General features: G+C 43.5%; 1 non-coding gene and 1 pseudogene across 1 annotated transcript; one reads left to right on the top strand and one right to left on the bottom strand.

Annotated features, from left to right (window-relative positions):
* The first annotated feature begins 44,375 nt into the window (after positions 1–44,375).
* Positions 44,376–44,769, top strand: LOC142446127 (non-histone chromosomal protein HMG-14 pseudogene; annotated as a pseudogene).
* A 10,493-nt stretch (positions 44,770–55,262) lies between these two features.
* LOC142447497 (U6 spliceosomal RNA) lies at positions 55,263–55,369 on the bottom strand. Its single transcript, XR_012784195.1, has one exon. It is a non-coding gene; the product is annotated as a U6 spliceosomal RNA (small nuclear RNA).
* Positions 55,370–72,089: the final 16,720 nt, after the last annotated feature.

Here is a 72,089-nt window from a genome sequence, read left to right as displayed (position 1 = left end):
CCTGGATAGCCTGATTTAATTGGTCTGAGGTAATGCCTAACACTACTTAAACAAAAAAATTGTATTGGGGGCTTTTACAGCTCTTAAAACATTCCATACATAATTTGTATGAAGTATATTTTTACATATGTTGCCATCATCATTTACAAAACACTTTCTACTTGAGTCCTTGGTATCAGCTCCTCTTTGTTCCTCCCTTCCTCAGCCTCCCCCCTTGTGAATCCTTGATCAATTATGTATTGTTATTATTTTTTTGTATCTTACACTGCCCACTGTCTCACTTCACCCACATTTCTGTTATTCGTTCCCTCCAGGGGGGTGATATCCAACTTTGCTAGCACTACTTTTTTTTCTCTATGTTATTATTTTTTTTTAAATTTTAACAATTTATTGGGGCTCATACAATTCTTATCACAGTTCATACATATACATACATCAATTGTATAAAGCACATCTGTACAGTCTTTGCCCTAATCATTTTTTTCTCCTCTTTTTTTTTTACATTTTATTAGGGACTCATACAACTCTTATCACCATCCATACATATACATACATCAATTGTATAAAGCACATCCATACATTCCCTGCCCCAATCATTCTCAAGGCATTTGCTCTCCACTTAAGCCCCTTGCATCAATGTGACCTCTTCCCTGGGAGAGGGACAGCAGAGAAGGGGGGAAGGGAGACTCCGGATAGGGCAAGATATGACAAAATAACGATGTATAAATTACCAAGGGCACATGAGGGAGGGGGGAAAGGGGAGGGAGGGGGAAAAAAAAGAAAAAAAAAAAAGAGGACCTGATGCTAGCACTACTTTTGAAAGGTTCTTCAGGTGATTCTAACACAAGGTTAAGGAGTGCACTCTTAGGTGTAAACAGCCTTGCCTATCAGTCAAAGAGCATTGTAAAGTACATCACAGCACATATATTTGGGTTACAATGTGATATCTTATCATTTGATTTCCCTTTTGACCCATTTAAAAGTAGTTCCCATTTTTAATATTTTTTGCTTTATTTTCCATTGAAGTTTTTCTTTTTTATCTAGTCACTTGTTGTTTCTTTGCTTCCTATTTGTGTTCTGCATGACTTTCTGCATATGAAATCCAGGATGAGGAGATGGAGGAGGTGAGGAGATCTATAGAGACATCAGGGGAAGAGGAGGGGTGGAAACTGGGAGCTTACAGCAATGAGTACAAGAAGAAAACTTTCTGAAAATGATTGCCCAAATCTTCTGAATATGACAGAATGATTAAATTGTATGATGTGTGAAATATATGCCAATAAAGTGATTTAAGAAATGAAAGATGTCAGGTTCATGGTGACTTTTCTGGCCATGTTTTTGTTTGGTTCAAGATGATGATGATGGTGTGCGGAGATCTTAGAACTATTTTACTGTCTGAAGTGTTAAGACTTATACACATGGCCAGCATATACACATCGTGCGGGGCAGTGTATAATCAAATGACACAATGAGTGATCTTTGAGACACCAAATCTTCCCAGCGAGCATAGAGCAAATTGATCAGTGTGATGGATTAGATTGTGTACCTTCCAAAAGATGTGTTGCAAATTTCAACCTCTATTCTTGTGGTTGTGATCCCACTGGGGAATGGGTTTTCTTTGTTATGTTAATAAGCCAGCCTACTGCAGTGTGTTTGAAGGCAATCTCCTTTGAGATGTTAAAGAGCCGATTGAGCAAGCAACCAAAGGAGCAAGCACAGATGGGAAGGATACACATCATGTTACATTCCATCACTAAGGAATCAAGGAAAAAGTCAAAAGGAGACAAGGCCATTCTCTCCGGGCCAACACAGAAAAAGTCTTCCTCTAAACCATGCACCCTGCATTCAGACTTCTCACCTTATGAAGTGTAAGAAAATATGTTTGTTTGCTAAAGCCACCCACCTTTGCTATTGAATTCATGGCGGCACTGGCTAATGAAGACAGAATTTTGTCCTGGAGGCTGGAGGCCCAGATTGGGGAGACAGGCTTGTGGGATGTGAGTTCCACTTTGTTCTTTCCTGCCTACATGAATGAGAAAAGGCAGCCTGTCAAAGAATGAGGGCATGGCGAAAGGAACATGTTGAGGAGCAAGTGGGGCTAAGGATGGGCAGGAAAGGTACGTTGTGGTACTAGTAGTGGAGTCAATTCATGGTCAGTCTGAGGATTTGAACTTGAATCTCTAGTGAATTGGTATGACTTTAAGGAATTTGGAGGACAGAATCAAGATAAGAACCTTGTTTCTATAGGATTTGGCCTAAGCAAAGGGAGGTGTATGGAAACGAGGCACAATCCACGTGAGGCTAAAGAAAACCTGTGCAATATGGGATGGAGAGCCAGCGAGGGGCAGACTTAGAAACAGTAAAATCGGAAAAGCATTCATATCCCATAGGAGCTGAAGGGCACTTAACAACAACAACAAAAAATCTCTGGAGGGAACTCTAGAACAGAAGAAGGCCATTAGGTACAAACTAAGGAATTTTAAATAAACAATGGGTCTTCGCTAACAATAATGTCCTGATACTGGTTCATGAATTGGGAAAATGTATCATACTAAATGTAAAATGTTCATAAAAAGGAGTCTGTCTGGGGGATATATGGAAACTCTGTTTTCTCAAATTTTCAGTAAATCTTTATTAATAAAATCTATTTCTAAAAGTCCATGAAGGTAGGGGGAAGGTGGAGGTAGAAAGGGGGAACTGATCACAATGATCAATGTATTAATTATCCCCCCTCACCCAGATGACAAACAACAGAAACATGGGTGAAGGGAGACAGCAGATGATGTAAGATATGAAAATAATAATTTCTAATTTATCAAGGATTCATGAGGGTGGGAAGGTGGGGGCGGGAAATAAAAAATGAGGAGCTGATACCAAGGACTCAAACAGAAAAAGAATGTTTTGAAAAGGATGATGGCAACATATGTACAAATGTGCTCGACACAATGGATGGATGGATTGTTGTAAGAACTGTAAGAAACCCCCAAAAATGATTTTAAAAAATCACAGATAAAACAAAACAAAATAGGAAAATATAAAAGGGAGCCAGGGATTGGATATTAGAGCTGAATAAAAGCGAAGAGCCAAGGCGTCTCCTTTTTATCTGTGGGAATGGGTGGAAAGATTTGTGCCTCCATTTACAGGAAAAGCAGGCTGGGGGTGCTTCAGTCTGCATTAGGCTGGGGCTTGCTACCTTCAGCATGAGTTTCTTTTCTATGTGCTTAGATTTTTGGACCATTCATAGGAGAACTTTTTTTTTTTATGTGTGAGTGTGGGCAGTTGGAAATCGACAGGGAAATAGCCAATGGGTAGAGATAGGTACTTGACAGTGATCAACTGAGGCAAATGAACCAACACTGTGAACTCTAACCAGGTGGCTAAGAGACAAAATGCGATGAAAATTGGTCAGGGCAACCTTTTGTTGAAACCTTTTGCTTATTGCTTATTCTGTGCCAGATACAATGCTGAGCGCTTCCTATGGCCCAGCGCCATCCCACAGAGCAGCACACCAGCAAAGAAGGAAGAATGGAAGAGGAGGAGAAGAGGAATCAAAGTGGAGATTTCTTTTGGGAAACTGAGGTTGAATGGTTGACCTTTTGGTAACTTGACCTCTCAGAGGCTCTATTTTCCTCACAATAAAAATAATTTCTATGTTTTGTTATTTACTGCTGCATGACAATTCATCCTATCATCCAGCAGATGAAAAGCCGGCAGTCAGCTGTGGTATTTGAATCTGTAATTTGGGTGGGGTTAGGTGAACACAATTTATCTGTGCCCAAGAGGCCTGGTAACTCACCTGGGCTGTGTTGAAGGGCTGCAGGCTGGAGACTTCACGACATCGCAGGGTTCTCCGGAGTCCCCACGGGTTTTCTCTCATCATGGCAGCTCCAGGTTCCAAGGGCAAGTGCTCCTGTTAAGGTTGAAGCTTGGTAGGTAGCACAACGGCACTCCTGCTGTGCTTGATTAGTCAAAGGGGTTACAGATCCTTTCCTGCTAAGCCAGATTTAAGAGGAGACCATCCACCCGTCTCAATAGCATGTCAAAGAATTGGTGACCCTTTTAAACGGCATTTCATAGGTTATTGAAGATTAAATAAGATAATGAATATTAAAGCCTTATCACCGTGTCTGGAACATTGTACAAGCCTAATAAATGGTAGTTATTGAGTCGCTAGGGGGTGCGAATGGTTAAGCCCTCAGGTGTTGACTGAAAGCTTGTCAGTTTGAATCCCCCCAGAAGAAAGGTCTGGTGCGCTATTTAGGAAGCTCACAGCCATTGAAACCTACGCAGTCCTATTCTGACGAAACATGAGTTGCCACAGGTTGGGATGGACTTGACAGTGATTTTGGTTGTTTTCATTGTTGCAGGCAGTAGCAGGATGATCAGGGAGATTTAGAAGTGAGTAGACAAAGGGAGAGTCCATGGTCGAGAGGCCAGTAGGGACCGTAATGAGGCTGCATCATTGCTGTCACAGCCATGGTAGGGATGGCACGGCCAGTGTGCAGAACGAGGAGCAAGTAGGGTGATCGAGGAAGGCAACTGGTCGGCTAGAGAAGTCAAAAGCAGAAAGTAAAGAGAGAAATGGAAGAGTAGCTGTCGGTTTTCAGGAGTTGGATGGGGTATAAAGCAAGATCCTCAAGACCATTTTTACCCCCTGCCAGTGGCTCAGGTGTGGTGGTGTTTGAAGGATAAGAAGGAGAGAAAGGTATTTGGAGGAGGAAGGTCAGAGGGAGGCAGAGAGACTGCGAGCAAGGGTGTGCATGTGCTTGTTTTAAATACCAAGTGTCTTCCAGGTAAGCAATTTGGTTAAAGTTGACGTGATAATGAAAGCAACTGAGATCTACGAGATGGGACATTGAGAGAGGAAAAGACATGTTTGCAGTCTGATTTCAAGCCAGTATACCCAAGGCCTCTAACATTAGGTTAAGGCAAAGCTTAAAGTGGGAGAGAATTCAACAACTCAACTCTGCCCTTAGTCAAGGCCGACTCATGCTGACATCCCCGTGGGTTTCCCAGACACTGTGACTGTTTACAGGAGTAGAAAGCTCAGTCTTTCTCCTGAGGAGCTCTGGTAGTTTTGAAAAGTCAACCATGTGGATTGCAGATCAACATGTAACCAGTGCACCAGCAGGTACTCCTTCTTGAGAGGGAACTGAAGGCCTGGATAGGATGATTTTAAGGTTTTGGTGTCAGTTGACGACTGGGACCTGTGTCTGATCTGTGATCTGTGTCAGCTGCATATTTAAGAGGAGTAGGTGACGACCAAGCAGGTGATATGAAGGCAAAGTCATGGTAAGAGTTCTGGAGGTCCTGGGAATGAAACATCATGGCTTATCAATGGCTCTGATATAATTTAATCAAAAGGAAAAGCTAACCTAAAGCCAGTGTAGGGAAGTTGAGAAAAATTCCGACTTTTCCCATGGTGAACACCTTGAGACGTCTCTTGGGAGACCAACTGTGACTTTCTCAAAAATAACATTTTTGTGACTCTGCCTTGCTGGAGCCTTTAGCCTGGACTTGGCTGGCTTGGATGGTGGCTGGTTTGGGATGGGGAGAGAAGCCTGTGTGTAAGATCCTTCTGTCCCCAACACAAGTAGTTTCAATGGCAGCTGCCGGGTCGGAAGTTCCTCCCCTGGTGAATCAGTCCTTTGGATGAATGTTCCTCCCGCTTGGCCAGACCTACATGTCATGCAGCTGCCTGCCATTCTTGTCGCCTACCTAGAGGTCCTTGTTCTACTTTATTAGCCTCACGAAAAGAGAAATGCCATGTGCAAGACAAACAGAATGGGATTTCATTGTCCAAGAAGACAAAGAGAAGCTTAAAGTCTGGTGACCAAATCCTTGGGCTCCCTGAATTGGGGGACTCTGGCTCACCTAGCTCTTTAGACTTAAAGGATTCTGTCTTCTTTCTGTCTCACCAAGCCTTCTAATCTATCTCTAGCTGCAGATGGAGGCCTGGCCCCCGAGTCCTGTTCTCTCAGATAGTATTTGGATGGACCTCTCCTTTGAACAAGAAGCTTGGGAAGAAAGGTGGATCGGATACCGTGTGGCCTTCTGGTGACTCTTGGAGCAGGGGTTAGTTGGAGGATATTGATGTACGGGCCTTGCTGACTCTAGGGCCCAGTGGAAACAGGGAGAAGCCTACAGGCCTTCTTTGCAGAAGGACCTGAAGATGGAATGCTGAGGACTAGGATTTGAAAAGTGGATTCGGTTTATAAAAGGGTGGGTTCCAGTGTACTAGGCAAGGCATCCTAGAAAAGGGGATGCTGGTTTGAGGGTTTCTCAGGAGGGTAGCGGGGGAACTTCCTTTATTTCTGACATGGGCTTCCTTAGGAGACGGGCACGGATGGTTGGTGTGTTCTTGGCCATTTCTCCAGAGCCTAGAGTACTGCTACTTGCCATCAAGTCGACTCACGGCAAACCCAGTAAGACAGAACAAAACGTTGCTTGCAGTCTCCTCATGATCACTGGGGTACTTTTTGTATTTTGAGGATTCTCCAACCTACAAGGAGCTCTGGTGGTGTAGTGGGTTAGTCACCGGGCTGCTAACTGCAAGGCCAGCAGTTTGAAACCACCAGCCTTTGGAGACAGACAAGGCTTTCCACAGTCTTGGAAACACAGCAGAATAGTTCTAGTCTGTCCTATGGGTCAGAATCGACTTGATGGCAGAGACTTTTGTTTTTGGGTGTTTTAAGCTATGGCTTTCTGAGTTGGAATCGACTCAATGGCAGTTGTTCTAACCTAGGGGTTCATCTTCCAGCAGTCTGTTGGACAAAATTTGACTGATATCCATTGGTGAATGTTTAGAAATGGATTACTAGGCCTTTCTTCCTAGTGTGGTTTATTCTAGGAACTCTGCTGACAATTGGCTCCCATGAGTAATTCTGTTGGTGCTTGAAATACTGGCGACATAACTTCCAGCATCACAGCAATACACACACAGTCACAGGACAACAAACTGATCAGTGGGGGATAGAGAGCTGAGTCTAGTGCCTGGTACGTACTCATTTATTGAGTGAGAGTCAGAGTGAAGGGGGCATTTTCAGAGGCATGTAGGTACAGAAGGAAGGCAAAGCCGGGCACTAAGCTCAAACCCTACACTTTTTACAAACGCGGCCAGGGACGTTCTGTGAGGGAAGACAAAGATAGTGTAGAGCAGTGGTTCTCAGCTGTCCTCATGCCGCGAACCTTCAATACAGTTCCTCATGTTGTGGTGACCCCCAACCATAAAATTATTTTTGTTGCTACTTCATAACTGTAATTTTGCTACTATTATGAATCGTAATGTAAATATCTGATATGTAGGATGTATTTTCATTGCTACAAATTGAATATAATTAAATATAAAGCATAGTGATTAATCACAAAATAATATGTAATTATATATTGTAAAATATTCATATGCTTTCCGATGGTCTTAGGTGACCCCTGTGAAAGGGTCATTTGACCCCAAAAGAGGTTGTGACCCACAGGTTGAGAGCCGCTGGTGTAGAGAATTGATGACCAACTCTTTACAAAATAATTTTCACGTCCCAAGGATGAAACATGGGGGAAAAAGCAGGATTAGCTATTTCCATAGATCCAAAGTAGGTACTTTTATTTACTAATTTTTTTCTTTTCACAAAACTAGCTGGTTTATTTTTGACTTGAAGTGCAGAGCGAGACTCTGTATGCAGGGTCCTTTAAAAAGTAGAATGTAGTTACTTATGCACAGGCCGTCTGGAACCCTGGAGTGGGTGTACAGGGTGCCAAATACACTCCCCCGGCTTCGCAGCCACGAGCAGCCAGGCTGGAGCAAAGTTTCTCTTTCACCTCAGAAAACTTGAATCTATTTTAGACGGGCTAAAATAGAGCGGGCTTTTCCCATTATAAAACCAGTGCAAGCTTATTATAGAAACTTAGGAAAACAGAAAAATCAAAGTTTTGTGAAATAAACTTTTCAGAATATGGGGAGGGTCCAGCAGATAGATGCAGAGACAGAGAGTGGGAGGAGGAGACCAGGACCTGGGGGCGGGGCATTTCCGGGGCAACCCTGAGAGGGGGGCTATGGTAGCCCTCCCCCCATATTCTGGAGGCGTCCAATCCATCCTCCAGAATGTGCAGCAAAATACTTTTCTACAGCCGAGTCTGGGGACATGGCTTCCACAGTCACTCACTTCTGAGTGGCCGAGTTTCTGTGACTCAGGAAAGAAGACTTAATGTCCCCTCGGAGCGTGAGGGAAAGGAGAGGAGCAGATTGGTGCTGTACAAAGAACATGTGCTTTCACCAGCTTGTGTGATCACGAGGTGTTGATGGGATCAGGTATCAGGCATCAAAGACCCAGAACAAAAAATCATATCAATGTGAATGAGGGAGAAGGTGGAGTGGAGACCCAAAGCCCACCTGTCGACAATTGGACAGCCCCTTACACAAGGAAGAGAGGAGCCAGTCAGGGTGCAGTGTAGCATCAATCAAACATAAAACTTGCTTTTAGTTCTTTAATGCTTCCTTACCCCCCAACTATCATGGCCCCAATTCTACCTTACAAATCTGGCTAGACCAGAGCATGCACACTGGTATAGATAGGAACCGGAAACACAAGGAATCCAGGACAGATAAACCCCTCAGGACTAATATGAGATACCTGGAGGGGAAGGGGAAGGCAGGAGAAGAAACAGTGATCCGATCACAATAATTGACATATAATCTTATCCCAGGGGACAACAGAAATGTGGATGAAGAGGACATATCGGTCTGTATAAGACACGAAACAAAGAAACAAACTATCAAGGGTTCATATGGGAGGGAGGATGGGGGAGGCAGGGGAAAAGTGAGCTGATCCCAAGGGCTCAAGTAGAAAGAAAATGTTTCGAAAAGGATGATGGCAACATATGTACCAAGGTGCTTGACACAATGGATGGATGGATGGATTGTGAGAAGAGCTGGAAGCGCCCCAAGTAAAATGGTTAAAAAAAGAAAGAGCATATGCTTTCTCTCAGGAGGAGCCCTGTTGGCACAGTGATTATGTGGTCACTCCCACAAAGGGGGCCAGGCTGGGAAATCCGCAGGGGCAGTTCTAGCTTGTCCCATCGAGTCACCACGAGTGTGAATTGACTCGTTGGCAGCCAGCTGCTTCCAAAGAAACCCTGCTACCCAAGAGCTAAGCATGTGGATGTATCTGAAAGGTTCATGGATTAGACCAACCGACCTACCCAAGGACGTGGTGACTACTGGCAGGGATGCCATGGAGCTCTGTCACCCAGGGTCCCTACGAGCAGAGCTCACCTCCATGGCACTTCACGACAAGAGTAAGAAGCAGCTTCTGGAGGGGCTTGTAGGTGCCACAGAGGCAGCCAGGATCAATCCTGAAGACCGAGAGGGTTGATTGTTTCATCCAAAAGGCTGATAGGGGTTTCCCATCCGATACGCAGCCTTTTGTTGAGAAACACTGTGTAAGCTTGGTGCCTGCCCTCCCAGAGCTCACAATTCCCTTCACTTGATCTGTGTCCTGAAACGTGACTGGGGAGAAGAGGGCCTAGAACCCTGGGACTCAAGAAAGGCTGTGGCCCCACCCTACTGAGTCATATTGAGGCCTATCCTGAGGGGTGGTCTCATCACCCCCTCTGAGCCAGTTCAGACCTGGTCTCGAAAATGTCCCTTTTGACGTGGCCTCAGAGGTGGGGTTTCTGGAGGAAGCAGCTGGGATCTTCCAGGAGGTGGGTGGTTGATGAAGGTCCAGCCAGCCTACTGGCTCAGGGAGGTGGAGAGAGCTGGGCCTTGGCAACATGGCGGGTGAAGGGAAGCCCAGGTCTTTACGTGTCTTCAGTAAGGCACTCTCCACGAGCCTCTTCGCAATCAGTGTCCTCATCCCAATGCTCCTTTCCTCCCACAAAGCTTGAATCAGGAGACATTTGACCTGTACCGCCCGTGGCTGCCCACTGAGGAGCTCGTGGTTCAAGCCCACACAGGGATTCTGCTGCATAAAGTCCTGCTGGTCTGTGCCCTATCGGCAGTTCTCCTATGTCACCTGCGGTCACTATGAACCCAAATCAACCTAGGTGATGTCTCACACCAGCGACAGCTTAAGATGGTACTGAGCAATAGGATTGACAGCATGATGAGGGCTGGCTTCTCAGGCCAGGATGAGAAGAGGATTCTGGGCTTCAGGAACTACAAACCCAACGCAGCCCACCTACAATCTTCTGAACTCCTTGCTCCCTTCCCAGCGCATACCACTGAAGCTGTAATGGGTACCACGATCATCCTTTAGCTCAGATTTCTGTAAATAGCTCTCCTTATAAATATCCCGTTTCCTCATCCACCTAAACAAAGAAATATTTTAGAATTTGTTTTGACACATAAACGTTATGCCTAGAAATCATTAGCGACAATCACAAAACAGCCTGTCCACTCATGTCCTAGATTGTTTTGAGAAACTTAGCTCCCGACCACTGGACTCATTGGGTGGAAGTGCGCTGACCAAAGGAAGACCGTTTGCTGACAATCGAAGTCCTGAGTGTTTGGCACAGCTCCACCTTCACCCATGTGGTCCCCACAGTCAAACCCACGGGTTCGCATTTTTGGTTTTAAAAATATATTTCCATTGCCAGGAGACAATTACTTTTTTTTTTTTTTAATGTAGGGACAAGGACTCTTTTCGGTCTACGACTCTCCAGGAGAAAATGAGAAGGCAGGGAAAGTGAGTCAGACTTGCCATTGGCCTTTGGTTATGATTTCTTCTGTACTTTCTGCTTTCTTAGTTTTCTTTCTGAAGACAGTGGCTTTGGCGAGACAGGAAAGATGGCAAGGGGTTAAAAACAGACATTAACTTAGAAAATGAAACAAGATTCAAGTTTTGACTGATCTTCAATGAAACCTTGAGCAATCTCATTGGGAAGGAAGTTTCCTTACTTGGTCAGTATATCAATTAGCTCACACGTGTGAGTGGGCTCATTCATTATAGCGAGTGTCTGTGGGTCTGTTCAGGGCAAACCTTTCAGAGCCAGTAGATATCACTTCTTGGATCTGTGCTGCCGTTGGAGGCCATCTTGGAAGTTCTATGACTCTTCTCTACATCTTGCTTTCCTTTGAAATTAGAAAGTAAATACTTAATAATAAAATATAAAGAAAGACAATAAAGATATGGAAAAGACTAAATAATCAAGAATACTATTACAATATAGGATAACATTATCAGATGCAATTTATATATATATATATATATTTTTTTTCTAGTCATCGTGCTATGAGGGCTTTTTTACCTTTTAAAATAGTTACAGTCCTATCATAAATGCAACTTTTACCTTACAATTTTAGGAAGCATTCTAACATAATTAGTAACTGATGTTTATTACCTACTAATCTTTTTTATTATCTACTGTTCTTAAGGAGCTGTGGTAGTGCAGTGGCTAAGCACTGTGTCGCCACAACAAGGTCAGTGGTTCCAATCCTCTGGCCCTGCTCCACGGGAGAAAGATGAGGCTGTCTGATTCCATAAGCATGTCTGGTCTTGGAAACCCTAAGAGCAGCTCTGCACTGTCTCAGGGGCTACCAGAATGTGGACCAACTGGATCCGGAATCCTTGTGAAACGTCCTTTCTGAATTGTGTGGTGCAATGTTGCTCTCCATTTCCAGGGAGTGAGGGTCGAATGCTCTAGGAGCTGATAGAAACCTGTCTTTTCAGGCCCTCTGTTGCTTCACCTGCTCCGGGATGCTCGGCCAGATCTTTTGTCCTACCACAGTCACAGGAACTCTGAGCCACCCCCTGGGTTGTTTGGCTCGGCATATAGTTATCGCCATCACTTGTGTCTTAAGACCAACCTGTCAACCCATCCTTGGCAAACGCACCGAGCAGTAGTATCTGGATTCCCCAATAAGCAGCTCCAACACATGATTAGGTGCCCAAATCATTTATTACTTGCAAATATACCTGTGGAGAATTTTACTACCTGTAAATCCAAGGGAGGTAAAAGTAATTCCAATTTTAGTGCTGATGCATATTTCGGGTTTGACATAGTTTTTTTCTTTAATCGCCTACAGGGGGCTGGGGGCTTCGACAGGCTCTCATCAGGCCTGACCATATGGCTACGCTTATGGACTCACCTCGGTGCTTCTGTTGTGTTTATTTTTACCACACATGACTTATTTATATAGTCTGGTTTGTTGCCTCATAAGCACTTTTTAAAGTCACCTCCAATAACAGTGAGACTAAAATGGGATATGAACACACATAAAAGATGATTTATTGGGTCAAAGAAAGTGAACATTTTTGAAGCCCTTGATGCAAGTTGCCAATTAATTTCCTTTTCTCTGACTCCCTCTCGGAGTTGCGGTAAGGTCTTTCGTGGACGTTAGGCCACTGGGATGGTTCTCGTGGGGCTAGGCATGAGAGAAAGGGCTAAGTGCATGCAAGATCAAATTTTCACCTGATTCTTTCCCCCTTCTGTTATTGGTTGGGTTTCCTGAGAAGTTGACTGAGATGCAGAGAGTCCACAGGAAGTGCCCTTGGGATCCAGACACTTGGGAGGGGGAGAGAGGCAGGATGGGGCAGAGGACAAGTTGGGTGACACAGTTTCAACAAAGTCCTCCAGATGACCAGAAAGGGAGCTTTGAATCTGGGCTGGTCTTTAAGGCTCATTCAAAATCGGATTGAGAAAGCTTCAGGTGGACAAGTCAGTGGAGCAGGCCTCATTGAGAAGCAGGTGAGACCTCGGACACGGTGAAGACAGTCGCTACAGGATGTGACAGTTGAAGGCTGTCTACTGGGAACATTCTCAGCAGCTGGAGGAATACCATACTTTTATGCCGATATCCAAACTCACTGCCGACTCATAGTGACCCTATAGGACATTCCGACTCATAGTGACCCTATAGGACATTCCGACTCATAGTGTGACCCTATAGGACATTCCGACTCATAGTGACCCTATAGGACAGGGTAGAACTGTCCCCAGAGAGTTTTTGAGACTGTAAGCTTTTTCAGAACTAGAAAGCCTCATCTTTCTCCTGAGGAGCAACTGCTGGTTTTGAACTGCTAACCTTGTAGTTAGCAGCCCAGTTTATAATCCACTATACCACTAGGGTGTTATATGGGCCTTGCATAATAGTTTCCTGTATGTGTGCGCATGTTATTTGTGTGGGTATGCCATTTACAAAAAAAAACCCAGCAACAACCTAACAACCCCCTCCCCCCGAACAAAAACCCCAAAACCTGACAGCTTTTTAACTCCTTAGTTTCTAACAGCTTTTTAACAGAAATCTAGGCAGTGCATCACATCCACTCAACCCTCATTGACAGTGGAGACTGTAGGAATTCCCTGATTCAGGGCTCTGCCAGGTCTGTGGAGGCTTTTTTTTTGCACGAGAATTCAGATTGCATTTGTGAGCATTTTCTTTCTTGTCGGCACCCGGCACCATTGCCACCTGTGATTTAGGAAATTCGCATCGTGGTTAGCCTTCTAATTTTATAATTACCTTTCCAGAATAATAACCCCATCCAGGTGTTTAGTAACACAAAACGGCAAGGGAAATTCATTTCAATTAGAGGGGGGAAAGTACAAATTGAAGTGGAGTTGTGGAAAGGAAAAAAAAAGCCCAATACGCATTTCTTGGAGTGTATGTACTTCATTTTGGTAATTAAATCCCTGCAATGTGGCTGAGTCATTGGCAGTGGTGCCCTTTCCAGACCAACCTTTAAAAAGTGCACGACTCTGCGGATTTGGAAGCTGTCATGGCCGTCCACTGTGCATCGGGGACTGAGAGGGCTGAAGAGAAAGAGACACGGGCCTCCATGGAGCTAATGGAGACGCGAGAAAGCAGTCTTCCTTTGTCCTTTCCTATTTATTAAACATTTCTTTCTGAATAAGAGTATAATCTTTGCAACTATGATTTCAAGCTAGTGTCCATGCGTTTTGGAGGGGCATTCAGGGAATGAAGGTACCTGGGGACCCCATGGACCTTTACTAGAGAAGAAACTTTAAGGTTCTCTTTGTCTTTTTTAACATGAGCTCTTTGGAGCGCTCCGGTGACAAGCTGGCCACGCCTGCAAACGTCAGGAGAAAGACGTGCCCCTGGAGGACATGGAATGGGGAAGAGAGCCTTTCTACAACTCCCCAAGTCAGACTGATGCCACCAAGAAGCAGCCAGTTGTCAGGTGCCTGGAGCAGGGCAGTGCGGTGTGGTCAGCACGGTGCAGGCGCTGGCCCTGGGTTCACAGCCCCGAGGCAATGTTAATCTGGTGTTCAGAGAGGTCCGCACAGCCAAGACCAATTGGTGACAGCCCTTTACACAGGCGGGTCTCAGGCTGATGGCTACACCGTCTCCCTGACAATTATACAACCCTTTCTCACTGGGAGCATCTTCCTGACTCTCCCTTTCTGGTCTGAGACAAGAAGCTGAAAACGGTTGGTCAGATTCATTCTTCTGGATCTACCTCAAGTATTCCTTTATGCACGAGTTCCCTCATAATGATGGATGAGTACGTGCTGGAAAAGTGGCATTAAAGGCAAAGGAATGTGGTTTCTCTAATCCTCTGGGGGCAAATTCACTGCTCTGGAAAGGTACCCTGGTGATGCAGTGGTTAAGCGCTCGGCGGCTAACCCAGAGTTGAGTGGTTTGAACCCACCGAGCCTGTCTCTAGAGAAAGATGTAGCAATCTGTGTCCCTAAGCATAGCATCCTTCTGTAAACATTGGACACGCTAGGGGCACGTTCTCTTCTGTCCTCTACGGTGGCTATGAGGTAGAATCAACTAGACGGCCGCAGGTGTTTTGTTCGTTTATTGTTGTTGTTATGTCCATCTAGATAGTTGGTGTTGAGTGCCTTGTGTATGATACTATTATCACATTTACCCCCTCAACCCTTTAAGAAGAGGACACACATAAAAGCTGATTGAAACAGGTCAACTCAAACTCATATTAAAGAAAGCACATTTCTCAAGAAGTCAGTCTGCAGTTTTTGTTAAGCGCCATCTAGGCGGTTCTGACCCATCGTGATGTTATGAACAACTACCTGGTCCTGCGCCATCCTCACAACTGTTCCTATGCGTGAGCGCATTGTTGCAGCCCCCGTGTCAATCCATGGCATCAAAGAGCTCACTTTATTTCACTGCCCCTCTGGTTTACTAAGCATGAGGTCTTTCTCCAGGGACTGGCCTCTCTTGGCAACCTGTCAAAAGTACGTGAAGTGAAGTCTCCCCATCTGTGTTCGCCTGGGTACTTTCGAGAAACAAATCCACAGACACTCATGTCTAAGAGAGTTTTATATAAAGGTGAAGTGCACATCAAGAAAACATCCCAAGCCCACAAGTCCAACATTAACCCATTAACCCATATGTCCAACACCAATTCACAAAGTCCTCCTCCATCTCACAAAGAAGACATAACGATGTCAACTGCAGGAGGAAAGCCGAGTCAGTGAATGTGTAAGCATCTCAGTGCTGGCAGGGGTCTCCACCTGGGTGCTCCATGTGGCTTCTCTTCAGGGATGTCTCGCAGGAGGTGAGCTTTGCCAGCAGGGAACTGGCAAAGGCAGCTGCACCCTGGCCGGACCATTAGAAAGCAAGAGACCTGAGAACTTGAAAGGCAAGGCTCACTGAGCCATTTATCTCTCCACCCTTCAATTAACCCCACAGTTGTTTATCGGCCAGGTGGGTACAATAAACTAACTACCTCACCATCCTTTCTACTACGGAGCATTCTGGTTGTACTTCTTCCAAGACAGACCAGTTTGTCTTTTTAGCAGTCCATGGTCCTTTCAATATTCTTCACCAGCATCATCATTCAAATTCATTGATTCTCCTTGGTCTTCCTTATTCAGTGTCCAACTCTCACATGTATATGAAGTGACTGAAAATACCATGGCTTGGGTGAAGCACACCTTACTTAGTTCTCAAAGTAACATCCTTGCTTTTTAACACTTCTAAGAGGTCTTGTGTGTTTGTGTGTTTAGTGCAGATTTACCTAAAGTAAGCTTCTTTTGAACTCTTGACAGCTGTTCCGTGAGCATCAATTGGGGATCCACGCAGGACAAAATTGTTGACAATTTCACTTGTCCAGTTGTGAGTATTTGGGTCTTCTTTGCATTTAATTGTAATCCACAATGAAGACTGTAATCCTTAATCTTCCTAAGCAAGTGCTTTAAATCTCTGCCCTGTCAACTAACGAGATTGTGTCATCTACATATAGCAGGTTGTTAATAAGACCGCCTCCCATTCTGATGCTGCATTCTTTCTCATATATTCCAGCTACAGCACCCCTACCTTTTTCTCAAATTGTTGACTGAATTCAATTGGCCATTCTCTGGGTAGAAACCTTTGTGCTGCATTTGCACTTAATGTAATTTTTGCTGTACCTTCCTACCTAAGATTCACAGGCTCTAGTGAAAGGCTGAAGTCCTTTTTTTCCATTAAATAAATTATTTTATTGGGGCTCATTTAACTCTTATCACAATCCATCCATCCATCCATTGTATCAAGCACATTTGTACATTTGTTGCCATCATCATTCTCAAAACATCTTTCTACTTGAGCCCTTGGTATCAGCTCCTCATTTTTCCCTCTCCCTCCCTCATGAATCCTTGATAATTTATAAATTATTATAATTTTTCCATGTCTTACACTGTCCGCATGTATTCAAGGCTGAGGTCTTTAATTCTAGTTAAATTATTTATCATCATCAATTGCTATTTAATCCAATTTAAAGTTGTAGACTCTTACATGTCTAGTCCAAACTTCCTTCCTTTTTTCCCATGAGCTTAGTGATCAGTTGACACTAGTTTTATCCTAAGAGTGGAAGAAAAATGTGGAATAAATCTCAAAATCACAAAAGAGACCAGGCTTCCTAGTTGGATAGAAACTGGTGGAAACCCTGAAACTAAAATCTTTAGTTACCCTTCGAATCAGAACTGAGCTCACTGTCCGAATTCAATTGTCAGTTAAACGATAGACAGGTCTATAAGGGGAACATCACACCAGGATTTATGAACATTTTAGAATACTAAACCATTTAGGATCAAAAGGGCAGCATTTACCCAAGGATAAAATTCAAAAGAGTTCGGAAAGGAGGAAAGGAAACAGGAAATGGAGAGGAAGTGATGTTACACTGAGGGATTACACTAAATGTGATGAAGCAATATATATATGAATTGTTGAGTGGACACCTGATGATCTACTCTGTACACCCCCACCCCATTTACGATAAAAAGCAAGCAAAGAAGCAAGAAGAAAACAAACACACAAACAACAAAACAGAAGCTGCTGGAGATCACAGAATGGTTGATGGAGACCCCTGACCTCCTGGCTGGGTCCTATGCTGTGTTTGCACTTCTTCAGGATGAATTTTACGGAAGCTTTTATTTTTATTTTTAAAAATGTTTTATTAGGGGCTCATACAACTCTTATCACAATCTATACATACATCAGTTGAGTAAAGCACATCTGTACATTCATTGCCCTCATCATTTTCAAAACATTTGCTCTCCACTTAAGCCCTTGGCATCAGGTCCTCTTTTTTCCCCCCTACCTCCCCGCTCCCCTGTCCCTCATGAGCCCTTGAGAATTTATAAATTATTATTTTGGCATATCTTGCCCTGTCCAATGTTTCCCTCCACCCCCTTTTCTGTTGTCCATTCCCCAGGGAGGAGGTCACATGTAGATCCGTGTAATCAGTTCCCTCTTTCCAACTCACTTTCCCTCTACCCACCCAGTATCGCCACTAACACCCCTGGTCCTGAAGGGATCATCTGTCCTGGATTCCCTGTGCCTCCAGCTCCTATCTGCACCAGTGTACATCCTCTGGTCTAGCCAGACTTGCAAGGACGAATTCGGATCATGATAAGGGGGACGGAGGGAGCAAGCATCTAGGAACTAGAGGAAAGCTGTATTCTTCATCGGTGCTACATCGCACCCTGACTGACTCATCTCCTCCCCTAGACCTCTCTGCAAGGGGATCTCCAGTGGCCGACAACAGGCCTTGGGTCTCCACTCTGCACTTCCCCCTTCATTCACTATGATAAGATTTTTTTGTTCTGATGATGCCTTATACCTGATCCCTTTGAAACCTCATGATCGCACAGGCTGGTGTGCTTCTTCCATGTGGGCTTTGTTGCTTCTGAGCTAGTTGGTCGCTTGTTTATCTTCAAGCCTTTAAGACCCCAGATGCTATCTCTTTTGATAGCTGGGCACCATCAGCTTTCTTCACCACATTTACCTATTCACCCGCTTTGTCTTCAGCAATTGTGTCGGGAGGGTAAGTATCATAGAATGCCAATTTATAGAATAAAGTATTCTTGCATTGAGGGAGTACTTGAGTGGAGGCCCAATGCCCTTCTGCCACCTCAATACTAAACCTATAAATATAGGCTCATAGATCTATTTCCACATCCTCATATATAAATATATTTTCATATGTACATGTTTTTATCTAGACCTCTATAAATGCCCTTTATCTCCCAGCTCATTCCTCTATTTTCTTTGACTTCCTCCTGTCCCACTATCATGCTCCGTCCCCACTGGCTTTCAGCAATACCTCTTTGTTACATTACCCTTGATCATGCCCTATCAGGCCTCTCACACCCACCTCACCACCAATTTGGGTCACTTGTTGTTCCCTTGTCCCTGGGTTTGTTAACACCACTTCCTTTCCCCCACCTCACCCTATCCCATTTCCCTGTGGAACTGTCGGCCCCGTTGTTTTTCCTCCAGATTGCTCATCCAGCTTATTTTATTTAGACAGACCTGCGGAGATAATAACATGCACAAAAACAAGACAGAGCAAAACCAAGCAACAGTATACAACAGAACAACAACAAACCACTGACAAAGAACTAAACAAAACACAAAAGAAAGAAAGCTTGTAGTTAGTTCAAGGATCGTTTGTTGGCCTTTAGGAGTGTTTTCCAGTCTAGTTTGTTGAGGCATCACACCCTGGACCCAAAGTCCACTTTCGGCATTCCCTGGGGACCTTGCCACTCCATTCCCTTGCTGTTCCGCTGCACTGCCCCAGAGCTTTGCCTTGGTGTGGTGGGATCAGGTCGGGTGTAATTCCCACACTGTGTCTCTGGTGCAGTCCCCCACAGGGCCATTTATGAAAACTTTTATTCTCTCTAGAAACCACCTCATGAGCACTTTCTCTTCTTAATCAGTTGCTTTTTATTATTTTCTTCCTTCTTTCTGTCTTGTTGCACTGTTCTTTTTCTATCTTCCATTGTACAAAGAAACTCATTAATTTTTCATCTTCTTTCTTTTCTAATTAAGGATATAAAATTCCCTTTATATTACTGCTTCAAGTACTGTCTATAATTTTTCGTATGTAGTGTTTTTTATTATCATTTAGCTCTAAAAATGTTGTCATGTGAATTATGATTTGTTCTTTGATCCAAACCATAATTTTCTTAAAGTTGTGTTTTAAAATTATAAAGCACATGAGTCATATGAGGTTACCTTTTTTGTTATTGATTTTTAATTTAATCACATTGTAGTCAGAGATCCTGGCCTCTATGCTTTTAATTCTTCAATATTTGTAGAGAATTGCCTGGCAGCCTTTTATGTGATCTATTTTCATAAATGTTTCATGCTGCTTGAAATGAGTGTGTAGTTGCTAATTGTTGGGAATGGAGTTTTAGATAGAACTACTAGATCAAATATTTTAATTGTGTTCTATATCTTCTCTAATTTTTTATTTGCTTAATTAGATATGGAGACATGTGTATTAAAGCTCCCATTATGATTTGATAATTTCCTTTTTACAATTCTGTATATTTGTGCTTCATGTATTTTGAAACTATGCTGTAAGATAAAAATGTAGGATTTAGATGCTGAAGCTAGACTGCCCAGGTTTGAATTATAGCTTCTGCCAATTGCTAACCTTTAAGCTTGGGAAAGCCACTTACCGGCCGTGATTCAGTTTCCTCATTTATGAAATGGGCTATGCCCTGGGTCATTGTGAGGATTAAGTAAATTAATGAATACAAACAACACTTAAAATAGTATCTGCCACTATGGTTAGTGAGTATTACCCTTACTGCTATTTTTGGTGAATTATCCCTGTGGTTCCTATATAATTGTCCCTTTACATATAACAAAACAAAGCAAAAAATTACCTAATTGCCTTCAAGTCGATTTGGACACATAGCGACTCTGTGGGGGCAGAGTAGAACTGTCCCAGTGAGGAGTTTCTGAGACTGTGATTCTTTATGGAAATAGAAGACCTCATCTTTCTCCCAGGGGGTGACAGGTGGTTTTGAACAGCTGACCTTGTGGTTAACAGCCTGATGTGGAAACCACCACAGCTCATTATATCTATCGAGATAAATACAATTTTGATTTAAAGTCTCCCTTTTCTGAAACGAATGCTGCTAAACCAACCTTGTCCTTTCTTATTTGGATATATCTAGTATGTGTCTTTCCATATATGTACTTTTAACACTTACACATCACTCTGTTTTGGGTGTTGTTGTTGATAGGTGACATTAAGTCAGTTTCAACTAATCGTGACCCTATGCACAACAGAAGGAAGCACTGTCTGGCCTGTGCCAAGCCCACAATTGTCATGTTCGGGTTCATTGTTGCAGATGCTCCGTCAACCTAGCTCCTTGAGGGTCTTTTGTTTCATTGTCCTATTTTTAGCAAGGATGATTTTTTTCCACCCCCAGGGATTGGTCACTCTTAATAACAAGCCCAAGGTATGTGAGACAAAGTTTGACTATCCTCACTTTAAAAAAAAAATCATTTTAATGGAGGCTCATACAACTCATCACAATCCATTCATCCATCCATTGTATCAAGCACATTTGTACATTTGTTGCCTTCATCATTCTCAAAACATTTGCTTTCTACTTGAACCCTTGGTATCAACTCCTCACTTCCCCCTCCTCCTTTCCCACTCCCCTCTCCCTCATGAACTCTTGATAATTTATAAATTATTGTTATTTTGTCATATCTTACACTGTCTGATGTCTCCCTTCACCTACTTTTCTGTTGTCTGTCCCTCAGGGAGGAGGTTATATGTAGATCCTTGTAATCAGTTCCCCCTTGTACTCCACCTTCCCTCTACCCTCCAGGTAGCACTTGTCCTGAAGGGATCATCTGTCTTGGATTCCTGCATTTCCAGTTCCTATCTGTACTAGTGTACATCCTCTGGTCTAGCCAGCTTTGTACGGTAGAATTGGGTTCATGATAGTGGGGGGAGGAAGCATTTAAGAAATAGAGAAAAGTTGTATGTTTCATTGTTGCTACCCTGAACCCTGACTGGTTCATCTCCTCCCCACAACCCTTCTGTAAGGGGATGTCCAGTGACCTACAGATGGGCTTTGGTTCCCCAATCTGCACTCCCCCTCATTCACAATTATATGATTTTTTGTTGTTGTTGTTCTTTGATGCCTGACATCCACTCCCTTTGACACCTTTTGATCACACAGGCTGGTGTGCTTCTTCCATGTGGGCTTTGTTGCTTCTGAGCTAGATGGCCACTTGTTTACCTTCAAACCTTCAAGAGCCCACATGCTATATCTTTTGATAGCCGGCACCATCAGCTTTATCTACCACATTTGCTTATGCACACATTCGCCTTCAGCGATCATAACAGAAAGGTGAGCACATAATGTCTATCCTCACTTCTAAGGAGCATCTTGGTTGTGCTTCTTCCAAGATTTTTTGTTTGTTTGTTTCTTCTTGTAGTCCCTGGTACTTTCAATATCCCTTGCGAACAACATCATAATTAAAATGTATCCATTCTTTTTTGAATCTTCTTTATTCATTGCCCAACTTTCATATGCAGATAAGTCGATTGAAAAAGCCACACTTTTTTGTGCAGCAGATTTGCCCTGTTTAGTACATTGCTTGGTGACTTGACAATTGCTTCCATAAGCATTGATTGTGGATCCAGGCCAGATGAAATCCTTGACAACTTCAACCTTTTCTCCACCCATCTTGATGTCATCTACGGAGTCAATGGTGAGGATCACATTGAGTTGTAATCCATACTGAAGACTGCAGGCTTTTCATCTTTTCATCAGTACGGCCTCCAAGTACTCCTGGCTTTCACCTGCATGTCAGAGTTTTAAAATAAGCCTTACCCCAATGCTGCTGCCACTTTCTGCCACATGTAGTCTAGTTCATCAGATTTGCTCAGCATATGGATTGAATAACTATCTTGAAAAGATACAGCGTTGAAGAACACTGTGTTAGGCAGGGTTCTCTAGAGCAGCAAAACCAGGACACGTATGATGATATATATAAAGGATAAATTTATATACAGAAAGGACTATAACTGCACATTAGTTCTCACAGCAGTTCAGAGAGCTCAGTCCAACTCACTTTCATGGGACAGTTAATGCACTGAAGGTCTTTCCAAGTTCTACAGCCACTAGCCAAAGCCCAGGAAGCAGACGGTAGGAAGAGGAAGTGGTGCAGTGTAGCTGAGGTCCCTAGTGCAGGCCTTGGTGGATCCTCATGGTGGAGCGGTGCAAGAGGTGCAGCTGGCGTCTGGAGTGGGGCAAGACAGCAGAACAGACATGTTAAGATGGGGCGGCACTGCGACGTGAAACAGCTAGGCAATCCACTATGTTCCACCAGTTGGTTCGGCCCACAGGTAGCAAAACACAGGTGTTGAGGCAGGGCAGCTGGATCAGGCAGCACACTGGTCAGACCACCAGGGGGAGAGAGAGAGGCAGCCACATTGAAGAGCCATTTATATCGGGAGTGCCTCCAAAAGAGGTCATCAAGGTGTGACCCCATTGACAGTCTAAACTCGGCCCATAACTTCTTATAGGTGCCATGTTGGCACAAAGAAAGCTTACACTCACTCTTTCCTGATCTTAAGCCACGCAGTACTCACTTGTACTGTTTGAATGACGGCCTCTTCTTGGTTTACGCACAGAATCTGCCCGAGCACAATGAAGGGTTCTTGAATTCCTGTTCTTGGCAATGCTATTCACAGCTTGCTTTGATCCACACAGTTGAATGTCTTTGCCCAGTGAACAAAACCTAAGTAGACTTTTCTTTTTCTGGTGTGCTCTACTTTCAGCCAAGACCCATCTGATATCATCAATACCAAGTACTTTTCTGAATCTGGCTTGAGTTTCTGGCAATTGACTGTAAATGTACTGCTGCAACTGTTTTTGAATGATCTTCAGTAAAATTTTACTTACATGTGATATTAATGATGTTGTTCAATAATATCCACATTCTGCTGGGCCACCTTTCTTTGGTCTGAGCACAAAAAATCTCTTCCACTCAGTTGGCTAGTTCCATGCTCTAAATGTCATCATAGGCAAGTGAGTGCTTCCAATGTTTCATCAACTTGTTGAAATGTTCCACGTGATACCCGTTAATTTGTTCCCTTTCATTAATGCCTTCAGTGCACTGGGCTTCTTTTTTTGGGTGTCGTTTTGGTTCTGATCAGATGCACCTCTTGAAATGGTTGTCTGTCAATCAATTCTTTTTGGTATGATGACTGTGTATTCCTTCCATCTTCTTTTGATGCCTCCTGTGTTCTTCACTCTATTGCCCATTGAATCCTTCAATATTTCAACTTGATGTTTGACTTTTTCTTCAGTTATTTCAGTTTGCATATGCAGTGTGTGTTCTTCCTTTTTGACTTTCTCAGTCTAGGTCTGTCATATTACATTATAGTACTTTACTTTGTCTTCTCAAGCTGCCCTTTGAAAATTTCGGTTTAGCTCTTTGATGCCATTATTTAATGGAGACTCACGTGAACTTAAGAGTAGCTTTAAGAAAATAAATAGAAGAAGTAATGGCATCAAAGAAGAGTGCTTAATGGTGTAGGCAATTCTTAGAAAATAACATTGACAGGACAGAAAGTACGGAACAAAACCCAGGATGACAGGGAAAGCCCCACATCCCCTTGCAGAGTTCCCATATGGCCTACACCTCTATTGCATTCCCTCCGACCACGGGGGAGGGATGTGAACAGTCTCTCCTCCAGACAGAGTGCATTGGCAAATGGATTACTTCAGATACAGTTAGGTTTAAATGTAAAATACTATCATTTGTTTTCCCTTTGACCCACTTTTAACTTGTTCTAGTTTCTGTTATCTTCTGCTTTCTTGTGGGTTGAGGGTTTCCTGTGGTTTATTTTGTTGTCATCGTTGGTTCTTTTTTGCATGATTTTCTTTACATGAAATCCAGGAGAGGTATCCATAGAGACAGTAACTAGATTAATAGTTCCTTAGGGTTATGGCAGGGGAGGTGGAGGGAGGTGGGCAAAGGGGAGCTAATAACAATGGGTATAAGAATAAAGAAAATGGTCTAAAACTGATGGTGGTTATGATTGAACAGCCCTTTTAAATTATATTTAAACCATTGAATTGTATGGTATGTGAATTATATGCCAATAAAACCTTTAAAAAACATGATCGTTTTCTATTTAAAGGAGTATATGAAAATAGATATGTGCATGAATAATTATAAGTGGAAGAATATATTACAGTTATTAATACTATTTATTAATGAAATAGTACTAACATTAATGTCAGTGAGCAAAGTGGTTCAAATGTAGAAGTCTTGCCTTCCATGTGGTAGGCCACAGTCTAACTCCCAGTTAATGCAGCTCATGCACTGTTACCACCCATCTGTCACTGGAGGTTTGTGTGCTACCGTGTTGCTGAATATATTTCAGTAGAGTATAGACTTAGTTGGATGAGGAAGAAAGACCTGGTCATCTACATCTGAAAATCAGCCAATGAAAAACCATATGTATAATACAGATTTGATTATGCGAGTGGTGCAGGACTGGACAATTTTATATCCTTGAGTATGGGGTCCTAATAAGGCAGCACCATCCCAAGAGCAGCTATTTAACGATAGCAACAATGTTAATAACAATGAAAATTATTGCTAGTTGGTAAACATATTGGTGAGTTTTTAATTCCATTTTGAACATTATACATGTATAATTTTAAACATCAGAAAACAGGCAAGTGAAGTTTTATTTTGGGAGGGGTGTGAATGAATCCTGGGGGTGGGGTGGACAAGGGCCTGGGAGGAGAAGCCAGAGGCGCATGTGGCGGCAGTGGGGTCATTCATGGGCGGGACAGAGCCTGGTGGGCTGCTGGACCTGCCTTTTCCTTTCTGGTCTTTCTGTAAGTCTAAAGGAGTAACACTTTTAACAAAGGCCATTTCCAAATGAATAAGATTAGTTTTCCTAGGGATTATTTGAGATGAAAATTGCAGTAACATCTGAAAAGTAAAAAGTTTGTCATTAATACCCAAGTAAATCCACATTGTGTCAAAGGTTTGTGGAAGCTGAGAAGATGGTAGAAAACTTGGGCAAAATAGCCCGGGAATTCCTGCCCTGTGGTTTCTTTAGAATTGTCCTGATGGGCCCAGGGGAACCACAAGGCATCTGAGTAGAATGCTGGAACTTTAGAAAATCCATATTTAGATTACTCCTTTATTCTTCCTAAACTGGCCACTTTTCTGAGACGTAGGGAGACTCTTGAGACCTAGCATTGGCAGAAGGGTACTCCATGAAGTTGACAACTCAAGGCTGCTTAGAGCATTCATCTGGGAGCGCAGAGCAAGGCCCCTATCTGCTTATCTCGCTAAGTCATTAAGCCTGTTGGCATTGTTAGTCGCTGTCAAATTGATTCTGACACCTGGCGACCCTGTGTGTATTATAGAGTTTACACGGTCTATCAGAAGCAGATCACCAGGACTGCCTTGTGAGGGGCCCTGAGTGGGTTTAGGTCATTAACTTCTCAGTTAGTAGTTGAGTACTTACTTGTGTGTGCTACACAGGGATTTCTTCTCCACCCATGTTGCTGTGTGTTATGGAGTTGATTAAGACTGAGAATGACCCTATAGGACAAAGTAGAATGGCTCCATAGGGTACTCTAAACTGTCATCTTTAGGGGAGCTTATCACCAAGTTCCATCCACCCCTACATTCCTATGGAGCAGCTGGTGGGTTGGAACCATTGACCTTTTGGTTAGTAGTTGAGTGCTTATTTGTTGTGCCACCAGGCATCTATTTTATCTATAAGCTGAAAAAAACAAATCCCAAACACCTCATTGTCATCGAGTCAATTATGACTCACAGTGACATAAAAGCAAAAGCCCACTCCCATCGCTGTTGAGTTGATTTTGACCGATAGCAGTCCTCCAGGACTCCGTGGGACTGCTCCCAGGGTTTCTGGGACCCTAAAGCTTGAAAACTACATTGGTGGGAAAAAGGGCCAGAAAAGTTACACCAAGGAATTTTTTTCCCCATCACAATGCACCTGTTCATTCTGAAAGAGTAGGAAGGGCTGTCTGGTGAGAATTTCATTGGGAAACCTTACCCAGCCCACCCTACAGCCCTGACCTTGCCCTGTCAGATTTCTTTTTGTCCCTGGCCCAAGTAACATTGAAAAGGAACATAATGTGTGTGCCTCATCTTTTGGCTGCTGGGAAACTGGTGGATTTGAGCTGTCGACCTGGTGGTTAACAGCCTCATACTTAACTCATGATGTCACCAGGAGTCCTTTATACTGATACAACTCAGACCCACTATCACTGAGTTCATTCCAAGTCAGAATCTTTATAAGAGAAGATAGCCTCTCCCTTACAGTGGCTGGTGCATTTGAACCACCAACCTTGTGATGAACAGTTCTATACTTACCTAGCAGCCCCACCAGGGCTCTTTCCCCAGGACTAGTTAAGCCATCTATCTTTGGTGGTTATGCAGTAAAATAAGTAAACTGTCAGATGACAGTGGGAAGGACCCACCTTGGTTAACATTGAACATGAGACTTAAAAAAAAAGTTGCATTTTCTCTTTGCAGCATGCATAGTACCTGATAAGGAACCGCCAGACTTTCTTTAATGTACATGGGACTCATTTGGCATGAGTACATTCACTTTGTGAATTCATATGGATGTTCTTCAATGGCTCACAAATGAGTATGTTCCTCAAACATTTGCCTGGCAGTCTCTTGTTTTAGAATACTCTTAATAGATTACCATGAATCTCAGAAGGTCAACTTTTTCTGTACCCAAATGGAATGATCAGCAGTTTCACATGAATTCTACGAGGCTGGCAGGTTTAGAAGGAAATCAGCAGAAAACAGTTCATGGCATGGGGAACTCAGGTAGATCGCTGGTGGGAATCCTTTTCTGCAAGGTTGCCTATGGAAGTGGACGGAGTAGGTGCACATTTCCAGGCTGCCGGTCAAAAGAAGCTGACCTGCCACTGTGGCTCTTATTGGCTTCCAAGGGTGGGCTGCCCTGAGCTTTGCCTTTGACACTGTCATTTCCACTTCTGATTACAAAGCTTCTAATGCCAGGGAAAGTTTATATATATATATATATATATATATATATATATATATATATATATATATATATATATATATAAAGGTTGCAATATACATATTGCTATGACATGCTATGACAATATACATATTGCTATGACATGCAGCAACCTTTATGAAGCAATACTATCAGCATGTGAAGCTATTGTTTTTGGACATACCCTGTATCCAGGTTTATACACTTCTAAAGGTGGTGTTTTAAGCTCTCTAATCCTTCCCTCTAAGAATTCTGTGCTATGTAATTTACACATGTCCAAAGCACAGTGTGAGCAGCTTTGAAGGACACAAATTGTGTTCCTTTTCAATGTCCTTTGAATTTAGGGAATGAAAAGAAGCTAGAAGGGGCAGGAGCAAGGTGGGAGGGTGCTGAAATTCTCACAGGTCAGTTCTTGCTGTCTGTGCTAGGCAAAGTTCTCTAGAGAAGCAAGATCAGCGACACACACACACATACACAGATGCATGTCAGATGTTCAGCAGGAGGCTTCCCCTGACTTGCGCAGTTGCAGGCTCTGATGAACCAGCAAGTAGGAAGGCCATCCAGGAAGCAGGAAGGTCATAGGCTGGTGGCTGCAGAGTCCAGTGAATCCAAAGTCGGCAGGTCAGATGGTAGACTGATGGTGATTGCTTCCAGAGTCAGCAGGCAATATGGTTGGCTGCTAGCTCAAGTCCACAGAACTGAAAGTAGGTGAGCCAGATGCAGGATCCAGACCCAGCAGGAAGAGAACAAGCAGTCCACAGTACCTAATTAAATAGGCAGTCTGTCACATCCCCAAGGAAACTTCAGGACTCTGAATTGAGTAAGGAGGTTATATTTCACCTAATCTCCTTACAACTGATGGGCTAATCATAACAGATCCCCTTATGGAGTTGATTGCCTTGTGTTACATAATGTCACAGAATATTATGGAACTCCAGTATGGAGTTGATGATGAAGATGTATGTGAAAGAACCCTATTATCAATCCTCCTTGGCCTACCCTCATACATATGGGTAGAATATACCCATTTTCACTTATTGACATAGTTAGGTCCCCCAAATCAGAGTGGTAGGAAAACAAAAATCAGTGTTCTGCCACAATGGAGGATGACTACATCAAATTAAAAAATAGAGGATGTCGAATCATGATCTAACTGCCAAACCACTGAGGAGCATGGTCCAGATGACGGCATGAGAACCTTAATTAGCATTCATCTCAGTCAACACCTTAGAGTTCACTGCTGCCCAATAGTCAGATAGTAGACTTTTTACTGTTGCCATAAATGTGAAATGCTGGTTAATGAGATAGGTGATAAGTTAAGGAATAGGTGTATGTTCTTTTCCCTGCCAACTCCCACTCTAAAGAACGTTGAAATGTTCCTATTCTAGGTGGCACACAGCAATACTAGGTAACACAATGAATTACGATGAGTAAACGGATGAGAATTTACTGAGGGTTTTTGAAGTTCTAATTTGCATTTTTCCTACATGGAAATTGTGTCTTAGGCAAAGTCATGTTGGTTAAGCAAAATGAAGGAGTGGAACTACCCACAGGCTCGGCACCCCTGGGACTTTTCCTTCACAATCTGCTTAATCTTTGTGCATGTTCCGAGGGGCTCACGGTAGGAGTGTGTGCGCATCTCTCACTTGCAGTCAAATTATATTTTAAAAAATCTAGGTCTAGCATTTGAAAGTATAAGAATAAAAATAGTTGAAAAGAAAACCAGGCTAACCAACTCATGAGGAAAGAAAGTGTCTGTGGGGTTGGCGCGAACTGGCTGAATATGTTCTCCATGTTACAGAGAAGACTCTTGGGGTATTCAGTTTCCCAGGAAGCAGAGTTACATTTCAAATAAAGGTCTGTTTTGTTATTTTGGTGGTAAGCACCTACCCCGTCAGAGGTGCAACATCCAGCGTTTGCAAGATTTAAATAATTTTCCTGGAAATCATTAACAGACTTTGGGATTACTTACGAGGAAAGTAGGGAATCACTAAATTCTTGGAAGATAGCCCCTTTCTCATTCATTCATTTATTTGTTTTCTTGATTTGTCCTCTTTAGGGACACAGTGGTTAAAGAGCTTGGCTGACTGTTAACTGAAAGGCTGGTGGTTCAAACCCACCAGCTACCCCGTGGGGGAAAGATGTACTGCTACAGAGATTTCTAGCCCTGGAAACCCTGTGGTGCAGTGCTAATCTGTCAGCCTCCATTCAAGGACAATGTTTTTTCTTTTCTTTTCTTTTCATCCTAACTTTTTGACTTCTGTTTCCATCTGCCACAAGGATCTAAGATTTCACATTACATCCTTTTGTCCATTGCTGACCTCTTCTTTTCTATGTGTTTTGCTTTGTGTACATATGTTTTAAGATTTTGGAGGCAGTGACGGCTAAGTGCTAAATCTCTTGCTTTCCATGTGGGAGACCCTGTCTAGATTCCCAGCCTCTGAAGCTCCTATGCTGGAAGGTTTTCATTTTCTGTGAACATAAACAGGCTTCTGCAGAACTTCCCAAAAAAGAGAAACCAGGAAGATAGGCCCGCCAGTCTAAGAGCAACAACCAGCCAAGTAAAACTCTGTGGATCACAATGGTGTGATCCACGAGCAGTCATGGGGCTGGCAACAACAACAACATTTTTTAAGTTTAAATAAATGGTATTTTAGAATCAACTTCATTCTTTCTTTAAAATTTTGCACTCAGCTGTGTTTAAAAGTTGCATCTATGTTGCCAGGCTATATTTAGGCTGTTGCTGCTAATGGCTGTATTTTGCTCTGTGGAATGGTGCCCTTCAGTTTACTTGACTGCCTCCTAATAACTGGCTCCCCACAATTGCCCTCAGCCCCCTGCCACTGCAACCCAATCCCATCTTATGGGCCTTTGTGAGCATTTATCCAGATTTCTAATTTTTGCCAGGTAAAATGATACAGCATTATTGCTGTTTTATAAAGTAAAACATATTATGTTGTATTGAACAAAACAATTTGCTATTTCAAAACTATTCAGCATTGCTGTTTTAATGTGTTCTCTGATGATTGAGCCTGAGCATCACTTTATTATTTATTTATTTATCTTCTCCCCCCCCCACCCCTCCCTGCTCCCCCCTCCCTCATGAGCCCTTGATAATTTATAGATTGTTATTTTGTCATATCTTTCCCTATCTGGAGTCTCCCTTCCTCCCCTTCTCTGCTGTCCGTCTCCCAGAGAGGAGGTCACACGTGGATCTTTGTAATCAGTTCCCCCTTTCCAACCCACTCACCCTCTACTCTCCCAATATTGCCCCTCATCCACCCTGGATTCCCTGTGCCTCCAGCTCCTATATGCACCAGTGTACAACCTCTGCCCTATCCAGTCCTGCAAGGTAGAATTCAGATCATGGTAGCTGGGGGGAGGAAGCATCCAGGATCTGGGGGAAAGCTGTGTTCTTCATCGGTGCTACCTCGCACCCTGACTGACCCATCTCCTCTCCTAAACCCCTCTGTGAGGGGTTCTCCAGTGGCCGACAAATGGGCTTTGGGTCTCCACTCTGCAGTTCCCCCTTCATTCACTATGGTATATATATACACACACACCATATGTAAATATATATATATATATATATATATATATATATATATATATATATATATTTTGCATGATGCCTTATACCTGGTCCCTTTGGCACCTCATGATCGCACAGGCTGGTGTGCTTCTTCCATGTGGGCTTTGTTGCTTCTGAGCTAGATGGCCGCTTGTTCACCTTCAAGCCTTTAAGACCCCAGACACTATCTCTTTTGATAACCGGGCACCATCAGCTTTCTTCGCCACATTTGCTTATGCACCCGTTTGTCTTCGGCGATCGTATCATGGAGGTGTGCAGCCAATGATATGGTTTTTTTGTTCTTTGATGCCTGATAACTGATCCCTTCGGGACCACATGATCACACAGGCTGATGTGTTCTTCCATGTGGGCTTTGTTGCTTCTGAGCTAGATGGCCGCTTATTTATCTTCAAGCCTTTAAGACCCCACTATCTCTTTTGATAGCCGGGCACCATCAGCTTTCTTCACCACATTTAACGGCACTGTTTCCAATTTCCTTTTGCATAGATTATCTATTTACATTCTTTATCAGTTTTCTTTTTTGGGTTTACTGTTATTTTCTTTTGATTTGCACATGTTTTGTGTGTGTTTAGAAGCCCTCGTGGTGTAGTGGTTATGCGTTGGGCTGTGAAACACATGGTCAGCAGTTCGAAACCCCCAGCAGCTCCAAGGGAGATAGTCTGGGCTTTCTAGTCCCATAAACAGTTGCAGTTTCAGAAACCCACAAGAGGCCATTATGAGTCAGCATTGACTTGATGGCAGTGAGTTCCCCCGCCACCCTGTATATTTTATGTATAAGTTCCTGATCAAATTAGGATAGTTCAAATCTCTTCTTAATTGATTATCCATCAACTTTATCAAAACTAAACTTTGGTGATCACAAAATTTAATTTTGTAAGTAATTAAAATGACAAGTATTTTGTGGCTGGTACATTTGGAGTTTAAAAATATCATTTTATTGGGGACTCATACAACTCATAATTCATACATACATCAGTTGTATAAAGCATATTTGTGCATTCGTTACCCTCATCGTTCTTAAAACATTTGCTCTCCACATAAGCCCCTGGGATCAGCTCCTCAAATTTTCCCCTCCCTCCCCACTCCCACCTCTCTAATGAACCTTTGATAATTTATAAATTATTATTTTGTCATATCTTACACTGTCCGAAGTCTCCCTTCACCCACTTTTCTGCTGTCCATCCCCCAGGGAGGAGGTTATATGTAGATCCTTGTAATTGGTTCCCCCTCTCTACCCCACCCTCCCTCCACCCTCCTGGTATCACCACTCTCACCACTGGTCCTGAAGGGATCATCTGTCCTGGATTCCCTGTTTCCAGTTCCCATCTGTACCAGTGTACATCCTTTCGTCTAGCCAGATTTTCAAGGTAGAATTGGGATCATGATAGTGAGTGGGGGAGGAAGCATTAAAGAACTAGAGGAAAGTTGTATGTTTCATCATTGCTACTCTGCACCCTGACTGGCTTGTCCCCTCCCCGTGACCCTGCTGTAAGGGGATGTCCAGTAGCCTACAGATGGGCTTTGGGTCTCCACTCCACACTCCCCCTCATTCACAATGATATGATTTTTTGTTCTTTCATGCCTGATAACTCATCCCTTCGACACCTTGTGATTGCGCAGGCTGGTGTATTTCTTCCATGTGAGCTTTGTTGCTTCTGAGCTAGATGCCCGCTTGTTTATCTTCAAGCCTTTAAGACCCCAGACACTATATCTGTTGATAGCCAGGCTCCATCAGCTTTCTTCAGCACATTTGCTTATGCACCCACTTTGTCTTCAGTGATTGTGTTGGGAAGATGAGCATCATGGAATGCCATTTTAATAGAACAAAGTACTCTTGCATTGAGGGAGTACTTGAGTGGAGGCCCAATGTCCATCTGCTACCTTAATACTAAACCTATAAATGTATGCACATAAATCTATTTCCCCATCCTCATATATAGATATATTAATAGGTATATTCGTAGTTTTAATGAAGCAGGCCTTATCTATCTTTAGTGACAAAGGTGTTCTAGTACATTTTTATGTATTATCATTATAATTGCATCTTTCACATTTATGTAGTGTTTGTATGGAACCCATCCTTGGATATATTGCTAGGTAGAGTCCCAGCTTTATTGTTGTAGCTGTAAAGAGTTAATTTTTCAATATCACTCTGTAAACAATTTATTTGTTTCTCACTGAGTTCTGTTGCTGCCTTTATTTAATACGAGTTCCTTTTAAGTGTGTTCCTGAGCTACTCTAAGTTTTCCATGGTCTGCTTTTGCTCTAAAATCAAACACATTCATAGTGATAGCCTTGCTGAATTTCCAATCTTTTTCTTCTTTATTCATTAAAAAAAAATCTGCACCTCTGTGCTTTTGTCGGGTTGATTAAAAATTCCAGCTGGAATTTTAATTGTGATTGCAGAGAATTTGTAAATTACTCGGTAGTTACTATATTTTCAATGTTGTTATATTTTTCAAGAGCATGGTATGCCACTCAATTTCTTAAGAAGGAAACTGACATAATATTGCCTTATAATTGATTTCCCTACAGTTAATAGTGATGTCACCTCTTTCACAAGTGATTTTGATAAATTGTGTAATTTCTCTTTTGTCCTTGCTCGTTCCAGGAATGCTAGTTTTGTTGAGTTTTTAATAGCATCAATTTTTGGTTTGATAGTCTCAATTGTTTTTTATTTTCTTTTTCATTGATTTCTGTTGTAAACTTATTCTTTATTTTCTTCTGCTTGCTTTCTCATTTGTTTTCGTCCGATTTTTAAAATTTCTTAAGGTAGAAGTTTATGTTATTGGTTTTGACAACTTCTTTTTCTGATGCACGTGCTTAAAGCTCTAATTTTCCCTCAAAGCGTTGCTTTATTTTAATCCCATAAATTTTGGTAGATTTTATTTTCGTTTTCTTCAAATTAAGAATATTTTCTAATTTCCGTTTGATTTCTTTAAGATTAGATTGTTTTATTTAGAAGTATCTGGAGATTTTCCAGATTTTTCTTGTTGTTGATTTTTAATATAGTCCTATTGTAATTAGAATTGCACTTTGTAAGATTTAAATTTTGTTTAAATTTTATTGAGGCTGCTTTTATGGCTTAGCATGTGGCACATGCTGGAGAATGAACCATATGGCCTTAAAAAGAATATGTATCCTGCTGTCATTGGTTGATGCTTCCCCTAAAAGTCAGCTCAAATAGTTGATAGTTTTCAAGTTATCTACCCCTTATGATCTAGTCATTATTTTAAAAACAATTTATTGGGGCTCATACAATTCTTATCACAGTTCATACATATACATACATCAATTGTATAAAGCACATCTGTACAGTCTTTGCCCTAATCATTTTTTTCTCCTCTTTTCTTTTTTTACATTTTATTAGGGACTCATACAACTCTTATCACCATCCATACATATACATACATCAATTGTATAAAGCACATCCATACATTCCCTGCCCCAATCATTCTCAAGGCATTTGCTCTCCACTTAAGCCCCTCAGGTCCTCTTTTTTTTCCCCTCCCTCCCCTTTCCCCCCTCCCTCATGTGCCCTTGGTAATTTATACCTCGTTATTTTGTCATATCTTGCCCTATCCGGAGTCTCCCTTCCCCCCTTCTCTGCTGTCCCTCTCCCAGGGAAGAGGTCACATGTGGATCCTTGTAATCAGTTCCCCATCCCAACCCACCCACCCTCCACTCTCCCAGCATCGTCCCTCACCCCCTTGGTCCTGAAGGTATCATCCACCCTGGATTCCCTGTACCTCCAGCCCTCATATGTACCAGTGTACAGCCTCTGTCCTATCCAGGCCTGCAAGGTAGAATTCGGATCATGGTAGTTGGGGGAGGAAGCATCCAGGATCTGGGGGAAAGCTGTGTTCTTCATTCTGATCTAGTCATTTTATCAGTTACTTTAAATGAAATACTGAAATCTCCAAATGTTATTTGTTGATGATCTAGTTTTCATTTCAATTATGCTAATTTTGATATTGATATACAATATTGAGGGTTCTTTGGTTAGGCATAGTTAAACTTATAATTCTTAGATTATCCTGTTATACTTACCTTTTAATTATTATGATATATCCTCCATTGTCTTGAGTGATATTATTTATTGTTCATATCTATTTTTCCAAATCTTAATGTTTCCATACTGGCTCTATGTGCATTACCATTTACATGTACTATCCTTGCACGTTATACCTGCTTGTATTTTGAATCCAACCTGTATCTCTTTTAGACATATATAACTGGATCTTACTTTCCTAGTCATTCTGAGAATCTTTGCTTTTTGAGGTTCATGTTTTGTCTACTAACGTTTAATCCCACGGTATATACGACCAGGCTTATGTCGTCTGCCATTATATGGTTTGTGTTCTTCCCATGTCATGCTTCCTCTCAACCCTGTTACACCTTTCTTGCTTTTGTGTTTGCTAATTATTTTTTTTCAGATTATCAGGTTAATTACTCTTTCTTCCCCTACATATATATTTTTCAGATGGTTTAGGGATTCTAATAAATCAATTAATTTAAAAATATTTGTTTAATATCAACATTATACATTTAACTACAATACATTTTGGAAACTCTGGTTCATTGTAGCCTCATTTTATCTCCTTTGTGTGATTATTGTTGCATATATTACACAAACTCAGTGTTATGCTTATTCCTTCATATAACCTATGCATTTGAAAAAGTTAATAGAAGAAAAGAATAAATAACATATTTGTACAACATATTTATCCACATTTTTACTAGTCTGGTGGTCTTTATTTCTTCTCATGGATTCAGCTTACTACTGGCATCATTTCCCATCAGCCTGAAAGGCTCCCTGTATTATTTTTATAGGGCATATCTGGTAGCAATGCATCATCTCATTAAAAAAAGTTGTTAACGTTATTATTTCACCCTTGTTTTTTGAAGGATAGTTTTTTTTTTTTGGTTTGGATCTAGAATTCTTAGTTGTCAGTTTTATCTTCCCAGACTTTGGATATGTTCTTCTGCTTCCATTGTTTCTGATAAGAAATTGACCATCAACTGAATGATTGTTTACTTGATTTTCTTTCTATCAGTATTTTCTCTTTACTTCTGGATTTGAGCAAGTTTGATTGCATTGTGTCTAGGTGTGAATCTCTTGTGAGTAGTTTATTTTGGATTCATTGGGCTTTTGGTATTTTTAGGGTAATGGCTTAAATTAAAATTAGGACGTTTTAGGCCATTATTTCAACAAGTAATTTACTTTGACCTTTGCTCTCTCTTATTCTTATGGGTGTCGTGTACTACCCATGCGGGTGTTCTTGTTGTCCCGCAGGTCTTTTAAAGTTCTCTCTCTCTATTTTTTCCAGTTTTTATTAGTTCTCTTCTTCACATTAAATAAATTCTATTAGTCATTTCAATTTCACTGATTCTTACTTCTTCCACCTCAATCCTTTCCTCACCCCTCCAGCAATTATTTTAAGTTCTATTTTTTCACCTCTGGAATTTTTATTTATTTAAAAAAGTTATTTATTGAGGTATTTTATTTTTATGCCATGTGGTGATATTTTATTTTTGTTAAAAGTCAATTCCCTTCATTCTTTGATGATATTTGTTATAACTACTCAACAATATTGCCGCATCCAACATCTGGGGACTCTCAATGATATCTTATTTGACATCTCTTCTCCAGTGTATGGGGCTCATTTTCTTTCTTCTTATGGGTCATCACCATTGAAAAGTGAACGTTGGGTATCATACACTACAGAAACCATGGACCTTGATTTTTTTCCCCTGAAGATATTTGTTTGCTTAGTAGCTTTCCTATGAAGTCTGTGTCCACTGTGGCACAGTGTGGCTGACACTTTCACCCAATATTTTAAAAATGTATATATATTCTTTTTAAAATTGTAAAGCCTTACTTCCTATGCAGGAGCTCATCCATATGCCTGCATGATTTTGTAGTCAGGCAACGAATCTTCCGAGGTTGCATTTGACAGGTTTAGACTTGAAGACGTCTGTGACAGGTGTGGGTTTTTCATCTTTAGATCCAAATCAAGTCACCCTTTCTGAGAATGAAGTTACTGGGTGTTCACAACCTGCCCCATCAATTAGAGCTACTGTGCAAACTGATCTGGGTTGAGGGATCAGGAGATTACTAGGATTAATCCCAGGCAAGAATTCCACATATTCTCAATCTTCTTTTCCAAAGTCAGTATTTGTTTATGTCAGTTTGTTTGAAGTCTCTGGCCGATTTCCAAGGTTCTGAAGCCACACGTCTAATAATATATCAAAGAAAACAAAGGAAATGATCACTAGGTCGGGAGGGGTGGCAGGTCAATTCATCCACAGGCAAGACTCCATAAGTGAGGAAAGGACCACATGCACGCTTACTGAACTTCAGGCTAAAGGGGGGGGGCAGAATTTATTCTCCCCCCTCTCTGTCAGTTTGTTGTATTTTGGTGCTTTGTCGGTTTCTGGATGCCGGAGACCATGTCACTGGTATTTCAAATGCTGGCAGTGTCATCCATGACGAACAGGTTTCAGTACAGTTTCCAGACTAAGAACAGACTCAGGAAAATTAATAAGTGATCCACTTCTGAGGGATTAGCCCCTGGAAACCTTATGAGTGACAATGGAACGTGAGCTGACATATTCCTGGAAGATGAGTCTCTTAGGTTAGAAGCGATTCAAAATCTGACTGGAATAAATGATGATGTAAAAGAACTAAACAGAACATTTCAAAGGACAGCTGGGAGGAGACCAAGTAAAATATTCTAAGGAAATGTGCAAAGATGTGACTTTAGAAAACCAAACAGGAAGAACACACTCAGTATTTCTCAAGCTGAAAGAGCTAAAGAAAAAAATTCAAATCTCAAAATTTAATATTGAAAGATTCTATGGGCAAAAGATTGAATGATGGAAGGAACACAGTCAGTCACTGTACCTAAAAGAGTTGACTGACATGCAACCATTTTAAGAGATAGCAAATGATCGGAGTTCATGGTATAGGGACTAGCATAAACAAAGCTCCAGGAATTGACAGAATGTGAAATGAAAATTTTCAACAAGCTGATGCAATCCCGGAAACAGTAGTCTATGCCAAGAAACTTGGAAGACAGCTGGCTACTCGGCCAACTAACTGGAAGGCATTCATATTTATGCCCATTCCAAAGAAAGGTGACCCTACATAATGCAGAAAATATAGACTAATATCATTAATATCAATTAAAATTACATTTTGTCGAAGATAATTCAAAAATGGTTGCAGCAGTACATTGATGGGAGCTGCCAGAATTTCCCACCAGAGTCAGAGACAGGTCTGCAATGAGGAGTATGATAGCTGACAGCAGGCAATGACAGAGATAGACTTGCTTTTTATTGACTATGCAAAGGGATTCAACTGTGTGGATCATATCAAAAGATTAATAATATTATGAACAATAGGAATTTCAGAATACTTACTTATGTTCATAGAAAACCAAGATGCAGTTGTGGGAACCCAGCAGTGGGATACTGTATGGTATTAAGGTAGGAAAGGTGTGTGCCAGAGTTGTATTTTAGCATCATACTTCTTCAATCTGCATGCTGTGCTAATAATCCAAGAAGCTGCACCTTAGAAGAACGTGGGATCCGTATTTTAGGAAGGCTTATTGACAAAGGCGACATAACCTTGTTTGCTGAAAGCAAAGAAGACCTGAAGCACTTACTACTGAAGATCAAAGACTAGAATACTTGATATGAATTGCAACTCTTTGTGAAGAAAACTCTATCTTCACAACTGGACCAATAGAAAACATCCTGATAGGTGGAGAAAGGTCGACATTGTTAGGATTTCATTTTAATTTTGCTTGGACTCTCCACCAATATCCATGGGCGCAACAGTGGAGAAATCTAGTCATGTATTGCCGCAGGCAAATCTGCCGTATCAGATCTCTTTAATGTGTCAAAGAGCAAAGAGGTCACTTTGAGGACGAAGATGTGCCAGCGATATGCATGTGAAAGTACCCAGTGAGTAAGGAAGACTAACAAAGAACTGCTTCATTTAAATGTGGTGTTGGTTAAGACTATTGAAAGTACTTTGGACTTTTCCAGAATCACAGCAAGAGTGCTTTCAGGTGAGGATGGAGAGACTTTGTCTCACACATTTTGGACCTGGTATCGGGAGAGACCAGTCCCTAGAGGAGGACATCATGTGTGATAGAGGATTCATTGACAGCAAGGAAACCATTCATGGAGATGGCTGTAACAATGGGCTAACCAACAAAATTTGGGAGGTTGGAGCAAAATTGGGCCATCCTGTTGTACACTGGTCTCAGCATACGGGAATTGACCCTAGGGTACCTGAGAACAACATAGCCTCTGTTCTGCATTTCGGTGATTTGGCTCTGTGATGGTATGGCACTGAGGGCTAGTCATCAGAACCACAATTTTAACTGGGTTTAGAGACCCTGCAACTCTCTTAGAAAAAGCATTGGCAAACTCCTGTCTCTCAAGATTCAAGTCCCTCCTTCCTCCTTTGTTTTTCTATCTCCAGAAACTATTTTCTTAGTTGCTCTACAAATACGTTCAATCTGTGATCATTGACTCTGATATTTAAAATGTGGCTTTCCTTACAGGCCAATTCTAGACAAACTTCCTGGATTGAGAATTTGCCTTCAAAGATATAAAACAGTAATGACAACAACAGCAGCAGCAGCAACCACCACCAGCAGCTGACTCTCTTAACCCAGCCCTCCTAAGCCAAGTCACTAGATTAGCTGATATGATTATATAATTTAATTAAATACTATTTAAATCAATGAATGCTAAGTATAAAAAGGGAGCTGTTTCTATGAAAACAAAATCGCATGCTTTGAAAAGATTCAATAAATGTGATTTGCTAAAAACCTTGCTTTTGAATTAGGTGTGGGTGACAGAACTATAAATGATTATAGAAAAATATGGGAAGATTTTGGATTCTGATTACTTTGTAAGTGTCCTTCAAATTTCACTGTTTTAAAGAAATAGAATCTGAAGAGGGTAGATGATATAATATGGTGGCTGTTGAAATAAGAAGAGTTTTCTTAATCTATGTTCATTCTAATATTCAAAGGAAATAGCTTAATAGTTACCTTTATAAAAAGTTGGCAAAAAAAGTACGTATTTTTAAGCCACAAGAAACTATTGAGGATCTTCTGCTTTATTTTTGTTTTTAATGATTCTCTGATTCATCCAATTTTTTTAATGGATCAATATACTACCAGTCCCAATCAGAACAGTAGCTTCTTCTGTCCCCCATGAGTTCCCAAACCCAGAGGCTCTATGGAAAGCTTACTGCCTGCGATGCTCTCCTAGAATCTGGCTTCCTTGTTCATCTCCTTATTGATGGTGGAGAAAGAAAAATGCAGACTGGAGTCAGGGCCACTGGCAGTCTGGAGCCATTGTGCCACACCAGGGAATCTTTAGAGATGAGCAAAGACGTTCAACTTCTAATCTGTTAGGCAACTCTTGGTGCTTCCATGTAATTGAGACTGGGAGAGGGGCCTTATAAATACTCTCCTTGAGAGGCCCGGGAGTCAGAAGCTTTATACATGAGGAAAAATAGTAGTAGCTCTTTGCTTTAGCCTTCCAAGGTTAAAATTAGGTAGTAGTTGAAGGTTAAGAAGCAGATCAGCCAAGTCCTGTACCCAGGACAATTAAGGGGCCTGTGGACATGTGGCCCAATCCCACTCACCTAAATAATGCCTTGAGACAAAGCTTCAAGGAGGGAAACCTGTGGCAATGATTTTCTCTCACTCGAAGTATGGGTTCACCTAGAGGTTCTGTTTGCTTTTCACAGCCCACCACTCCTTTTTATTCTTTCCCTTAAACTGGTCAACAAATCAAGTATTCGTATTCCATATAAAATTTTCTCATCTTTAAGGAGACCGCGATGAGTACTCTGCTCTCAGTGCGTATCAGAATTTATTTTGCCCGAACTCCCAGTGAATCAGAAAAATATGAATACCGAAAAGCAAGGGGAGCTTGCGCGAACATCTTTGCTTTCCTAAGGAAGAAGAGGGCTTCAGGCACTGATGTTGGTTAACACAGGGGAGACAAAGTTAGAACAAGATTGTTAGAAATGAGTCAGCCCATGTTACAGAGGAGCGTCCTCCTCAGTTTGTTGAGAATCTAGATGAACAGGCAGAGAAAAGCAGGTAGGATTGTCATCATTTTGAAATGTGACTCTTTTGATAAGGGACCGAATGAGAGACCCCCAAGAAGCTTTGTGTGTGTTGTTCAAAGGCGTTGTGTGCATCTACACGTCGGCATCCATCACAGCAAAGGAACAAACACAACCTCTCACAGCAAGGCTCAGAGAAGCAGAACTTTGGGCTCCTTGCCAATGGCTTAGCTGAAATTAGTTTGGTACTTCTTATTTTCTTGTAAAGTCTGAATCTGGGTCTGGATGCCCGGACCACTTCCCCGCCCTCCCCCCAACAGTTAGGAAACCAACGAGGCTTTGAATGAAAAATTAACCTGAGGAAGACAGGGCGCCCACTCTCTCTTCAGCGCCACCGGACTGGGGAGAGAAGTCTTAATAAGGGTGCTAAGAGCAGCTCCAGTGATCCGAGAGGATTTATGACTTTTTGCAGAGGTGGATGTTTGGTGTGAAACTTGTTAGCGAGCCAGGGACCAACAGCCTACAGTTTTTCTGCTGGGAGCCAGAGCAGGACCTTCCTGCATCTAGTCGCTGAGCGGAAGAGAGAAATGGCCGCACTTGCCTTCTGCCCCCGTTTGGATCCCCCAAGTCTTTCTTTGCCGACTGTCAGCACCATTGCCAACGGAGGAGAGAAAAAAGCCCATAGGAGGGAGGAAATGGCCTGAAGGCTCCTTTGCTATGGGGGTCTCCCTCCTTTTGTGATACAGCAAGACGGGTCTCAAGGAAAACAATTCCAATTTTTCCTTTCTTGTCTAACGGTGACTGAAATCTGCTCTCATCCAAATGGCGCCCTGCCATTTTATTTGTATTTCTTCTCTAGTTTTTCTGCTCCCCCTCGGCCTCTGTCTCCCTCTCTCCCGCTTCCTTTTTCTGCTCTCTAGCTTCTAGCTCTGGTCTGGTCCTGCTGAGAGAACATAATACTGCCTTATTTGTGACTCTGCAGATATTTCCATGACAACCAACCCATGGCCCAGGTAGGAGCCCATGCCTTCTCATAGGGCTGGGCAAGAGAAAGGCCTTTATTAAAGCGGAAGCACCAGCAGGTTCCCTCCCACAGCTCTTGCCCAGAGAGGAACTTTGGCAGGAGTCAAAGGAGGAACACATGAATCAAAAGCAGGGTTTCCAATTTGCTAAAAATTTTCTCTGTGTAAAAGAAATATCCCAGCTCCATGCACACATACACACACACACACACACACACACACACACACACACATCACTGTTCTATTTCTAGACCCTCAGCCACAGAACATTTTTCTCTTTGCAGGGAATGAGCTTTGATGCGGTAGGCTGTACAAAAGGATGCCTTTGAAATGAGAGGTGGGCCCAGCAGTTGAAGGCTCCTACATGTACCAGGGGGGTGCCAGAGAGAGCTGGGACAGTAGCAAGGTCAGGACTGGCCAACAAGCTTAGGAGAGGGAAGATGTGGGAATCAGGAAGACATTTGAGAGCCCCCGAGTCAATGATGTGTAAGAGAGAGAGGGATAAACTCCCTTTCCGCTAGGGAGTCCTTCAGGTAGAAGCTTGATAATGTGTTCATTATTGTGCAATGTGATTGTCCACACTAAGCCAACACTCATTGCCATTCAGGCAGTGCTGACTCATAGAGACCCCCTGTAGGTTTCCAAGACTGTAATTGTTTATGAGAGTAGAAAGCCTCATCTTTCTCCTGAGGAGCTACTGGTGGTTTCGAACTGCCAACCAAGAGGATCACAGTACAGCGCTACACCAGTAGGGCTCCATGTCCACAATAAAGTGCTAGGAAATGACAGGGAGTCAGATAGCTTTCCCTGCTGGTCTCACCTTTCCTTTTCCCCCTCAATTTCTTTTTGTAGAGTTCTACTCCTTTGTTCCCTTGGACTTTTGCTTTGGCCGAGAGAATGCCATTTGAAGGAGAGGCTCGAGGAATCCTAGTCAAACTCCTCAGGTCTTTGGTCCTGCCTCCCTTTCTCCCATCAGAATACTTGCAGCCAGATGAAAAGAAAACCAGAGAAAGAGTCTTTCTCACCCCTCCTGAGAACTGTCTGTACTTTGGAAGCACATGGACCTTGGTACAGCCTGGAGCCAAGAGGGTATGCCAGGTTTTGACTATAGCGGGGATGAGTTAATCTTTATTAAGCAGATGTATAGAGGACCAGTTCATCTCCATAGCATCTCCACGGCCATCCGCTCCCCATTTCTTTTATTGATCTGCCTGTCTAAATGAGTACTTCTAAACTCGGTGGGAGTTTTCCAATTAGATAAAAGGCAATTCATGTCGCCTGCTGCCTCCGCACTGCACTAACAGCCTCAAACCAAGAGAGCAGATTCGAGACTTCTTGGCAGAACAACCTCCTTTCATCAAGGCGGCCCCCTCCCGAGCACCCTCATCTGCAGGACATTTCTCTTAATATCTAAGAGCCTCCTTTCATTGGCAGTTGAGAAAAATGCACTGCTTCTCCAGAAACCGGGGCTTCGAGGTGAGCTGCGTGGTTAATGGAGAGGACACATCGGCCCACTGTCTGGTTGGTGGGCAAGCATTTGGGGGGTCAAGTGATAACCTGAGGAATTTCCAATCTCAGGACTCCTGCCAAGATCCTTGACTTTGGACCCCCCACTGCCTGCTGCTCAAAGGGCCGAGGGAAGCTACCTGTTGCCCACAGGTGAGACAGGGCTGGGAAACAGCTCTGTGGGTTCCACCTCCTCCTGGGAGGGTCCGAAATAGGAAGAGGAGGTGGTGCTACCATGGAGTGCTTCCTCATGGCCAGCCTGCCTCATTTTCTAGCTCTCAGGCACCCTTTCCTTTCTCACTAAGTGCTCTAAGTGGCCAGCCCACCTGACTTGAGAAAGGCAAGCCTTTCCCAGCTCCCAGATCCTCCCTCCTCTGGATGCTTTCCTACGGTTGGTATTATTCTTGCTTATGGCGCAGTCACTGTTTAGAACCGTGGCCCTTTGCTGCATGTCCACCATGTGCCAACCATTGTGGGAGAGGGCTTAGGTGGCATGAACAGAGTCAAACCTCACAATGCTACGGGTGAGGAAACTGAGGCTCAGAGAAGTTAAGCATCTCCGCTAAGGTCAAAAACTCCAAAGCCAAACTCACCACCGTTTGAGTTGAGGCCCACATATAGTGACCCTAGAGGACCAGTATAGAACTGCTTCTGTGAGTTTCTGAGGTGGTAACCGCTTGTGGGAGAAGGAGGCTTGTCTCTACAGCATTTACATTCACATCTGACAGATGAAAAATCTCCTGCATTTTACCAGTCACGGTAAAAATCATGAGGGTAGGGAAAATTGGTTGTTGGCGGCAGCGCCAGGCCATCCAGCGTCGAGAAGGCTCTCGGTGCCCTGCGGTCCGGTCCAGAGGCGTCCTGCAAGCGCCCTCCCCACAGCCAAGATGCCCAAGAGGAAGGTCAGCTCGGCCAAAGGGGCGGTGAAGGAGGAGCCGAAGAGGAGATCGGCGAGATTGTCAGCGAAACCTGCGCCTGCAAAAGTGGAGACGAAGCCCAAAAAGGCACCAGGAAAGGATAAATCTTCGGACAAAAAGTGCAAGCAAAAGGGAAGAGAGGAGCAAAGGGACAGGCTGAAGTAGCTGACCAAGAAGCTAAAGAAGACTCACCTGCGGAAAACGGAGAAACGGAAACGAGGAGAGCGCAGCCTCTGATGAAGCAGGAGAAAAGGAAGCCCAGTCTGATTCATGTTTGTCATGTCTCATCAGTGGGCCCTGTTGCCTCCCTTGTACGATCCAGAGGAATATTTTTATCAACTATTTTGTAAATGCAAGTTTTTAGAAGCTCTAGAAACATTTTTAAGAAGGAAATCCCAATTCATCCCATTTTTTTAGTGTAAATCCTTTTTTTTAAGATGTGAAATCATTTCCTGGTTGCTTATTTTTTAGTACAACCAGGAAATAGTGGGATGTTAAATTGTGGGAAGATCTGACTGTCTTGGGTGTCAACATAACATTCCATGGGAAGGGAGGAAGTTTTTGTATGCCTAATACAAAACATTCTTAATGGCAATTTGGAGTCACTGTCATGCATTTGTATGGCTTGAACATTTAAAACTTTGTTTCCACATTTGTTCTCTTAATAGAACTGTGTCTGAAACCATTCTGCCATCATGGCTCTGGTCAGAACTGTGCATTCTGAAACAGCTTTGGTAGTGGTAGTCCAGTGTTCCTGATCACTTTGTTATGTGCTGTGAAGGATTGAACTTTTGAGTGTGTAGTGTGTGACATTGAATTGTAAATTAGTGGGATTTAAGATGTAAGTTTACCAGCATTTGAAGATAATGGTACTTGATTATCTCTTTTTAAAAATTTGCCTCTAAATTTAAAGCTGGAAAGTCACTGGAATTTAGAAACAAATTTTATCTACATGCCATTTTAGGATTTTGGCACATGCTTTAAGGATTGTGTACAAATTGTTCATAATGTCTCTGTCCTGATCTCAAAACAACCAATAAAATGCCAGTTACAAAAGAAAAAAAAAAGAAAATTGGTTGTCTACTCTGGGAGCCACATGTCAACAACATGTAAGGCTTATCAAGATTGTTTTAGACTCTGAAGACTTCTGGGGCAGAATGACTAGGGCCCTAGTGTCTGCTATCTCTAAAACTCCTGTACTTTTATTGAAGACCAGTAAGGCTTTCCTTTAGCTCCTGTGAGTGCAGAGGCCTTTGATAGGACACGAAGCTCTATGATGGGGGCCAGAGAAGGTCTGCATCCCTGGGTGGTGTAAACTATCAAGTGCTTGGCTACTAATGGAAAGGCTGGTGATTTGAATCCACAAGAGGTACCTCAGAAGAAAGGCCTGGTGATCTGATTTTGAAAGGCCACAGCCTTAAAAACATTCTAGAGCAGTCAGTTCTCTGCTGCGAATAAGGTTACCATGTGTTGAAGTGGACCCAAAAGCAATTGGTTTGGTGTTTTGGTTTTATAGAAGGCTTAACTAGCTGGGCTATGATTGACTAAACTTTGCTCCCCATGAGTTCTAAAGGGGTAGCCTTAGATCTTTAGACTTCCTTGCTACCTCTCTCTCAAGGAACTTGGGCCATGCTGCCTTGATATGGAGTCAGAGGACATTCACATACATTGCACTCAAAACGAGTCTTTGTCAACCTCAAACCAATGTTTCGGGGAAGAGTCTGTTGTTGCCGTGTGTCATCTAATGGATTCCAACTCACAGAGGCCCGTAGAGGGCAGAGTTGAAGCTACCTGGTAAAGTATCCTAGGTGACCATCCGTGCTGGAGCACATCACTGGGTCTTTCTGCCCTCGGAGACACTGATGAATCTGAATGGCTGACTTTTCACTTAGCAGCTGTGTTAGTCTCGGTTGACTAGAGAAACACATCCAAAGACACTCACAGGTATATAAGAAAGAGTTTTATATAAAAGAGTAATTGAATATTGAGAAAACATCCCAGTCCAGTCCAGATCAAGTCCATAAGTCTGATATTAGCCCATATGTCCAATACCAATCTATAAATTCCTCTTCAGACTCATCACAAAACACATGCAATGATGCCGAATGCAGGGAGAACACAGGCCAGTGGGTGGAAAGTCTTGTGGATCCAGTGTTTGTAGAGGTATCTCAGTGCTGGTGGGGGTCTCCACGTGGCTCCTTCAGCTCCAGGGCTCTATCATAGTGACATGTATCTTCTCAACAGGAATGTCTCTCAGGGAGTGAGTGTGTGTCCCGCCTCCAGCAAGCTATTTATCTCCTTAGTGCCTCCAAATGAGGTCATCAAGCTGCGACCTGTTTGTAGGCTAAACTCCACCCCTTCATTCTTAAGTCTCAAATGGGCAACAGATTATGTCACTACTTCAGCATTGGTCCTGGTTGGAGATTAGGCCCCTCAGATCAGAGCCCCCTTCCCTCTAGGGAAGTTTCCTCATCTGTAAGCACTTTGCCCAGAGATTGGCGGCGTCCTTGCTCTTGCCCTTTTCTGAAGATCCTCCGCTCAGAAGGGACCCCACGCCACTTTGCCATATTCCCAGAATGCTGAGAGACTCTGGGTAAACATGATTTTGCACAGCCAATGCCTTCAGGCGGAACCTATCATATCTGATGTGATAATTAAGTACCTTCCTCCACACTCCACCACAAATTTATTGTCTTAGTTGGCTTTGTGGATGGAGCATTGAAGGCAGAGGAGGTAGCCAGATTCTTGTGGCAACACCTTGTCTCTGAGCAACTGGTTCAGGCCTGGAGCTCTCGAATGACCTCTGTTCATGCCGGTGAGTTGTGATGCCAGAGCTAAGTTAAAGGTTAAGGTAAAGTAGACGGTCCAAGGTCACTGATAGTGAAGGGATGACTTTGTCGTTAAAGGTCCGTGTCCTTTCCTCCATCCTCACTTCTGGATAAGCACCTGAACAGCCTAGAATGGCTGCGTTGTCTTTCGTAGAACCAGTAGGGAGTGTGACGTGTCTCTAATAGCCTCCCCTCCGCCCTCCGCCGCTCCCTTCTCCTCTCCCTCTCCCATTCCCAGGACTATCCCAGGCGGAGAAGCACAGCTTGAGTCTGGCTTGCCTCTGGGAACAGTTGGCTTGAGTGGACAAAGTGAAGTCCTTCTCTGGCCCACGAAAATCGCATTGTCAGTGTGAGGAGAGCCACAGCTCTCAGGAATGAGACCCCCTTTGAAAACCCTGTTTGTGCATCTTGGCTTCTCAGTGGTGGCACCTCCTCTCCTGCCAGGCGCTGTCATATCACATTGTTTCAGTGGCATGGGGGGAAGCCGGAGCCAGAGAAGGATGGAGCTGTATTATTGTGCAGAAGCCGCCGGCACTTGGTGCTCAGAATCTTCATGAAGATACTACAGAAGACTCTGGAAAGAGGCACTTGACCTTCCCTACATCAGAAGAGAGACGAACTAGGGACTGGCATTGGAATTAGCTTCCGTTCTAGCTCGAGGGACTCACCTTTGCTCTCAGGAAGAAAAGGAAGTGTTTGAAGATTCAATAAAGCTTCTGTTCATTATCAAACCCCAGCAGGACTTTATGATAATTTTTATAACTTCTTCATCCAAAACTCTGGGTGCTTTGAAGGTTAATAACTTGTGTTTATTCGAACCTTCCCTTCAAGGAACTCAGAGAGTGTTGTAGACATTATCTAATTCAGCAGCACCACAGGACAAAGGAACAGGAAAGAGGGAGTGGATGCAGAGAGAAGATTATTCTAATTTAGGAGAAGTGAATAAATAGAATATTAATAGCTCTAACCAAGTATTTAAGTGAGTTTTAGAAAAACTCAAAACAAAGTGTGAGCCAACCAGAAAGGCTTCTTCAGGCCTGGCAACCTTCGACCACCATCTGGCCCAACTCCTCAGGAGCTGGAGAAAGTTGGCTCATGGGCTTAGCTTCCTCATCTGTGAAATGGAAGTTTCAGCTTTAATACTTGGGTTGGTTGTGGACTTAATGGAGTAATGGACTAAAGATGCCAACACAGTGCTCATTGGTCCTCAGCAAATACCACCAACCCTCCCACCTCCTCCACAGAGCTACTGGGGAAGAAACCGGGGTATCTGGTACCCTGCTGAGAATAAGGCAGAGGTGTAGTGTGGCATGGGCTTGTTTGGAGATGAGAGAAGAGCCGTTATGTCTCCTTTCTGGAAACTCTGCCATCCCAAGGTTAGGGCCTCTTGTGAGAAGATTACATCTCTGTTCCCCAAAATCTTGAGCTAACCAAACACATGTCCTCAAGGAGAGAGCGAAACGGAGATGCGCAGCAATTTTATAGTTAATAGGTCTGAGTAAAGTGTCTCTGGCTGAGCAGAGTCATGCGTAGAGATTTCCATTTATCAGCGCGTTCCAACTGTCTTTCTGTTTGCTCGCGATGGAAGAAGAAGCCACTTGGTCTGTGTCCGGTTAGCAGCACTCCAGAATGGCAGGAGATTTCTTCTGTAACAGGAGGTCATGACTTCTCAGTGGTGGCACCTCCTCTCCTGCCAGGCACTGTCCTAGCATCACATTGTTTCAGCGGCATGGGGAAGTCAGAGCCAGAGAAGGATGGAGCTGTATGATTGTGCAGAAGCCTCCAGCCCCTGATGCTCAGAATCTTCATGAAGACATTACAGAAGGCTCTGGAAAGAGGCACTTGACCTTCCTTCCATCAGAAGGACGTCCTCCCCATGAGGAGGAGTGGTTCTACTAACATTGCTAAACACCCAAGGCCTTGTAGAGTTATAAAGTCAGGAAGGACTCAAACAACCAGAATATCCCTAGGATCCAGTGCAGTGCCCTTGTAATTGTGACTAAAGGGTAGAACCTGGGCATGGGCTGCTTCCACCCAGGCTCCCCATTCTACATTCTGAGCCTGATTTGGGTCAGAAAGAGGCCCCCCATTCTTTCTTTATAATATCCAAACGGTTTAATTAATAAGCATATAGATACCATAAAATCCAAACAGAATTCCTCCAAAAATGTCTAATAATATTATCTGGAGGTAAAAATTATTTTTGCTCTAGAAGAATATCAATAAAAAAATGTATTTTTCTACAATGCAGCCTCCAATGGCCTGCTGAATGGAGAGTCACAAGTAGCAATTGTCCTCAAGAAACTGTTCTAAGTGACCCACCAGCAGATTTCACCCAACCTGCCACCATCTCGGGCAAGGACCACACACGGTTGGAGCCTCTGAAATCAACGAACAGACTTATAAAGTCACTGCCCATGTAGTCTTCTCTGATATTCCATGTGGTGACTATTGACAAGAGCATAAAAGAAGGGCTTTTATGTGCTTGGTTCCCAACCAATTTTACCTCCAACCTGTCCATGTAAACCGTAGATCACTGAGGAGGACAGAGGCTTTTGACTCACAGTGAGAGATGTAATCCGAGGTTCCTTTAAGGTCTCCAGACCCTCCCCTCTGACCTGAGCTCATCAGTCTTTAGTACACTCTAGTCCTAAAGGGCCTTACCAGGATCTTGTCTTCAGTGGTATTGCTTGGATTCGTGTGTTCTTATCCTGTATCTTAGAATGAATGAATTTTGGCCTCAGATATTTTGCACATGCCAGTCAGTGAAAAGAAAAAGCCAAGCAATTTCAAAGCAAACGAGATGATATAGCATCATCATGTAGTTCAGGTGCTAAAGACACAGTGACCAGAAAGGTGATGCAGTGTTGCCTAATCTTGGGGCCATTGTGTTTTTGTTTTGTTGAGTTTTAAACCTGAAGCGGGCGCAGAATCTGTCCCTCAGTTCCCATGGAAGCCGTCCTCAGCATCAAGATCAGCTGGGAGCACCATAGTCCGACCACACTGCACACACAAAGGAAGGTAAGCCCCGGTTTGAAAGCCATGTCCTTCCTTTTCTGAGAGACTGGAATTAATATTCAAAGTTTAGGAGTGAAAGTAAATATCCTCATTGACATTTTCTCTACGTTCGCTAGCCTCATCTGGACACCACACAGCTTGCACTGTCATCCCTCGAGACCAATTCCTTTCTGGGCATTACCTGGAGACCGAGGAGACCTCAGAGCCCAGATGCAAGCTGTCCTGGGACATGTACCTCTGAACATCTCAACTACCGTCATTTAAAATCGCGGCCATAAACGTTTCAGAAAATGCCTTTTTTCCCCTTTTTCTGCACTGGATGTACATATTCAGTGATTTTACGACCCAGCCACGTGACCTCGTATTGCTTTTGGGGTTGAATGTATAATTCTCCATTTGCAGGTAGGCTATGTTTTCATTGTTCTCCTAGGTGGTAATTGGGGAGTATTTCATGGCATGGCATAAAGAACAGGTGTTCAGCGCACCCAGGTTACCATCCAACACAGAGACAGCATCCTCTAGCGCTGGGAGTTGAGAGGCAGCTGATTTATGAGCCGCAGAGCAGAACATGGCTGCAGTGGAGAAGTTCTACTCTGTCCTGGAGGGACACCTCCTCGGCACCAGGGAGTGTGGGTTAGTTAAGTTGGGCTACATTTAACAAACAGCTGCACCTATGATCCAGGGGCAACAAAACCACATGTATTTCAAGGGCCAGCACGGAGGGAGCCCTAGTTGGGCTGCTTGCAAGTGGATGTGGTCAGGATGGTGACCACGTCTTAGGTCCACAGTCTGACTGGCTAGGAAATTAATCTGAGTCACAGATGCACTGCCAGGTGCTGGGCTATAGCCCTTGGTCCACAATACAGGGCCACGAGTACACTCCTTGCAAGTCTAGTTCTCTCCACTAGAGATAGAGATTTCTAAGGCCAAGTGTAAGGATGCTTTCCTTCCCCATGAGTTCTAATCTACTCTGGATAGCTCCCGAAGGAATTGGGCACTTTTATCATGAGAAGTTACTGGGCATTCATTAATTCACTCATTTATTCATCAAACACTTTCTGGAAGGCAGCTACTTGGTAGAGTTCTGGGAATAGAAAGGTGAATAAATACCATCCTGCCCCAAGGACTTGGTGCCTGGTGGGAGAGGCAATTACATCTATAGGCATCTCCCATTGGAGAGCGGGACTTGCTAGGAGGAGTGTTTGCACATGTGCAGAGCATGTAACTTAGACTCTATGCAGGTATATTTTACCCAGGGCTTATTTCTAAGGGGAGGCAGTGAGTCTTTAATGGTGGCCTGGAGTTAAAAGGCAGCTAGGGGGGAAGGAAGACTCTAAGCCAAGAGAGTCAAGATCATTAGCATGGGAAGACATAATTGAGCAAAGCCTGGTGCCTTCTGAGATCTCATCTGCATTTATGAGGCTGAAGGAGGAGTATAATCTTTGGAGTATGAAGAAGCTTTTCCAGACCTGCTTCAAGGAGAGTCTAGTCCAGAGCAGAGTTGGCGGATTTAGCAAATAAAAATACAGGACACCCAGTTAAATTTGAATTTCAGACCAGTAGTGGCTTTTTTTTACTCCCATTTCTTCTTCTTAAAGCATAAGAATATCCTACACAGCATTTAGGAACTCTGGTGGTAGAGTGGCTTACATGTTGGCTGCTAACCACAAGGTCAGTGGTTCAAATCCATCAGTTGCTCTTTGGGAGAAAGATGAGACTTGTAAAAATTTACCGCGTGGAAGACCCACAGGAACAGTTCTCCTCTCTGCAGTGTCCCCGCATGCATGCACTCCGTGGCAGTGAGTGTAGTTATGGTTACGCAGTGTTTAAGATCCCTGGTGCTGATGTCGGCTAAGCGTTGGACTGCTGCCTGCCATGACCGTTCAAACCCACCAGCTGCGCCACCGGAGAAAGAGAAAGTTTTCTGCTCCTTCCTGCAAAGACTTAGAGTCTCGAAAACCCTACATAGCGTTGTTATGCACCAGATTAGCATGATGTCAGGAGGTTTGTCTGTGTTCCTCCAGTGCCATAATAGGAGTATACATGTATCTGAAATTCAAGTTTCAGGGAGCGTTTTATAGTTTCTGGTACCCTAGTTAGTCTGAGCCTGACAGCCATTGGGGAGGCACAGAGGATTTAGACGGCATAGTGATGACAAGGTGACAAGACGGATTTCTGGGTTCTGGTTTCCTAGCTTGAGAAGAATTTTGCATTTTGTACCATTACAGGTAAATGGCATCATAACTAAAAGCAAACTCTCCACCATGGAGGAAGTCCTCACTCATAGTCACCCCATGGGACAGAGTAGACCTGCTTCCAAGAGTTTCTGAGCCTGTCATCTTGTCAGGAACAGACAGCCTTACCTGCCGCTTGTGGGTGGCTGGTGGGTTTGAACTGCGAAGCCCAATCAGCAAATCAGTGCTTAACCCACTAAGCCACCAGGACTCTTTGGAAACTGTGATGTGGTTTGGCTAATTCATCATGCATTTATTTTTGAGTCCGTGAACACATCTTTACTATCTTTCCGATGCTGTTCAGTGTGAACAAACAGATTCTAGTCCTGTTCTTGAGGGGTTCACACATGAGTCCCACCTCTGTCACAGGTCCCACATATTGTTGACACAGTTTGAATGCACGGGATGCAATTGAAGATACCACGCATTGGGTCAGGTGCACCATGGTCCTCCAGGAGGCATCTTCTCCCAAGATTAGCCCATCATCAACTCCTCATGCTTGACTGTCTCCCTGTCTTCTACTTCTAGGGAGTTGCTCTAAAGAGAGAACTCCTTCTGGTCACTGGAGGGCTGGGCTGTTTATGTTACGTGCCTGTGGGGACCATTCTTCTGGAAGTGTTTGAGTTTTTCAGGTTGTATATCATCTGATTTCATGATGAGTCATGATGGATTTCAGATGCCACTGGCCGCCCTGTTCGCGGTCGTTAGCAATGCAAGGCTTGTTGTGGGTACAGGCGGGAGACCGAGCTGGTCCTGGGGGGAGGCGAGTCATTATTTCCACCTCGGTGCATTTTAATCATATTTCCCTCTGTCAAACCAAGCAGTACTTTCAATCTTACTACACAGTCTCTGCTTTCTCCACTCAGATCAGAAACAAATCAGCGTGATCCAGGCTGGCAGTGGATCATTTAGAGATTTTCGTCCCTGTTAGCAGCCAAGGGCTGGCTGAGTCTTTAGTCTGTGTGTGTGAATGCGCATGTGCATTTTGTCTTCAGATCATAGCTGCCACTGCCTCTCATTTTTCAGATGCTGTGTATATTGTACTTTAACCTTCATGAATTTTGGAGGTCGTGGAGAAGAGTGAATGAGCACAAGCCAAAGTCTCTAACTGAATTCTGCCCAACAGAGGGGCCTGGCAATCTATCATACTTTTCTTTTAAAATTGAGGAACCACAAATAAACAGTAAAGAGTCTAGATGCTAAGTATGCAACTTTATATATTTTTTACACAGGTGAATGCCCATGTTAACACCAACTAGATCAAGACATACAACATTTACAGGTTCTCTTGCAGCACTTTATTAGTCTAATTTTGCCCCTACTCAAGGTAACAACCTTCCTTCTATCCCCATGAATTAGCGTGCCTATTCTTGAACTTTCTGTAAGTGGGATCATATACTAGACAATCTTTCTTCTTCGGCTTCTTTTATAATTTTTGCAAGATGGATCCATATGGTTGTGTGTCACAGAAGTTTATTCTGTTTAGATTTCTGGATGGTATTCCATTACATGAATATAGCATAATATGTTTAGTCATGAGACTCTTGTTGGATTACTCTCAAGTGTTGACTGTCGTAGTACTTTTAAGACTGCCTTAATGCCTATGAATAGAGTTCATGCCTCCTGTAAGCCAGGAGGGGGATTTGTACCCTTACCTTTATTGGAGAGTTGAGAAACCTTCACAGAGAGTTTCAGTGACTCACCCAATGCCACGTAGCCAGTTAGGAGCAGAACTTGGCCTGGAACTCAGGTCTCTTACCTTTTGGTCCCGTGATTTTACCTAGTCCCCTGCAAACATTGCCCCTGAAATTTTTGACACCCAGATCCTGAGTCAGAAGATCCCTCTACAACTTTGTGTGTGGAGACGCTGATGAGATGCCTTATTTGGTTGGGATGGCTTATGGTTGAACAAAAGCAGTTTTGCCAGTAGCCCTTGAGCACAGACAGTTGACCATGATACTCAGGTAGCAATGACAATGAAGTCTCCTTAATTCTCAGGTTTCACCTGAAACCCCACTCCACAGACCCTAGTGACTAAGCATTTACTTCAAAATCTGGTGCCTGCCAGGCATAGGCAGGGAGCAGAATTTGCAGTGTGGACATCACCTGCAAGGACCCTTGGATTCAGATGCTGTCATTACAATGGTCCCCGCACCAGGGTTTTGGCAAAATTGACAGGATACAGCCCCCACCTCTTCTCTTGCTGCTTTCAGGAGCAGGGGTTAGGGAGGAGTTGGAAGAGGCATGCTAGTATTTAGGGAGTTGGAGAAGGTTGAAAAAGAAGGCCACAGACCAGAAGGTGCCCTGAGCATCGCTTCTAATGATTTCTAAGCTGAGTGCCCAGCGAAGGTATCATTTTCCATCCTGTCTCTCTGCCATGTCCTCACAAATCACTGCGATGGCCGTGCTGGGCCCCTGCAGGATTCCAAGGAGCATGACAATCTCAGGCTGCACAAGCTGTGGCTGGCTTCTCTGCTCATTCTCTTTCTCCCACGATATCAATGCCTTTCCGGCTTATTTTTCATTTTCCTCACTGTTGGTATTTTTCAAAACAAGGAAGGATTTCTAGACTAGGACAGCAGGAAAGATGTACAGAGTCTTTCTGGTCCAGAACAGTCCTCTAGGCTTCATGGTCACCATGGCCCTGGGTCTTCTTTGTTGTCTGGGGTCATGGAGTGGGTTCAGGGTCATGCCACTTTATGTCTAACAGACAGACCATTGCCTCGTCCTGGGCCAGCCTCATCCTGGTTGCCATGTTGAAGTTTGTTACTGATTTTTAAACTATGGATCGCTTCATGAATTGGCATGTCATCCTTGTGCAGGGGCCGTGCTAATCTTCTCTGTATCGTTCCAGTGTTAGTGTTTGTGCTGCCGAAGTGAGCATGAAGCTTGTTGTGGTGGTTAGTTTTCAACCCGTGTCATCAACGCTTCCTTCGTTTCCGGTGGCTCTCAGCTTTACCAACAGGATGCGCCTTTTTCTCCTGGGTGGGTTTTCCGGATGACATGTGCAAAGCGAGGAGCCCAAGTCTGGCCATCCTCATTTCAGAACATTCTGGCAGGATTTGAGCTCACATGGATTTGTTCATTCTTCTGGCCAATCCTGGGATAGTTCATAATATTTTGGTAACACCACAATTCAGATGGCTCCATTTTTCTCTGGGCCCCTTTCTCCATTGTCTAGCTTTCACACATGTATGTGGTGATGGGGAAGACCAGGATGTGGGTCACGGGGATACTCATTGTTCACTCCTTACTGTTCACTTTTCCAGACAAGGAAACGGAAGCTCCAAGAGGTTAACTAGGGTAACTTGCTTGTCCTGATTCGCCCACACCTTTCTGGTTTTCACATGGGGAGTCCTGCATCCTCAAGCCAGAGCAAATGGGGACATTTGTCCCCTTAGGTTAAGAGACTTGCCTACGGTTTCAAGCTGGGAAGTGCCAGGACTGAGGTTTGAATTCAAGTCCCTCTGGTTCCCAAAGTGGCAATTTTCTAGCCCCGTGATACTGATATTTCCCTAGGTATTAGTTTGAAGTAATATAGTCGGTGCTTTGTGGGATAGGCTTCGCAAAAGCGGTTTGGCTGGTGCAGGAGACGAAGAAGAACCACCTCTAGCTTACAGTAATTTACAGATAGCTGTGGACATGTCCACTCTTAGCCTGCCTGCTCTAGCTAACTTAGCTGAGAAAAGGGGGAAAAATCTTATTAATTTAGGTGCCATGGGTGGCAAGGTAGAATAGAACTACTGCCGATCACGGTTCTGCATATTTCCCAAACTTGACTCATGGTAGAGTGTGTTAGTCTGGGTAGACTAGTATAGGCTGTTAATCAGGATACAGCCAATGAGACCTCTGTGTGGGCATGGCCTTCCCCTAAGGATTCTGAGAAATCTATTTTCCTCCTTGGAGGTAGAAGACACTTCTCTCTCTGTTCACTCCCTTGGATACTGTATACTGACAAGACACATGGCACAAAGCTGATAGAGCTGATGCCCTGGGAACTGGAGAAGCCACATGGAGACCCCTGCCAGTGCTGAGATACTTACAATGCCATTGGCTCCAAATACTTTCTACCCCCTGGCCCGTGATCATCCTGCATTCGGCATCATGGCATGTGTTTTGTGAGTCTGATGAGGACTTTATAGATTGGTATTGGACATATGGGCTAATATTCAGACTTATGGGCTTGGACTGTACTGGGCTGGGATGTTTCCTCAATATTCAGCTGCTCTTATATATTAATCTTTCTTATATACATATAAGTGTCTCTGAATTTGTTTCGCTAGTCTACCAAGACAAACAGAGTAGAAATTCCCAAGGTTTGGGAATCTTATTATAGGTAGTGAGATGTGAGGTAATCATTATTATTACCATGGCCTATGGGCTGATAGAGTTATAATTTTTTGTCAATACTGGGATGGGGAAAGCATTCTGGATTCAACTTGGGTCTCAAAGCCATTTTTGTTTTTTTCACTAGCAGTGTAAGAGCCCTGGTGGTGAAGTGGATTATGCTTTGGGGTGCTAACCACAAAGTCGATGGTTCTATCCCACCAGCTGCTCCTCAGGAGACAGATGAGGCTTTCTACTCCCGTAAAGATCGACAGTCTAGGAAACCCACAAGGGGCAGTTCTACTCTGTCATGTATAATTGCTATGCATTGGAATAGACTCAATGGCAGTGAATAGTAAACGAAGATTCCAGTAGCAGCCCCTCCTGCCGGCACGTGCTCAACCCTCTTAAAATATATGCCCCAACCCTCTGGCGGACCAGAACAACACCTGGTTCCCGTCGCTTTTCTCCCAAACATTGTGCATGATTATGGAGACCTTTATTTTCTCTGACCCACTTTCTTCAGGTTACTTACTCAAGCAGAATTTCTCCAATTACCCTAATTAAAAAATGTCTCCATTAGATTTTACTGTTTGGTACAAAAATTATGTGATTAATTTTCTACTGGAAGCCAAACCATATGAATTACTCAACCTTGAGCTTTTAATGTAGCCCCAGGTGATGGATTATTTTCCGTAAGAGGGAATTCCGTGCCACCCCACCCCCTGCCCCACCCCACCCAGGCTGATGCCTGCTCTTCTTTCCCTCAGTGCCACTAAGTTTAGGTAACTCACACAGCATTTTAGGGGGCCAACATTTAGATACATGCAAGCACTGAATGAAAGCCGGACTGTGCCAAGAAGCTTAACTCCGTGCATGGTCAGATCCGGAGGTGGGCCGTTTTTGTCATAAGGTCCTTGTCTCCCAGGAGGATGGCATTGGCCGGGGAAAGTAGGATGCCTGGGAAGAAGGAGAAGAATGGGAGTGGTCGAGTAGGTATTTCTCTATGCAGGTGCCATTTTATTTACACCTACTAACAACTCTTATGAAAAAAGATACACAAAGACACCAAGAGCCAGAGTGGGTGAATAACTTGTTCAGTGTCCCAGGCAGGTACAAAGTGGCAGAGCCAATATCAACCAGGCCTAACTCCAAATCTCATTCTCTCCGTACAGTCCCACAAGGAAAAGAATAATGGAATTAGAACAAATCCTAGGGGAGGATACTAGGAGATGTATCTCTCTCTATAACTATCTCTATATCATTAAACATTTTTTTTCATGGAGAAGGCAGCTAAAAGTACTTCAAATTTGTTAAAAAAAAAAAACAACAACAACACCCGGAGACTTTAAAAGGGCAAAGGAGGGAAGATAAGGCAATGAGCTAGACTGTTGGTAAGTGTTCACTTGAGTTAAAGGGAAGATCATGGTGTTAGTCTGGATAAACCAGGAAACAGATCCACAGAAACTTATATGTACCAGAGAGTTTTGTATAAAGGGTAAGTGTACTTAAGAAAGCATCCCAACCCAGTGCTGTCCAAGCCCATAAGTCCAACATTAGCCCATATGTCCGACATCAATCTACAAAGTCCTCCTCAATTTCAAAAACACATGCAATGACGCCAACTGCAGGAGGAAAGCAGAATCAGTGAGCATGTAAGCATCTCAGCACTGGCAGGGATCTCCACACGGCTGCTCCAGTTTCCAGGGCTGCATAGGGGTAGGTTCCTGTGGCTTCTCCTCAGGGATGTATCACAGGAAGTGAGCCTTGCCAGCTGAAGCAGGGAACTGGCTAAGGCAGCTGCACCCTGTTCTGACCATCAGAGAGCAAGAGACAAGAGAACTCGAAAGGCGAGGCTCACCGAGCCATTTATCTCTCCACCCTTCAGCTAAGCCCACATGTGTTTATCGGCTAGCAACCTATAAACTTTAACCATCTCAATCACCCACAACAGGGAGTGGAGAAATCAAGGAGCAGGTGGCGGCTAAACTACTGGGTACTTTTATTAGTAGTTTCAACTGTTGGATACAAAGCTGATGATCTAAAAGGTGACTCCTCACCAAGTAACAATAAAAGATTATTTAAGAAAAGGAAAGAACACCAGCAAAGCGTGTGTATATAGATTAAAAAAAACTTGTATGTTTTTCTTTTTTTGCGGGGGGGCGATAATCTATCAAATAATGAGCTAGAACAGGCAATTCTGAATGGAGTTTGGGAAAAAGGGTGAATGACAAAGTAAATTCGAAGTGAAGCCAAATTCATTCTTACAGGTAGAACAGCATATCATATCATTGGATTGGCCAGATAGAAGTCTGAGTTGGACCACTACTTTCAAAGTGCGTGGCTTTCCATGATGTCCTGGATGTGTCCCAGGCTGAGTGCCCTTGTCTGTGAACAGACATTATAAACACCCAATTTGTAAAGTTGTTTAGTGAACTGTCTGATGTAGACCATGTTATCAAGAAATGCTAGTTCTTTCTTGCTGGGAAGGGAGACTTCGCTGGTGCAAACGTGAAGAGCTATTTGGTAGAAGGTAGATAGAGGGCAGAGATGAATCAGCTATCTTCCTTAAGGAGGTTGCTTGAGGCGGTGGCCTCTGCACTCCTGATTCATCTGACTCATGCTGTCTCCTTGCTTTCCCTCTTCCTGGTAATTTATTGGGTTCATTACAGCTTCCACGGGAGCTGAGAAGAGAAATTATGGAAGAAAAAATCAACAGATGAATGTTGCTCAATTGTAGTCATTCCACCGGAAGGCTTGGTGGACTTGCCTGCTTCAGAGTGCGAGTTTCCCCTGGGCTCTGTCTCGCAACTTCGTCAAGAGTGTACTGCTGACATGGGTGTCTCAAGAAACCAGGGATGCCATGCCCACCTCTTGTGGGGCCCTTTGTCCAGGTGAAGTGACTCCCTCTGGGCTTACTGCTTCCAGGCCCTCACCTCTTTTCTGGTTTTCACCACACTGCATTGTGACAGCCTGTGAACTACTTACGGGAAGGGACTGTCACTTTCAATCCCAAACCCCTCTCTGCTCTGTTTTTCTGAACTTGACCCTCCTTTTTCACCCCTGAGACGCTCCTCATTTCTAGTTTCTTCTGTTAAAGTAATCTCCTAAATGGTTGTTTCTGTCTACTCCACAAATCAATAGCCAGAATGCCTCGAAACAGAAATCTATCGGCATTTCCATTCTACTTTCACAGGCTCCCTCATGTGTACAGTAAGCTGCAGTAGACTGTCTCAGGTCGGTTGCCCATAATCAGACCCAAGACAGATAACCTGGTTCAAACCCACCAGCTGTTCTGCAGGAGAAAGAAGAGACTGTCTACTCTCCTAAAGATTTACAATCACAGAACCCCAAAGGAATCATTCTCCTCTGCTCTGTAGGGCCACTGTGAGTCAAAAGTGACTCGCTGGCAGTGGGTACAGTGGGTGGCAGGCAGATTACTATTGTGGGCAATCCGAGATCCCTTCTGCAGGATACCCCTGGGAGACCCTGTAGAATGTGCTAAGCTGGCATTGGTCATTGTCTGAGGGAGTTCCTGGGGAGCTTATCTACAGGGCACTTCCTGTCTCTCCCGCTGGGAGCATCAGTGGTTGGAAGATATCTTCCAGCCAGAAGTGGAAGGTACAGGCAGGAAGGAGCTGCGACTGGACAGAGGGTACTGAGAGGAAGTGGTAATGACACTATCTGCCATAGTTTGCTTACAGGCCCTGTATGACCCAACCCTTTCTCAATCTCTTCCTCTTCAATTCCGGTGTCACTTCTTGTGCTCTAGTATCCCCACACTGTTTGTGAGTTCCTGTATACCCCAAGCCGATTTTTGCCTCCATGCTGTTGCTCATAATATGCCTTTTACTTTGTATGCCCACCTCTCAATTAAAAAAACTAACCCACTTAGAACTTACACATTCTTTAAGATTCAGTATCACCTCTTCCAGGGAGCCTTCCTTGACTGACTCCTTTCTCGATTATGGTAGTTACATCCTGGACTAATATGTTCCCTAGCTTGGTCTGTTCATGGGCGAGGCAACAAGAGAATGGAACCGAGTCTATTTTTTAAATTTTCATACAGGGCAGACGTGTATGAGTCTTACTCTAACCAGATAGCTTAAACTGGAATTGGATGGCCAGGGGTATGTGCAGAAGCAGTAGGAGGCACACACATGAGCACAAGGGGTGGACACACATAGAGGGAGGTGCACAGGGAGAGAAATAGGGAGAGAGGGCTCAACAGATGGAGCAAGAGGGACTAGATGGACTAACAGACAGGAAGGAATGAGGGGAAGGAAAAAGAAAATATGGAACTAGGGAAGAAAATAAGGATGAAGAAGGGAAAGGCATCAATAAGACCATAGAATGTACTAATTGGGAAACTGGTGAATGGAAACGTTAACATTTTTTTTCCACTTAGGAGGGCAGCATAGCTGGAGATTGGAGCTGTGGCTGAGCACTGTCTTATCTTCTATTCCATTGCCTGTCCAAAGACAGAGTGTGTGTGTGGGGGGGCTGTTGTTGTTTGAGGAGAGTGATGAGGCTGCTGCTGGCTGCTGGTTATCCTGGGCCCTGGAAACAGAACAAACGTTGGCCACCATTGTTCAGAGTGGCCTGCTTTGGCAGTGAGGCTGTGCCGTGTCTGCTGGGTCTTCTCCGAGCCCTCTTTCAGAGGCTCAAGCCTGTAATGAAAAGAACAGAGCGGTGCAGCAGCTCCCGTGTGCTCGGCGTTGGCCTGGTGCTGTTGGACTTGCAGTGGCTCATGAAAGAATAATGACCCACATCAATTTTTAAAGCTACCTAATGCTCCTCTCAGCCCAGCTGTCTCAAAATTTGCAAAGCAGGAAGCACATATCCCCAGGGGAAGGCCACAAGACAGTGAGAGTGTCAGGACCGAGTGTCCGGACCATTGCCGTGGCTGCCAGCAGCCTGGATTGTTCCTTGGGCGGTGTCTCAGGAGCGAGGAGAGGAGGCATGGGTAGGCCCAGTATGTAGGAGCTGGGAGAACAGCACTCAGCAGCAGTGCCTTCCCCTGAATTCCTAGGTTGACTGGTATCAGAAGCTGGGAAATAATTTGGAAATGGCAAGTTCTACCACATATATTTTCTTCTCTACTTCAATTTAGGATCATCTGTATTGTTGTCTCTCAGTTGTCAACCCATCAATCTACATTCTGCTCTATGATGCTGAAGTCCTGACTCTACAAACCGCATTCTGCTTTGCCAACTGGCTTACTCCTAAGAGTCGCCAAGAGAGGGTGCACGAGAGAGAAGAGATTCGCTCTCTTCTGTTTTCTTGTTCTTGTGAGCTCTCGCTCAATGCCCAGTCAATGCTGATTCATAGCCACACACATCTGCCCTCCCCCCACCCCCCGCCCCATGGTTTCTGAGGCAGTAACTGTTTATGGAAGTAGAAAGCCTAGTCTTTCCCCCGGGGAGTTGATGGGGGTTTTGAACTATTGACCATGTGGATCGCAGTCCAGTACATAACCACTACACCACCAGGGCTCTATACTCTTGTGAATAGCACCCAGCAATGCGTCTTCATCTCAGTGATGGCTGTCAATTCATATAGCAGCTGAGCAGTCCAGTCTCTAACTTTCCCAGTACTTTCAGAGCCAGCTTCATTGACCCTCCTCAGAGACAGCCACACAGCCAGCTGGCTTCCCCTTCTCAGAGGTCTGAGCTCATCTCTGCAGAGCACCTCCTCCAGACTTCTACGTTTTAAGAATTCCAACGTCTTCCCCTCATTCTCCAGCCCTAGAGGTGGACTATGTTTTCCTGGGATTTCCCCAGGTTGAGAGTTATACTTCCTGGCAACTCACTCAGTTCCAAACAAGCCAGAAAGGTTAGTTATCCCAGGGGGAGAGTAGTCTCCTCTTGTTGCTACCTTTGGGATACCTTAGTGACTTAGCTAACAATTTTATAACAATTCTTCGTAATGCAATTTTTTTTGGGGGGTGGTGGTGGTTGTGAAAATAACTAGAGGGATTTCTGACTTGTGACTTGACCTGCATGCATGTTCATTCCCAGTTCTTAGGAAGTGATACTAACTCAAATCAGAACATCCATGATGTGTGGACACAATCCACAGTGATCCACGAAGGGGTATTACTTGGTGTTGCTGCTGCTGTTTCAATCACTCCTGCACTCACAGCAGCTGCTTCTCTGGATGATAATATCTCACATGACAGACCATCTCACAGTTCACAAAACACAGCCAGCCAGCTTTCTTCACTGGTTTTCCCAATAGCTTTGTCAGGTACGTACTTTGATGGACACTTAACTGCATCCAGAGTAGGAAAGGGACTTGTGAGGCCAAGTAACTAGGCACGGACTGAACCTTTCCATTTTTTATTTTGCTGGGGTGCAGGGGGTGGTGGTGCGGATGGGGAAGGCTTTCAGTTCAACCTCTTTTTACCTTGGAGCCTTTTTAAAATTTGAATTTAATTGCAGGCCAGCAGGAGTTACTTCTCATATTTTTGGCCCTTCATACCCTGTTCATTTCCCATTTGCCCCACGTCTTTGAACTTTCTATAACTCTACCTGATAAAATGGACCACAGGGAGGCACAGACGAGGAGATCCTGCGCATGCTGCAGGTCATCCCCTTAATGCTGGCCTGCTTCACATTTCCATTTGGTTTGCATTTAAACTAAAAGCTTTCTGAAACCTTGGACTTAGACCCAGTTCACTTAAAAGGCATTTCCCAGAACACTCCATTTTATTAATATCATAAAACAATCTATGTTAAATAGCAAGATCATTTCATATTCAGAAAACATCTTCCATCTGAACTGCTTTACTCGGATGGTGGCAGAAGTGTTCCTGTAAATGACCCTGCTAGGTGGCATTGGAGAGGTGTGCCTGGAGGGTGGAGGCCCTGGGGGTACGAGGAATGCAAGGGCACACAGCTGACTTCACACCATCCAGTATTACCTCTCCGGGGTCAGAGGGAACTCAGGGACAGGGAAGCCATTGCTCTTGGACTGCTTAGGAATGACTGAACGAAGAGAAATTTTGTGTAAAGAACTTGAGCCATCGATAGGTAACCATATTGGAATGGGAGGAGCATTGTCAATGGGGATAAAAGACTGATATGTATGAAATATGAATACATCACAACTTATTGGACCCTTCACTTTCTCAACTCTAACACGGAGAAATCAAAGTGACTGCATCTGTGAGAAGAGACAACAGAGAAAGAGGCCAGGCACTGACTGTGGAACAGATCATCAATTGCGCATATGTAAGCCAAGCTGAAGTTGAAGAAGTTTAAATTGAGCCCATGAGAACCAAACAATGACCTTGAAAATAACCAACCTAAATTTCATCACATTTGAAGAATAAATTTGGTTCATTTAACCCTAATGAGAGAAGCCCCAATGAGCTGCGGGATAGCATCCAAAACATCATTCATGAAGAAAGCTAAAGGTCATTAAAAGATAGGAAAGACAGAAAAGATCAAATGGGATGTCCAAAGAGGCTCTGGAACTTGTTCTTCATCATAGACTACCTAAGTACATGGAAGATTTGCTCAATTTAAAAGAGTTGAACAAAAAATTTCAATGGGTAGCTCGAGAAGACAAAGTCAAGCATTATGAAGCATTGGGTTAAGACCTACAGTTATAAAGTCAAAAAGAGGATGAACATGCTCATTATTTATCAAACTGAGAAAAATGTTCAAAACCAACAATTCAAGCTTCTAACTGAAATATTGAAGGAATCTATATGGGCAAAATATTGAGTGATCAAAGAAGCATCAAAACAAGGTGGAAGGAAGACACAGAATCACTGTACCAAAAACGATCCATTTGCCTTCAGCCATTTCAAGAGGTAGCATATGCTTAAGAACCAGTGATACAGAGTGAAGAAGTACAAACCACACTGAAGGCACTAACGCAAACAAGGCTCCAGGAACTGACAGAATGCGAATAGAATTGTTTCCACACGCTCATGAAGGATTGGAAGCACTCTCTCACCTATACCAAGAGATTTGGAAGACAGTTATCTAGACAACTGACTGGAAGAAATCCATATTTGTACCCATTTCAAAGAAAGATGACCCAACAGGATGTGGAAATTATCAAACAATATCATTAATATCACAGGCAAGTAAAATTGTACTGAAAATTATTCAGCAATGGTTACAGCAGTGTATTGAAAGGGAGCTGCCAGAAACTTAGGTTTTAGAAGAGGCCATGGAACAAGGGACATTATTGCTGATTGATCTTGCCTAAGACCAGAGAATACCAGAAAGATTGTTTCTTGTGGTTTATTGATTATATTAAAATATTAGACTATGTGGATCATAACAAACCATGGATAGACTTGAACAGAATGGGAATTCCAGAGCACTTAATCGTACCCATGTGGAACCTATATACGTGAATCAAGAGGTAGCTATTTGAATAGGGATAACGACATGGTTTTAAGTCAGGAAGATGTGCCATAAAAGAAGAAGACCCTTGAGTACTAGCAGTGAGCTGAAACATAACCATGCTGAGTACGTTGCTGGACTGAGCAGTGTTTCATTCTGTTGTACACAGGGTCACTATGAGATGGAGCTGTCTTCACGGCACCCAATAACAACAGCCAAAGGGAGATCATAATACTCACATGTAGGGTGAGGTTTTAAAAATATTAGGTTTCACAGATGACCAGATATAACATTTCCATGACCTTTCATCTCTAAAAGATTCTCAAGGATGTTATATCCATAACAAAGACATATGTTTTAAAGTAATCCTTTATTTATAGCTAAGCAAGTGTCCCAAGCCTTGAATACAGTTCGATTACTTATTTAAGCCATGTCAAAATAGTGGCTTAAAATAATGCACATTTATGATCTCCTAGTATATATGGGTCAGGAATTTAAGCATGGCTTCACTAAGTTCTGTTTCATGATCTCTCATGAGGCTGCAATCAGAAAGTTGACCAGGACTTCCTCTGAAGGGTCAGCAGAGGAAGGTATTCATCTAAGTACACTTAACTACTTGAAGGTAGAATTTAGTTCCTTTCAGATTTTTGCATTTAGGGCACCAGTTCTTTGTTCGCTGTTAGTAGTATGTAAACTTGATTAATCAGCGCTAACAAGGTGATAATCTGTTAACAAGATTTAGGCCACATTTTTTGTGTGTAAACATAGAAGTCACATCCTTTACCATTGTTTACTGATTAGGAGCAAATTATTAAGGTAGTCCACCTTCAAGGGGAGGAAGAGAACACCAGAAAATTGTTACACGGGATGTAGGGATCATTGGGGGGCCATCTTAGAAGATGTATCTATTGCAATAGAACGTTCTGATAGAAGCTGGATTGCATGTGGCTAGGTCTTGGGGACTCCCAGTTACTACTCCCTCATTTCTATAAAGTCTAAATCTTGAGACCTATTTGCTGAGGAGTACCTGTAGGGGAATACAAACCTGCAGGCGGTGCAACGATCCATTTTAGGAACAAATGATGGAAAATCAGGGGAAGATATTGGGCTTGAGTTGTTGGTGAGCTAAGCCAAAGACAGACAGGAGGAGAACATCTGGGAGGGCTTGGGCTCGTTTATTACCACAGTAATGAAGCAGATGATTGCAAGGTCTTCGACCAATAAACCATCACATTCTTCCACCATTCGCGATTGCCTACATTGGGACCAATGGTAGTTACAACATAGGAGAGGACCTGAGCTCTGTTACATGGCGAGTGCTACATAAAAGTGTGTATGTACCAAAACCAGGCAAATTAAACATCGTTTCAGTGTTTAACATTTTAAAAAAACATTTTATTAGGGGCTCATACAACTCTTATCACAATCCATACATATACGTACATCAATTGTATAAAGCACATCTGTACATTCTTTGCCCTAATCATTTTCAAAGCATTTGCTCTCCACTTAAGCCCTTTGCATCAGGTACTCTCTTTTCCCCTCCCTCCATGCTCCCCCCTCCCTTGATAATTTATAGATTATTATTTTGTCATATCTTGCCCTATCCGGCATCTCCCTTCACCCACTTCTCTGTTGTCCGTCTCCCAGGGAGGAGGTCACATGTAGATCCTTGTAATCGGTTCCCCCTTTCCAACCCACTCACCCTTTACTCTCCCAGTATCTCCCCTCACACCCCTGGTCCTGAAGGTATCATCCACCCTGGATTTCCTGTGCCTCCAGCTCCTATATGCACCAGTATACAACCTCTGCTCTATCCAGTCTTGCAAGGTAGAATTCAGATCATGGTAGTTGGGGGGAGGAAGCATCCAGGATCTGGGGGAAAGCTGTATTCTTCATCGGTACTACATCGCACCCTGACTGACTCATCTCCTCCCCTAAACCCCTCTGTGAGGGGATCTCCAGTGGCCGACAGATGGGCTTTGGGTATCCACTCTGCACTTCCCCCTTCATTCACTATGGTATTTTTTTTGGATGATGCCTTATACCTGGTCCCTTTGGCACCTCATGATCGCACAGGCTGGTGTGCTTCTTCCATGTGGGCTTTGTTGCTTCTGAGCTAGATGGCCACTTGTTCACCTTCAAGCCTTTAAGACCCCAGACACTATCTCTTTTGATAGTCAGGCACCATCAGCTTTCTTCACCACATTTGCTTATGCACCCGATTGTCCTCAGCGACCATATCATAGAGGTGTGCAGCCAGTGATATGATTTTATGAGTTTTGTACATGTGATCAAGACGGTCAAAAGTCCTCATAGAGAAAATTGGATATTAGAGGCTGATAAGCAGAGGGAGTCCATGTGAGGGACAAGATGCGGAGGTAGAATTGCTTTTGTACATTCATTCGATAAGCATGAATTGTGAGCAGCGCCGATACTCAAGATGAGGCTATGGATAAATGAAGGAGGCAGAGCAAACAAATCGCTCAACTACACTATCACCAAAGAAATACGTAAGGTCCGTGCCATGTTCAGAAGTAGTTTAGATGAGAGGAGAGGGTAATTTCGCCAGGAGAAGGGGGGAAAGAGTAAAACCATCACACAGAAAAACCACATAGCTGGGGTTCAAAATGTGTCTTGAAGGTTGGATGAAGAAAGTTTTTGAGGCGAAGGGGAGTGATTGAGACCTGGTTAGGCAAGAGAGATTTATTCAAGAAAGCAACAGGGCTGAACATGCTCGTCCAAATAATGATGACAGCGAAGGAGCCTGGATATTTTTTCCCCTTACCTGCTGTATGGGTTAGCTACTGCTGAGTAACAAATCACCCCAAAACTTTGTGCTTAAAATATTAACCATGAAAAATTTTTTTTAATGCTTTGGTCAAATGGCTTAACTCAGCTGGGAATTCTTTTACTTGCAAGATGTTGTCTAGGCTTGTTCACTGTCTTCCTTCAACTAGAAACTTGGTAGGGGCTAAAATATCCCCACTCACATGGCTGGTCCCTCTGCTCACATGGCTAGGATGGCTGGTAGTTGTCAGACCTCAGTCTCTCTCCATGTGGTGCCTCCTTCTGTTTTGCACAATAGCTGATGGTGAAAGAGGGAAAATACAAGCTATTTGTACTGTATTCTGTTGGCCAGAACAAGTCTGGAGTCAAGGGAAGAGGAAATGGACTCCAGCGCGTGCTCTGGGAAACTGTGCCAGTCCTGAGATGGGCTGGTTGTGGCAGCCGTCTTTGCAGACAAGGTATCCCAGGTAAACCAGTCAGAGTAGTTGAGCGGCATTCAAGCAAATGGAAAGGGTCCCTCGGAGGGCTTGTAGTCTGTGCCAGTTTGTTGGAACCTATGTTTCCACTACAGCCCACGGCCTTTATTTTCCCAGAGAATCTGCCAATCCCAGCTCAAAGAGCAGAGAGCGAAAGCTGCTTACTGGGCACTCGCAGATTTTATTTATCCCGAGAAGTAAGACGGAAGGGAATGCCACCAGGATTTGAAAACATTTCTCTGAATTTGCTGCACTTAAATCCAAAGGTGGGTAATTTATCTCATCAGTAAAGCTTCAATCTCCTTGATGAGCATACCCAACAAAAGCTGAAAACAAAAGGCGTAAAATTACCATGGTGATGGCTAATTGTGGCGAATCTGCATATATTAGTTCGCAGTAACACAAATAACACTCTGGTAGACTAAGGTGCTAAAATACAGAAAGTATTGTTCTGTTTAAAATGTTGTGAAAATCACAGTCTGCCCTGATTAAAATAACATTTGAAATATTAACAAATTAAATATTGTTTAATGGTGAATAGGAAAAAGAAATTTCCCATTTGAGAATCTGCCTTAGTATTATAAGTGTTACGGACTAGCATATTGCTGATATGTCCGATAACTTCAAGGCGATGGAATGAAGGCGGAAATGGGCATGTTTGTGGGTAATGATTTGCATGGAAGAAGTGGGGGCTGGTTGGGGAGTGACATGGAAGATCATCAAATCCACAAACAGGAGTGCGACGGGTCCATTTAATAAGTAGGCTTAAGTTCCTAATGCCCTTAGGACATTGCACATATTCTTAATTATTTTAAGGTTGTGTGATGTGCATTCCCTGTTCCCCTGAATCCATTTCAATTTCCTCTTCTCTCTCTTTTTCCAAATCACTCTCTCATCTTTACCCAATAGGGTACTGTTTACTCTTTAGGGATCAGTGTTTGGCATTTCCCTATTTCTCTCTCACCTGTTTGCCCAACCTATCTTTCCCAGATGCCCAAACATCTCCTTCGTAACTGGCACACTGGTAGAAATGACAGGGCTGACAAAGAGACCCTGCCTTTTAAGAGAAATGGAAGGGTGGAATTTAGAGTCAGACAGTAGACTCAACTCCCACCAAATTTCGACAAATTATTTACTGCTGTGAAACTTAATTTCCTTGTATGTAAAATGGGAAGCTATGCACTTTGGATAAGATAATGGGGTGAAAGCATGTGGAATATAATTGTTTAATGATACTGTACATTGTCAATGACATATCTCATTGCCATCGAGTTAATTGTGACTCCTGGTGATCTGTGTTCTGGACTGGAACGGTCCTCCATCACATTTTCTTGACTGTAATCCTTATGGAAGGAGTTTGCTAGGAGTTTTTTTTTTTTTCCTGTGGTAGGAGCCCTGGTGGTGTAGTGGTTACAAATTGGGCTGCTAACCATAAGGTCAGAAATTCAAATCCACCAACTATGCCCCAAGAGAAAGACAAGGCTTCCTATTTTGTAAAGAATTAGTCTCTGAAACACACAGGGGCAGTGCTACCTTGTCCTGTAGGGTCCCTGAGTCATAATTGACTCGTGGCTGTGAGTTTAGTTTTTTGGTTTTCTTCCGTGGGGCCTATGGGTGACTTTGAGCTGTCAACTCTTTTAGGTGACAAGCTGATCACAAAGTGCTTACTCACCTGAGGCTCTTTCAGTGATATTACTCAGTGCATTCACTGCCAGCGCATCAATTCCGACTCCAGCAACCCTATGGGACAGTGTCGACCTTCCCCTGTGGGTTTCGAGGATGATAAATCTTTATGGGAGGAGAAAGCCTCATCTCTCTCCCATGGAGAAGTTGGTGGTTTCGAACTGCTTACTATGCGATCATCAGCCCAGCTCATAACCCACTGGCACCCTCGTTGCTATTAGTTGGGGTGAAAGGCCAACACATAGAAAACAATGGCAGAGTTAAGGACATTATAAACCAGGGCTCTGCCACTGAGATAATTCCAAATCACGGAGACCCTATAGAATGTCTGAGACTATATAACTATGTACAGGAGGAGACAGCCTCATCTTCCCCAGGAGAGGCGGGTGGGTGTAGCAGTCCCTCTCTTATCTCATGGCGCCAGCAAGGCTGCTAGGGAAACGTTCGAGATACATCAAACTGTGCCTGGGACTCTACTTCTGGAGAGGTTCTATGGAGAAGGAGGTCCTTGAGCAGCAGAATGCTTGAGGCAGGCTTCCGGAATAGGGGGGCGGAAGTTGGCGTGGAGCCCCTGCGTGGCGGAGACAGGTACAATAGAAGGTTGAGTCTACCTGGAGAGGCTCTGGTGGGGAAGGTGGGGGCTCGTTTTTTAAAACCCTCTGGGGCAAAATTCTACTCAGATTCACCAAAGGTTGCCATGGGTTGGAGTTGACTTGAAGGCAACCGGATTTTTGAGGTGGGCAAAGTAGTGTGGCCACCAGAAGGCACGGAGGCACTGCCCTTGGACGGCTTCATGTGGGGATGGCATGAAGGCGGAAATGGGCATGTTTGTGGGTAATGCTTTGCATTGAAGAAGTGGGGACTGGTTGGGGAGTGACATGGAAGATCATCAAATCCACAAACAGGAGTGTGACGGGTCCATTTAATAAGTAGGTTTAAGTTCCTAATGCCCTTAGGACATTGCATATATTCTTAATTATTTTAAGTTTGTGTGACATACTTTCCCTGTTCCCCTGAATCCATTTCAATTTCCTTTTCTCTCTCCTTTTCCAAATCACTCTCTCATCTTTGCCCAATAGGGTACTGTTCCTTCCAAGAGCAATTAAAGGCGTGAGCCAAAAAGCAAATGGAGCACATCTTGCCAATTTTACCTGCAAAATGTATTACATTTGCTTACCTCTGACGCAGATTTGGAATGGCCCAAAAAGGAAAGGACAATGGTGTTCGGGTGGTGACAGCACAATCCATTACCTTCCTCGCAGCCAAGAAGAAGAAGCCAGGGGTGCTGTGTGAGAAAAGATGGACCATGAAGAAACAGTAGTTCTAGATCAATAATAATTCTTCATGCTTGTGTTGAGATTTACAAGTGTTGAGAACCTTCTAACAGCCAGTAACTCACGTAATTCTTAGAACAACCCTATGTGACTGTGAAGAAAATATCATTTTTATTTTACAGATGAGAGGGCTAAAATGGAAAGAAAAAGAGAGCTTTTCCAAATACACACAGCAAGGAGGTGGTGGTGGCAGATGAAAACTTACATTGTTCGTGATTTTCACCCATCGACCATCTCTTCTGTGTGACCTCTCCGAATAGTTCTTTTCTACCCACTCTTCTTGTTGGCGCCCAGAAGACGCCGATTGGGGATTGAACAAGCAAGAGCTTACTGAATGCCTTTGGGCCCGGCCTTATTGGAAGAGTACGGTGCCTCTGAGCATTTATTGGTAGAGTTGAAGAATTTTGAAACACTTTCCTGGGCAGGGCAAAGGTCAGGCTGGCACCCGGGGTGGGGGCCTGAGGGGACAAAGGGCTGAGAAGTCCAGGAAACAGGTAGCAGAAACTGAAGAGACAAGAAGATGTTGAGAAGAGCTGCCTCTATCTCCAAGGACAGGGCTACAATTGCTAGGATCTCAAAGGGCGGGTGGGGTCACAAACTCCTACGTTTCAAAGAACCAGATGTTTGCT

The sequence above is a fragment of the Tenrec ecaudatus genome, chromosome 4 (genome assembly GCF_050624435.1).
Source record: "Tenrec ecaudatus isolate mTenEca1 chromosome 4, mTenEca1.hap1, whole genome shotgun sequence".
Lineage (NCBI taxonomy): Eukaryota > Metazoa > Chordata > Mammalia > Afrosoricida > Tenrecidae > Tenrec > Tenrec ecaudatus.
This window is presented reverse-complemented; position numbering and strand designations above follow the sequence as displayed.